The 68,731-nt window shown below is 38.4% G+C and overlaps 4 protein-coding genes and 1 pseudogene across 8 annotated transcripts; all 5 read right to left on the reverse strand.

Annotated features, from left to right (window-relative positions):
• Positions 1-13,234: 13,234 nt before the first annotated feature.
• Positions 13,235-24,766, reverse strand: LOC111793933 (MAG2-interacting protein 2). Of its 3 annotated transcripts, XM_087122976.1 has the most exons (13): positions 24,607-24,766; positions 24,426-24,474; positions 23,899-24,066; positions 23,244-23,445; positions 22,909-23,126; positions 21,213-22,212; positions 19,939-20,906; positions 19,308-19,393; positions 18,827-19,186; positions 17,090-18,308; positions 16,722-16,987; positions 13,968-16,631; positions 13,235-13,799 (listed from the first exon to the last, which is right to left on the reverse strand). In XM_087122976.1, the coding sequence occupies exons 1-12, from the start codon at positions 24,688-24,690 to the stop codon at positions 14,031-14,033; spliced, it is 7,221 nt and encodes a 2,406-aa protein (XP_086979102.1). In that variant the 5' UTR covers positions 24,691-24,766; the 3' UTR covers positions 13,235-13,799; positions 13,968-14,030. The 3 variants fall into 3 exon arrangements, with proteins under 3 accessions (XP_086979102.1, XP_086979105.1, XP_086979107.1); XM_087122979.1 differs by lacking the exons at positions 24,426-24,474; positions 24,607-24,766 and having other exon boundaries at positions 23,244-23,503; positions 23,899-24,065; XM_087122981.1 differs by lacking the exons at positions 23,244-23,445; positions 24,426-24,474; positions 24,607-24,766 and having other exon boundaries at positions 23,899-24,038.
• An 8,377-nt stretch (positions 24,767-33,143) lies between these two features.
• Positions 33,144-38,869, reverse strand: LOC111793989 (chaperone protein dnaJ 15-like; annotated as a pseudogene). The gene is made up of 14 exons (XR_015422291.1): positions 38,741-38,869; positions 38,625-38,690; positions 38,422-38,445; positions 37,670-37,794; positions 37,025-37,150; positions 36,708-36,790; positions 36,390-36,501; positions 36,196-36,300; positions 35,998-36,048; positions 34,853-34,942; positions 34,619-34,726; positions 34,382-34,531; positions 34,218-34,271; positions 33,144-33,756 (listed from the first exon to the last, which is right to left on the reverse strand). The product of XR_015422291.1 is annotated as a chaperone protein dnaJ 15-like (transcript).
• Positions 38,870-39,064: 195 nt separating this feature from the next.
• Positions 39,065-47,578, reverse strand: LOC111793950 (MAG2-interacting protein 2-like). Its single transcript, XM_023676037.2, is given in 7 exon segments — positions 39,065-41,948; positions 42,036-42,301; positions 42,420-43,638; positions 44,290-44,649; positions 44,771-44,856; positions 45,439-46,403; positions 46,746-47,578. Coding segments are annotated over 7 exon segments (5,862 nt in total). The 5' UTR covers positions 47,108-47,578; the 3' UTR covers positions 39,065-39,344.
• A 30-nt stretch (positions 47,579-47,608) lies between these two features.
• Positions 47,609-49,132, reverse strand: LOC111793979 (MAG2-interacting protein 2-like). Of its 2 annotated transcripts, XM_023676076.2 has the most exons (5): positions 48,963-49,132; positions 48,782-48,830; positions 48,252-48,419; positions 47,983-48,131; positions 47,673-47,865 (listed from the first exon to the last, which is right to left on the reverse strand). In XM_023676076.2, the coding sequence occupies exons 1-5, from the start codon at positions 49,044-49,046 to the stop codon at positions 47,809-47,811; spliced, it is 507 nt and encodes a 168-aa protein (XP_023531844.2). In that variant the 5' UTR covers positions 49,047-49,132; the 3' UTR covers positions 47,673-47,808. The 2 variants fall into 2 exon arrangements, with proteins under 2 accessions (XP_086979115.1, XP_023531844.2); XM_087122989.1 differs by lacking the exon at positions 47,983-48,131 and having other exon boundaries at positions 47,609-47,865.
• A 2,952-nt stretch (positions 49,133-52,084) lies between these two features.
• On the reverse strand, positions 52,085-58,382 carry LOC111793958 (chaperone protein dnaJ 15). Its single transcript, XM_023676049.2, has 12 exons — positions 58,257-58,382; positions 57,843-58,015; positions 56,746-56,869; positions 56,412-56,494; positions 56,225-56,336; positions 56,031-56,135; positions 55,834-55,884; positions 55,094-55,183; positions 54,859-54,967; positions 54,623-54,771; positions 54,479-54,532; positions 52,085-52,627 (listed from the first exon to the last, which is right to left on the reverse strand). The coding sequence occupies exons 2-12, from the start codon at positions 57,971-57,973 to the stop codon at positions 52,397-52,399; spliced, it is 1,239 nt and encodes a 412-aa protein (XP_023531817.1). The 5' UTR covers positions 57,974-58,015; positions 58,257-58,382; the 3' UTR covers positions 52,085-52,396.
• Between the last annotated feature and the right edge of the window lie 10,349 nt (positions 58,383-68,731).

A 68,731-nucleotide genomic window follows, 5' to 3' on the forward strand; every position in this document is an offset into this window, starting at 1 on the left:
AAGGAGAAGATGAACGGTTTGGTTCCTTAGATGCGACATCGGCTATTGACTTTTGACAATCGAAAGGAAATCGTGGACGGAATAAAAACAGTGGAAGGAAATTTGTTGGAAGAAAATGAAAATAGCATAAGAAAATAAGAGAGAAACCTGGAATTTGACTTTGCTGAAAAAAAGCTGTGATTTATCTAACATTAATTCACCTATTTAAATAACTATTCTACCATAAAAATGATTCAAAGTGGCACATTAAATCTGTGTCACTCCCTTCTAAACATGACCCAAATGGCCAGCTAAAAAGATGCTAATCCATTCAACGTGTATGTCAAATGGTCAAAAGAAAATATTCAACCAAATAAGTAAAAACGTGTAAAAGCTAAATAAAGAAACCGCAGGCTTTTATCTAACAATCTCCTCCTAAAACCTGTGGTATATCTACCTTATTATTTGAACTCCGATCTTTGAACGTAGTTTCTCAAATTTTACCCGCGCCAGAGATTTGGTGAAGATGTCTCCAAGCTGTTCCTCTGTTTGAATGAAATCAATCTGGATGAGCCCCCGATCTGTATACTCCTGAATGTAATGGAACCTGATCTCTATGTGCTTACTTCGATCGTGTAAAACTAGATTTTTGACCAGGGAGATCGTAGCTTTGTTGTCCACGTAAAGCATTGGTGGATCGCCTTCTTTTTCGATGAGTTCTTCCATCAGTTGCGTAAGCCAGACCCCCTGTGTTGCTGCCGTCGAAGCGGTAATGCACGCTGCTTCGCAAGAAGATAAAGCAACTACCTTTTGTTTAATTGATTGCCAGCAGATCGCGCCATCTGAGAGAAAGTAAATCATCCCGTTGGTACTCTTACAATCATCACTATAGCCGACTAGCTCAAGCTTCTCCTTTCCTCTCCCGGCGCAGTATCTCACACTCCAGCCTCTGGTTCTGGCGACATAGTGCAGGATGCGCTTGACAGTCACTAGATGTTTCTCCCTAGGTGCTTCCATAAACCTACTCACGTATCCAACGGAATAAGCAAGGTCAGAGCGTGTGTTTACCAGATAGTGAGCGTGTGTTTACCAGATAGCGCAGGCTCCTGACAATGCTGCGGTAATTCATGGAGTCGACTGCCGTAGTAGTGCCGACCTTCCTCAACTGGAGTCGGGCCTCCATTCACGTCCTTGTAGGGGTACTGTCTGCTAGCCCAGCTGTGTCCAACAGCTTCTTTGTGTACGCACCTTGACAGATGGTGATGCTGGCAGTACTTTATTGCACTTCGATGTCGAGGTAGTAGCTGAGCACGCCGAGATCGCTCATCTTGAAGTTCTTTGACATCTCCCTTTTGAATCTTCCAAGGACTTCCATGTCGCCTGCAATGATTATGAGGTCGTCGACGTACACTCCCACGATCAGTCGCTGGTCGCCGTGGCCGTGCGTGTACATGCCATGCTCAGAGGCACAACGCTTGAACTTCAGCGACAGCAAGGTAATGTCGAGTTTCGTGTTTCAGGCTCGTGGTGCTTGTCAAAGCCCATAGAGTGCCTCGTGCAGGTGCAATACCTTATCAAGGTTGTCATTGTCCAGGAAGCTCGGTGGTTGTCGAACATAGACGATCTCCTTCAGCTCTCTGTTGGATAAATCTCTATTGTTTAATTAAAGTAATTCGTGTTTTTTTTTTTTTTTTTTTTTTTTTTTTTTTTTTTTTTTTTTTTTTTTTGTTAAAGTGGTCCCTATTTCTTAGTTAAAGCCAGACAAATGAAGCTAGTGGAATAGCCACGTCAAGTGGGAGGGCTTTAATTCAGTTGTCATTTTTTTTTTTCTATTTTTAAGGATATATTGTTATTTAAATATGTCAATTGAATGATAAACAGATATCAGTTCTTCAGCGCATACTGTCTCTTCCTTTTATTTTTTCGTTATTTTCTTCTTCAAAGATTTTCTTCTGCTTTTTTTCTCGTCAACGATTTCCTCCGATTTGCTCAGTAAAAAACAACAAGTGGTATTAGAGCCTAGTTTAATCCACAGGTGGTATATCATTGCAGAGGAGCCGACTTTATCAAAAGCAAAGTTGATAGGTTCAATTAGTTAGAACATCGACCTAACAACACACAAGTCTCCATCACCGACACAAAGAGGCCAGCGCCGCGAAGACAGACGTCGAGTTGTCATCGAGCGAGTGAGCAGGAAGACGACCGCCTTTATGCAGTACTCGATGCTGACGACGTCCAACTACAATGAGTGGACCTTGTTGATGCATGTCAACCTACAGGCGTTAGGGTTCTAGCACGCCGTAGAGCCGGAGGAAGGAGAAACGATCGAGTACCTGGAGGATCGATTTAATGGTGTTAATATAACGCATACGGAAGCAATTTGGATCTTAGGCACTCTAAGTACATCAATTATAATAAATTAGCTAGCATGTTCAAAAGCAATAAAACTCAATGAGTTTGAATACTAACATTTTGTAGTTTAAATTTCTTTTTCCTCACGAACCGATTTCGAACCACCACTAGTGTCTTCCCTACTATTCTCCGGCCTTAGAATGGGATTGTCAAATCCAGTGAGTGACTAAATTTGAAAGGAATTTAGTAGATGTAAAGATTGAGTTTTGAGAGAATTTCTCAAAGACTTTCCAAAAAAGTTTCCATGTACCTTGATCACTCTATCTAGATATTTGCATGTTCATGCAAATGTGAGATTATCAAATTTTGACACTCAAAATTCCACTCAAATTTGTGGGATTATGTGGCAAGCATGCAAGTTTGAATTAACCAAATTTTGACACTCAAAATTCTACTAACTCAAACATGGATTTTGCATTGAATTAACCAAATTTTGACACTCAAAATTCCACAAATTCAAACATGGATTTTTCCCTTAGGTGGAGTCAACGTTTTGACTTTCTCTATTTTAATTCAACAATTAATTTCAAATTAAAATAATATTAAAGGATTTATTAAATAATTTAAATCTTATTTAAATATCTCTCATTCTCTCATTTTGTTTAATTCATAATTAAATCAAAATGCGGTTAAATATATCGTATATATTTAGCGCATATTCCCTAATTTGAGTTCGAACAATTCAAACTCACTCGTCATGCTGTTCTAAGGTTTAGTCCAATATGAGCTAGCAAATGGACCTAATGGACCTACAGATCATGGGCTCCAACGATCTGAGATTAATCGGCTAAACTCATTAACCTTTTAACCAACATTTGTTAACTACTAGGACACTCCACTATAGCCTAGTAGTTGCACTCCCCTCACTATAGATATATTTCATTCCATTTGATATAACCATGATTAGTAAGTCGATCATTCACAAGTTGTTTGTAATCAAAGCTGGGTCAATTTACCGTTTTTACCCCTAAAGTTACTTTTTGTTCCTTAAGTCCCACTGATCCTCTAATAAACAATTGGTTTGTGCTCCAACCACCAAACCGAATCCCTCTTCGGGCCAATGAGAGGGTGGGGCCCCATGTTCAAGACCTGGAGTCAATACTTAAGGGAACAACCTCTCTACTATCCCTAAAAGCGGGTAGGAGTGAATTCTATCTTGCACCCTATGTCCCCAACTAGTCTTACCCTAAAAGCGGGTCACTCTCACCCATGCAAATCTAAGGATAATTTCGAATAAACAGGAGTTCATAGTTAGCTCACAATTAAGGTCGAGTTACCTAGGTCATCGAGTGAAAAAATCAGTCTCAACAGTAAACGACATTATAAAGTAAGAGTGATTTTCTTCATGGTCCGAATTTATGCAATACTCATTGCATAGGACGCCCTCACTCACATGTCTCCACATGTACAATTTAGTGATCACATTGTTTATATCATATACAAAAGTGGCCGCATCCATAGTGTCTCCAGGATAAGGTACTCAGCCTTATCTCTGTACTATAGATCATTTTGACTATATACTTGAACTTGATCCACTCTTATGTCTCTACATATAGTTCAAGTAATCATACTATAGCCATGGTATTCTTAGTTTATTAGATTTAGATTAATGATCGTAAAATTCACTTTATTCAATAACAATCTTTACTCAATAAACATCAATAATAACTTTATTGAAAATAGAATATATTTTTGTTTACAAACTATAAGTTTTAGGACATAAAACCCAACACGATTGGCGTTCGCTGCCATATTGCGGTCTGTGCCTCCAGAGATGCTAGCGTCTCTCTCCACCAAGCGCACCGCGTAATCAGCTTGGGATGGTATCAAATCCTGTCGGGCTGGTGTGCAGCGAGTGCGGGAATCTAACATTGAGCAACTGCGAAAGGAGCTCTCGAAGATCCGCTTTAAGGACGGTAAATTCATCGATGACTTTCCAATGTGGATCACGGGACTCGCCAACAGAATCACCACTCTCGATGGGAGCATCAACGAGACAGAAATCATGAAGAAGATGATGCAGGTCGCCCCAGATCACATCGAGCAATTCGCAACTTTGATCGAGATATTACATGACATGAACAACCTAACGGTGGAAGAGGTGAATGGAAGATTGCGCAATGTCGAACAGAGGAAGAAGAATGTCGCTTCAGCTGTCGACAATCAGGGTTGTCTTCTCCTCAATGAGGAGGAATGACTTGTACGCCTAAAGCTCCGCGAGAGAAACGGGTCCTCCAGTGGCAAAGTTGGTAAGAAGCCATGGAAATCTCGCGGGCGCACGCGCGGGAAAGAAGGGGATCAAAAGAAGGAGTCGACTAATAGCGGACCGATCCAGTGCTTGAGCTGCGGGAAAAAAGGCCACCTAAGCAAGAATTGCTGGAGCAAGCTCAGGAACAAGGAAAATGTCCATGTGGCTCAATCCAAGGAGGACGAGCCGACTCTTTTCATGGTAAGTGCACCGGTCTTATCCGACGTCCCCAATTCCAAATCCACGAAAGTAACCGACGACATAACTGCTCCGGTGAGCATTGTCGGTGAGGGGTCGATACATCCCAAGGAAGACCACATGGCACAGTTGGGGAGCCAATTCAGCTGAAGGAGGAGTGAGTGTTCGCTCAAATCGGTGAAAGAGGTGAGCAGCAAGAGCACCGACGATGGGTACTCAACATAGGGACAACAAACCATATGATCGGGCCATGTCTGCATTCTCCGAGCTTGTCTCGGGAATTTGTGAGATAGTTAAGTTCGGCAAGGGCTCTGTTGTCGAGATTAAAGAGCGCGGCACCATCCTGTTCGCCGGCAAGGTTGGCGAGCACCAAAAGCTGACCGACGTCTACTTCATCCTGAGGCTTAAGGCTAACCTTATGAGCTTGGGTCAACTCGATGAGGTCAGGTGACACATTTCCATCAAGCGCAGGCTACTCAAGATCCGCGATGATCGACGACGGCTGCTCACGCAAGTTCAGTGCATGAAAAACTGCCTTTACAGTCTGGAGTTGGAGATAGAGCAACCGGTCAGCCTCTCGGCTAGGATCGAAGAAGTAGCTTGGAGGTGGCACGCAAGATACGGGCACCTAAGCTTTCCTGCTCTACAAAAACTACACAAGGAGGAGATGGTGCATAGCTTTCTAGCAATCAAAGGCATGAACAGACTGTGCAACGGGATGTCTCATCGGCAAGCAGAGGTGCACTCCCTTTGCATCTCAGGCATCCTACCGCGTCGGTGAGCCGTTGGAGCTCGTGCATGGCGATATCTGCAAGCCTATCAAGCCAGCGACCCTAGGCAGTAAGACCCTCTTCCTCCTGCTAGTCAGTGACAAAAGCCACTTCATGTGGCTGATCCTGCTGCAAGCAAAAAGTGAGACGGTAGAGGCGATTAAGCGCATTCAGGCGCGAGCGGAGGCTGAATGCGAGAAGAAGATGCGAGTGCTGCGCACGGACCGAGGCGAAGAATTCACCTCGGTGAGCTTCAGTAAGTACTGTGACGAGCTCAGCATACAGTGATAACTAACGGCGCCCTACTCCCCCCAGCAGAACAGGGTGGTGGAACGCCGAAATCAAACCATCGTTGGGACAGCAAGGTCATTGCTGATGCCAGGATGCTTGGGAGGTTCTGGGGAGAGGCGGTAATGACAGCCGTCTACCTCCTCAATTGGTCGTCAACGCGAAGCCTCGACGGGAAGACGCCACACGAGGCCTGGTACAACAAGAAGCTAGCAGTACATCATCTCCGAGTGTTCGGCTGCGTCGCATACATACATGAAGGACGCGTGTCCCCACCTCGCCAAGCTTGATCCCAAGGGGTTGAAGATCGTCTTCATCGACTACGAACTCGGGAGCAAGGCGTACAAGCTCTATGATCCTGTTGAGGGGTGAGCTCACGTGTCGCGCAATGTCATCTTTGATGAGAGCACCTTCTAGCAGTGGAATGACGTGATCGAGGCGGACCAAAACTCAAATCAATTCACGATGGAGTATCTCGTCACCGAGCCGGGAGAAGGAGGAGCACAGAATCAGGAATCATCACTGTCGCCAGCAGCTGCACCAGGCACGACTACGCCAACCCCAACCACAACTCCTGTTGCACCCCATAAACTAGTGTTGTTCACAACACCACGTACTGCGGATTCAACACTAGATGCCGATCACGATGATGGTCTGGTGGCTAGGTAACGGAGGATGGAAGACCTACTAGGAGGAGGTGAACCACCTGGACTGAAGACGTGCGAGCTTGAAGAAGAGGTGGCCGAACAAGACGTGGAGTCTGGAGAACATGCCGCCGGCACACCGAGCCATAAGGCTCAAAATCATAGTTCAAATAATAAGGTAGATATACCATAGGGCTTTAGGAGGAGATTGTTAGATAAATCTCTATTGTTTAGTTAAAGTCATTTCTATTTTTTTTTTTTTTTTTTTTTTTGTTAAAGTGATCCCTAATTCTTATATAAGCCACACAAATTAAGTGAGCGTCTCGCATTTCTCATCAAACAAATACGGAAAAATCATCATATTGAAAACGTTACTAACCCACCAAGCCCTTCCCTCGTAGAGCCGTGTATTGTAAGTGATCCGAACCTGCCCGGAGTGAGCCTCCCATAGAGGCAAGTGAAGTTGGTGAGCCGTATGATGGGCAACTATCTCGTGCGGTTCGGAGAGGACTCAGCTCTTAGTTAGTACCCCCTTGGTTTCGGGGTGGACCCTTTCACTCTTCCTCTCGCTATGGTTCGAGCCGCTTTCGCTCGTTCGCCTCGTAAACTCGGTCTCACAGCTTTCGCTCCTACTCTAGCTACTACTATATGCCCCTCCCCTCGCCTCAGCTTCTCTTCCTTCACGCGATTTCAATAGTTAAGAAAATCACTATGGGAGTTCTTCACTCAAAAGAATCAGACTCAGACTGAGCTTCATTGCCAATCCTGTGAGCATCTTCTTTGAAACCTTTTATGTGATTTCTTATCTAATGATCTAATCAGACGTGGTAAGAACCTCGACTTTGAGTTCCTAGTCGCATCTTCGAACTCGGATTCGTTCCTTTTCTCAGATTCATTCCACTCCCCTTCCTCTTTTGCTTCTTCGGTTGATGAATGAGTTTCTGAACGAGCTCTTGTCCTCTAGGCATCACAAGATAGGATACTACTGTCTGTCCCCAATCAAGTGGTCTTGGACAACCTATCCAAGTGCGAAGACTGGTTTGATATAGACTCTAATGTGGTCCTCGTTAATAGGCTTTTTTATGGTAACGGTACCTTGAGAAGTTCCTTTGACGATCTGAAGGTTCTTAAGCCAAGTTGATAGACTATCTCAGTAAGCATAATTAGACCGCGGAGTACACTCCTGAGGAGCTCAAGGCATAACTATGTTTTGGACTGGATCGCCCTCTGTTTTCAACGGCGGAATAGCCACGTGGAGTGGGAGGGCTTTAATTCAATTGCCATTTTTTTTTTCTATTCTTTAGATATATTGTTATTTAAATATGTCAATTGAATGACAAACAGATATCGGGTCTTCAGCGCATACTGTCTCTCTCTTTTATTTTTTCGTTATTTTCTTCTTCAAAGATTTTCCTTCGACTTTTTTCCTCGTCAACGATTTTCTCCGATTTGCTCAGTCAAAAACTACATCCGTTGAAGAAAGCGGACTTCACGTCCATGTGGTGGACCTCCCAGGAATGATGTGCCACGATTGTCAGCAATAGGCGGACAGATTACAACCTTGCCACCGGCGCGAATACCTCTTCAAAGTCCACTCCTTGCTTTTGGACGTAGCCCTTTGCCACCAGACGGGCCTTGTGTTTCATAACTTCTCCCTCTTCATTACGCTTCAGTTTGAAGACCCATTTGAGCCCTATGGCTCGGTATCCCAGCGGCATGTCCTCCAGACTCCACGTCTTGTTCCTGCATTGCCTTCAACCAGCATGGGTTCCTTTCTACTTCGGCGAAGGTGTTCGGTTCATCCGCACTAATGGCATGCAGTTCGGCCACCCCCTCTTCTTCGACCTCGCGCGCCGCTAGTCTAGGTGGTTCACCTCCTCCCAGTAGGTCTTCCATCCTCTGGTACCTGGCCACCAGACCATCATCGTGATTGGTATCTAGCGTCGAATCCGAAGTACGTGGTGTTGCGAACTCCATTGGTTCAAGGGGTGCAGCCGCAGGCTTTTATCTAACATCGGCAGACCTCGATTCGTTTTTCTTGCAACCAACAGTGAACCTACTCAGGCCATAGAAAGGATATCAAACAATTCTCGACATTCCAGTGGTAAGTACATTGTATATTGAGGTTGTTTTATCATCTAAAAATGTCACAGGCAAGGATGGATTTAAGAAAAGTTGTAACGTGGAAAATCACGTTTTCGCAGGTATATAAAAGTAAAACGACCGTCAGAACACTTGGGAAGAGAGATAAATGCAATCGAGTCGTTTCGAAGAAGTCGGGTGAAGAAGACAGTATTTTGGGTCGGATTCGGATTTAGATTTAGAAACCCATTTGCAACCCAATCATCAGTTTGGTCTAGCAGACACAAATCGAAACCCGCTGCAGCAGCCTATAGCCCACTCGACCCAATAGTAGTACAACCCATGACCCGACAACGTACACGACCCACATTCACACGACCCAACGTCGTGACCACGCGCCTGTAAAAAAAATTGACCCAAAGTCTGTGCTCTAACCCGAAATGCAACCCGCGCATGCATCAGCTACCCTCCAACGACTCGTGTTACTGCCTGCAGACACCGACTCCTTTGACTTTAGTGGCTCGGCTCAGAACGGCTCCTTTGCCAAAAAAGGCTTATTCGACTCGGATTATAAATTTTCACACTAATATAATGATATGATGACATGATGATGTAAGATGCATGATGATGAGATGACTTAATATGATGATATTCCACATTAAGACGATGCACATGTACTAAATGTCATGGTGCATTATGATGAAGAGTTTTCTAAGACAACCCTAAATGATGTTAATGATGATAAATGTATGAAAGTCAATGCATGCATATTATCTAGAGTAATATGTAAATAATATGTAGGGTTGTGTCATAAAAATAATTTGAGATGAAAACCATAGGGACCTCATATATTGAGTGATCATATACATCGGGTTACTTTTTCATTTATGATGATGAGTATAGACACGTACACTATGATGATGATGATGATGATGATGCATTGCATGATATTCGAGGGTTTCCTGACCTCCGAACGTCCGGCTACGGACAATTAGCCTGACTATGATGGGTCCAAGGGGGTGCAAACGACCTAGGGACTCACGCTCGTACGTGTGGATCATGTGTAGGGAAGTACTACACATTCAATTTTTGTCCGGACTGAGCTCACCTCTATGATGGTTTTAGCGATAGGTCCCTAATCAGAAGTTGCATGTGTTTGCATTCCCTTACCCCAATAGTGGGGTCACTTACGGAGTATTTCTTAAAATACTAAAGTCGTGTGCTATTTTTATTTGTCAGGTAAAAGCAAGGCACCCCTGTACGGTCGATGATGACATCACAAGTAAAAACCATGACACATGCATAAGATAGTGGTATTTAAATTATTAGACTATAGGTTAGTATACGTCATAGTTATTTTCAATATTTACTTTGTTTTATTTAATATTTCGTTTGCATCACTTTATCTTTGTTTGAAAACATGTAAGTCCATAATATTGTTTAGCAAATATGTTTTTAAACGATTAATTTTGCATAAGAGAATATATTATGATGGTGGTAACGATTTTAGATTAGCAGAAATCTAGGATCGTTGCACCTGAACTAAACGTTGGCTTTAGTAAACACAAAATATATTAACAAACAAATTCAAATAAGTTATTCTTGTCCATGAGGTTAAAGGATAAATGAGAGAGATTGTGCCCATTGACCAAAATGTTTTGGTCGGCAACTCACGTGCAAGAATCAAGAATTAAGAAATTTTTCTAAAGAAAAGATTTGGTAAAGTATTTATTCTTTCCATTTTGAAAATTTAAGTTGGATAAATGAGATTGAAAATAGTTTTACCTTAGGTTGTTTAAATGGAGTCCATTCGAGCTACACTAAGTTAGGTAAAATGTCACATAGGTCTTCTTTTAAGCGTTCTAATTTGAAGAAAAAAAAACAAAAAAACAAAATTTATGATTAGACGACAAAGTTTAAAAATGTGTCTATGTATGATTGTGTAGTAGACCACAAACAACCCTCGTAAAGTTTAAGAATATTGTTGGAAAGAAAATAGAGAGAAAAAAAAAAAAAAAAAACCCTTAGTCAAATATGTGAACGATGAGTTATATTTTTTGAGAGTGCATTATCGTTCATTTCAAATGGCTTCTTTTGTTGTAATTGCTTAGAACGATATTTTCAAATAAAAAGTCATAATCAAAACTCTATTCTCAACATCTTCTATTCCGTTCAAATCTCATACACTTTTTTCTTACTCATTCTTTCGAAACCTCTCTTAAAAACATAGAACGGTTTAAATATTTTCTCACTTAGTAATCGTTCTAGTATGGTTTACCTCTCTCTGCTATTTTCATCAAAATTGATGAGTGTGAATGAGAGAGATAGAGATTGATTAAGGTTGTGATTTGGACACAAAAAGAACAGAACCTTAGGGGAACCACACGTGAAGTAAAGTAGTGTGTGTTTGCGACAGACAACCTGTGTGTCCCAACATGGGATTCCATACCATTATCCAATCTCCTCTCCTTTTTACTAACTATCCATTTTTATGTTCCATGTGGGGGACTACCAATTGTTTATTGTTTCTACATTTTACTTTATTTCTATTCAATTCTTGCTATTCTAACGCAACACATGTCATATATTCTAATTGTTGTCTACTCCTTTTTGTTGTCTAATATTTATCAACTTTTTTCTTTTAGGCTATACCTAATATTGATTCCATTTTCAATTTAGTGAATAGATATGATGATATGATAATATTTCGAGACATATTTATGAAGATAAAAATTGTGTTAAAAGATGCGAAAAAAAATATTGGTTCATTGAAACAACTCAGTTGGTAAAAATTAACCCTACGCAGAACTTACCTAAAGTTAGAAAGACGTCGCGCTCTAACTGCATTTGTTTGGAAAAATAACACGGTTGAGGTTTGTCTATTTTGAATATGGTTAATGTAATAGTCTAAGTCCACTGCTAATACATATTGTCCTCTTTGGGCTTTCACTTTCGGATTTTCCCTTAAGGTTTTTAAAATATGTCAGGGAGAAGTTTTCACATGCTTATAAAAAATGCTTCCAATGTGAGATCTCACAATTCACCTTCCTTCTTGGTCCAGTGTCTTTGTTGGCACATCGTCTGATGTCCACCCCCTTCGAGGCCCAGCGTCCTCGCTAGTATACCGCTCAACGTCCACCCCCCTTCGGGACCCAGCGTCCTCACTCGCACACCGTACGGTGTCCACCCCCCTTCAGGGTCCAATGTTCTCGCTAGCACACTACCTGGTGTCTAGCTCTGATACCATTTGTAACAGCTTAAATCCATGCTAGCAGATGTAGTTCTCTTTAGGTATTCCCACAACGTTTTTAAAACGTGTCTGATAGGAAGATACCACATCGATTGGAGAGAAGAACGAGCGCCAGAAAGGATGCTAGGCCCCAAATAGTGGAGACCTCCGTCTACTAGACGCGTTTTAAAAGCTTTGAGAGAAAGTTCGAAAGAGAAAACTCAAAGAGAACAATATCTACTAGCGGTGGGTTTGGGATGTTACCGTTAAAACAATGCTATAATTTGTAATTTATGTGTATATATTCATATCATTTCATTGACTTTCCGTTAAACTTAAGCACCAGCTAAATTTGGTTAAAATTTACTAACAAAAATGGTATGATTTGCAAATATAAAACTAAAAACAAACTAGGGATGTGATTTTAAATTATACCCAAATATTGTAGTAATACATTAAAAATAAACAAGATCCATTTGGAGGATTAAAGAATAGCCTTAAATTTGGGAGGAATTTGTGGGACAGAACATGTCAAATAGACAGATACATTGGACCATATCCATCAAAACCTTAAGAAGGCATGTTCAAACATAAGAAAGGACAACGTATTTCGATAAAAGTAAGATAAAAATGGCATTAAATAATGGTTGTTCTTTGAAGTCGGTCTCTTTCTGATATAATAAGATGTGTTTTGTTTTTTTTAATAACTTGGGTAACCTAAGGCCAAGTTCTGGTTTGGAATGCGAAGTTTTTATAATAATTTGTGTCAGCTAATCATCTTACCTTAAACTTTGTTAAAGCAATATTATTGTGTTTTTATTATTCTGGAGGTGGGTGATGATGAAGATCCAAGGAATTAATTATTCCACATTATTGTAAAGGTGATGATTGAGAATGTATTTTACCATTGAAATTATCTTATTTGAAATTAAAAGACTTGAAATTAAAAGATTTGGAGGTCGAAGAATGAAGATACTACTTTGTTTAAAAGGTACGAAGGAATGAAGATACTACGTTTAAAAGTACGAAGAATGAAGATACTATTTTGTTTAGAATCATTGATCTCGAGTCTACTTAGTGAAATGCAAGCAAAAACGGTCTGAGAAAGAAAATTGTAATCAAAGTTCAAACAAACCTTATAATTTACAGAAATTGCCAACCCCAATATAGACTTGGAAAATTGTTGCTCATGCAAGCTGTTTTTACACCTAATACATTCCTTGCACTTCCAAATTTATTCAGACTTTAGTCCGTAAATTAGTAAAATTAGTTTACCCCAACTGCCATAATATGTCCCATATGGTCTACTGAGACTGAAAAATACTTTCCAACCATACATCTAACTTTCATAAAAGGTAACTACAGAGGCCCTAATAACAAGAACTTGAGGAAGCAAAAGCTAAAATGTATCCAACACGGAGCAATTTGGTATATGAAGGTGGTACTGGAGTTATTTACACACAATTTAATATGCTTTTGCTATGTCTTTGAGAACCAGAGATAGCTTACCTCAACTCTGATGGGACAAAGAATGACAAATTTTGTTGAGCCCCTCAAACTGAAAAGCGTACACCAAAACTGAGACTCATGTATTACAAGCATGGATATGAACCAATTTGACCATTGAATTCTAGAACACAAAATATGGTTGAAACTTTATTTTTGTTGCTCATTGGGAAGACGAAATAAACCTTGGCACACGTAATGCAACGATTCTATCAACCGAGCTTTTTGTCTGACCCTCGAGGAATATTGAACCATCTCTTTTTGAAAGATCTTTCTTTTTCATCTGAGATCTCATCGTCTCCTTGATTCTCAACCTTCGAATTGTCGCCGGTAGATTTACTACTACTTCCATTACTCGTAACACCAGCTCCGATAGGATTTGGTGCTTTTGTGATGGTGAATGAAGTGTGTATGCCATCCCGTTGTTTAAGAAGCTCGTCCACCTGAGTTTCAAAACTTTCAGAAGTACAGAGAGCATATCCATATAACAAACATAAATAACTTTGTGTACTTGGAATCCAAATGCCTAATACACAATACAACTCACTTTGTTTACGTAAATAAAAGTGTAATATGCTTAATGGCAGACTGACAGTGAAGTTATAACAAACCTTTGGTTTCAATCCCCATTTGTATCGCTTAATTCGTAAGGAATTCTTGTTAAAGAAATCGTCTCACTTTTGAGATAACAACAGCAATGCGGATTCTATTAGCCTTCCCCGCTTCTCTCTCAAGCTGGAAGCAGTGTTTCTCAAGACTTCAGGCACTAATTCCTCCATATCACCAGATTCATCATTTTGCACTGCGGGGAGCACCCTTTTCAAATATGTAAGAAGACTAGCCTCTGCCATGTTGACAAGACAGACTGCAGGGTTTGTGCACATAAATTTCGTCACCATGAATGCAGCAAGAACAGGCTGATCAGCCTTTACAAGCTCTGATATAAGGATAGGGAAGGTAATCTTCCTAAAAAGAACCAACTCTCTCCTATTGTTAGTACTTACACTCCTCCCTTTCTGTTTGAGGCATGGTAATTGGTCGCTACCAGAAAAGTTTCCCGCCAGATAACAGAGATAGGAGAAAGTGTTATCATAAGAAGCATTGACGACAATGGTTGATACAATTCCTGAGGCTAATACAAGCAATAAAAGATCAAGGTCTCCGCTTAGTTCGTCTGAGATTCCATCTCGTTTCAATTTGCTTTCAACTGCATTCAGACTCCGCAATCTTAATGCTTCATAAGGCAACAACATCGCCAACTTCAAAGACACAAAACAATCTTTATCGTTCAAAATGTCGCACAGGGTTTTGGCATCGTCTTCATCAAGCAACATTCCACAAGATTTTGACAATGATTCATCAACCAATCTCAGCACATCCTTAGACCGAGAAAGTGAAATGAGTTTTTTGAAAATTTCAGTCCAACAGACATGTAGAGGGTGAGGTGTAGGAGCCGGGACAGTCTCACTCCCTTTACTCTCTGCCTGTTCCACTTCCTGAAAGCTTTCCCACCCTTCATCCCAACCATCAACACTCCAGTCATTTCCTCCACTGACTGCTACCGGGGGGGCTTCAGCTTCATCTCTCTCAATCAGGAAAAGTCCTTCCCATTCTACCAAAATGGCCAGCAAAGTATCTGCATGGACATCTGTAGTTGCAACTGCACACAATTCCATGAAGCAAGAAACTGTAGTCTCAATGCTCGAAAGGTCATCAGACGTGACTTCTAAGCTAGGTGAGATTGTCGCTGCAAGCTGAGTTGACTTTAGGGCAACTAAAGTACTTGTAAACCTGCTAGAAGTATCTTTATTATCGTCTGATGTTGTTGCAATACTTGTTAGGTCACTTTCCTTGGTTGTATACTGGAATTGTTCCCAACCCTCCCAAGGTAAAACATTATACTGCAACTCAGACGAGAAACCTTTGATATTTCTACCTGTGATATACTGCATAAGCTCTAATACATACACACGGACAGAACTTGGTAATTGCAGATTATCAGAGAACTCAGCCATTCTTTCCCAAACTTTACCTCTGGTACTTCTTAAATTCTCCAGATCACCTTCCAATCTACTAAGTGAAGATAATAGATGGTGCAGATTCTGGTGCTCATGGGAGTAATTGACCAAGTCAAGTAGAACAGGCTCCAATATTTGCAGGTATATATCCTGGATCCCAATCTCAGTTCCAGAATTCAATGCAGTGGGATATAGTGACACCGACTCAGAAAATACCTGTTCTACTGCTCCAAAACCACAACGAGAGAAAATCATTGCTCTGCAGAAAGCAAAAGCTCCAAAAGCAGAATCATCTAGTAAACCATAAGTCGCATAGCTTACAATGGTGTTCCAACTCTCACTTGGTGAGACACTATCCTCTGTAACCAATCTAATAAGAACCTTTAGACAATTCTTTAAACATTCAGGATTCAACTTCAAACATTCACCTCTGGTGTCAGTTTTTCTCATTTCATCCAGCAATCTAATATAAAAATTCAAAAGGATGATAAGGCACTCCTGCCATGCCGAGTTGTCAGGTATATCTCCATAGTTACTATATAGGGGTAAAAGTATAGTGAAATACTGTTTCATAGCAACCAAAGCATCTGAATGAGACAACAATCTAAGATAAGTAGAGCTCAAGTCATAAATGTGGCCAAGTTGACTAATAAAAGCCTGAAAATTCTCCGGGCTTCCGTTCTTGAAGTCAATGCTTATTCTAGTTTCCAAAGTCGTTAACAGTTTCAGGATGTAGTGTTTATAAATGTCCTGGGAACATATGAGACCTTCCGGCACTGGATCAGAATAGATACCAGCAAGGGTCTCCACCATTTGTGCCAAAGCTTCTATATTACCATCGTCAATGTGCAAGTAGATTTCACGGCTGAAGTGTTCGAAGTTCAGCCCACTTAATCCAGCAATATTTTTGAAATTGAGATCCTTTATGATGGCGACACGCCTGCATTCTTGTTCAACAATTTTGTAGAAATGAGCCAAACCCAAGCTGGAGGCATGTACTTCGTCATGTTGTGCCTTTCGTGGTAACCATCCACCTTTTTCCAGCTTCAAGTAGCAATCAGCGAGCAACCCATAAATACAGTGTAGCCGCAACTTATTAGTCCCATTAATAGATGGGTACACAACCGTGGAAATAGTTTCAATGGTTTCTGCAGCACAACCAATAATCTCCTCTCTGAATTCTGAGATTTCGACCATAATATCCTCATTGTTCCAAGCCTCTGAAACCAGGATAGAACTTAGATATTTCAGTAGCACCTGCAGGAAAAATTATTTTTCATGGTTAAAATTAGGCCAATGTCTTCTGTACTTGCACTTAAAGATATCAAAGCTAGCAAACCTGAATACCTCAGTGCGATTCATGCCATAGGTATTAGCTAAATTAAGAATATCCTTCAAAATATGTTTCTTCTCCAAATTTACTGATTCAATTAAGGACAGAACAACGCTCTCAATGTAATAACGGTCTCCAGATAAAAAACGTGATGTTTCAACACCAGGAATAATATTCTCCAACGCTCTAGAATGATCAGCTATACGTTTCTGTTCTTCTAGCTTCAGTTTCCACTCCCGCCAAAATGTTGATTCCACCTCATTACTTTTTCTACTTTGATCTGAGAACAAGAAAAACATGAAAGAAGTTTTCAACACAGGAAGCATTGTAAATAAGAATAATAATAAACCATCAAAATAATATAAAGAGCAAAGCTAATAACCAGAGCTAAAACTGTTCTTTTCTTTAAATTTTTCAAGAACCAGCTGCCTCCTTTGAGTTGGACCATCGCATGCAACTCGAGAGTCGTGCAACAAACAATATGTCATTCCCACAGTCATAATGCTACTAGCTTCTTGGTAGTCTTCCCTTGTCCGTAATTGCTCTTCAAAAACTTCAACCCCATTGAAGGCATCCACCAGATTCAACAACAGCAAACAGCCAGTCAAGTCTGCCACCTTGGTAGGAGATTCAATAACTGATTTTGCAAGAGAGGTGATCAAGCTGTCTTTAGGAACAAACCCATTCCTAGCAAGCCATGACAATAGAGTAGCAATAGCTTGCGTTTTCAAACTTGAGTATTCTGTTCCAGGATCCAGTTTCTTAATTTCTGCATTCTTACTCAGTTCAAGCAACCAAGGGAGTTGCAAATAAGCAAATGACAAAATTTTTCCATTCTCTCTCAGAAAGGTAGCCAATTTAGTCCTATTTTCAACAGGTAGGTCTTTTGCAACAAGAAGTAACCTATTCACAGTACTTTCTAGAAAAGACTCTTGATCGTTCCGACCAACACCATCAACTAATTCAAAACAATCTTTGAATTCACCAATATTTTGAATATTGTTTCCTTGAAATGAGGAAAGCAAAGAACTTTGTACTGGAGGGTTTGAACAATCTGTGCCAGCCATCACCATTAATTTTGCGCACTGCCCTTGCATATCAAGTTCTTTCCATGCATGGAGGAGTTCAGAAATTGATTCCTCATCGCAGTGGCTCAAAGAGAAACCTAGTAGGTGCTTTCGAGAATTAATATCCATATTCTCAAGGGAAGGACCCCTTGCTATTGCAGCACACAAATCCCAAACGGAACCATGCCCTTTCTTTGTTAAACCAAGGCAGAGATCAAATGCCAATTGCAGATCACCAGCAACTGCAGCTTCTCTAGCTATAGCTTCTTCAACTGCTGATATCTCGGTTGGAGAGCTCAATCCAAGAAGCTTGCCAACCTGAATGAGTTCTTCAACATGTATATAAGCTCCAGACTGACTTGAAATTGCCATTTTTATTATTTCCATTGGATCTTTTATTTGTCTGAATTGCACGGGCAGAAGAGTCACTCCAAGGCTTGGTAGTAATTCTGTGAGAGCATCAATAATATCAACCTCCGCTTTGACATATCTACTGCTTGGAAATATGTTGAGACACTCCTTTGCCTTCCAGACCTGTAAAAAGATTTACCATGGCTATCATTCAACTAGTATGCACTAATTGGTAGGGGGGGAATCCACAACAAACTACATCCTAGTTTAGGGTAGAATTTAAGTCTACTACATTTAGGGCACTAAGTTTTGTTATGTATAGGTTATTGCATTCTTATCCTTGACCTTTTTCAAGAGTACGAGATACAAACAATCTCCCCAAAATAAGATACGAGATAAAAAGACATGCAGTGAGTTAAGATTAATTACTCAAGTTCTCTTAAAAGTATAGTGGCTGCTATAACTATTGAAGTCCATCCAACCAGATCAAATAATACATACTAAATGTTCACAAGAGAAATACTATAAATAATTGGAAATAATATCAAATTCAACCATGCTTACGGTGTTAACACAGTGTAGTTAAGTTCACATTTGGGCTTCCAGTTACCCATCGAGTAAGATGTCATTTACTCATCTTAAGGATGAGATATAATTGTTGTTCAGGTAATAACTGATTAATTAAAATTATGAAAACTTACTTCTGGACCGTTAAGACTTGAAGCAGAGAAAAAGTACTCTCTAGCAGCTTGAATGACAAGGTTTTCAGCCTTCTCTGCTGACAAAGAGACCGAACTTGTACCCTTCAAGTAGTTTCTTGCAAGCGAAAATTTCCCAGCTTTTAACAGTCCACGACAAAATTCTACCAGCATATACTCCAGGTCCAAAAAAGGAAATGCCTTCTCCTTCAGACACAGCATGTCATGCCACATATTTGTCCAATCATTGTCCGATCGACTGGACTGTCGACGAATAAACTTTGAGAGTATGAGGCGCATAATTTGTTTTACACCTTTACCATCATCCTGACCTTCTAAGAAAAATTGCATTGGCTTCGGCACCTGGAACGTTAGAAAGCAAATTGGGTATTGTTGAATTTGACGTTAAGAGGGAAGAAAACAAACAGTAAAGAGTTTCAGTTTTATAATACTAATCTCAACTGGTTATGATAAGTCTACCAACCTGGTAATAGGACAAAAGCCTTTGTGCTTCAACGTGGCCTTCTGCCAGCTTGAGCCTTCTTTTCAGGTCATCAGAGGATTTAGTGTCTGAAGTGATTTTGAACATAAACCAATTGCGATTTAGAGATTATCAATGACTGAGCTGTAAATACAGCAGGCGGCAGAGCAAACAATTATGTAGCATTAATGTGCAGATAAGATAGCTTTACAACATAGAAGCATCAACGTTGCGAAACAATTGTGGAAAGTAGACCTCACTACTACTAGGGAGGCATCATTTCGGAATCAGCAATTGAGGAATTGGAACCCAGCTAAAATGCTTTGGATGAATATAGTCAAAGCATTTGAATGGCCATAGAAAGAAACTATTGGATATTTAAAGCGAAGGGAAAGGATCATAGGGAAGTTTGTTACATAGCTGAAAACCATTCGTGATCTTTAACATTATTTTTTGTTATTACACACCCACTGTAACTCTGGTTGAGTTGCTTTTTTTTCTTAACCCCTTTGGGTGGGATCTAGAGTTATAAGATAACTTTTCTCAAACCAGTGGGAAAAAAAAGAGGGAAAAAAGTACTAGTTTAAAACTTGCATAACTGAAAAAGATTACGACACCAATAAAGTTAAATTACCTTGTATTTGAGGTAGTTTTGACAAAATGTCTGCCATGGTACTCCATCTATCAGTTAGAGTAGATAAATATATGCACTGTAACGCACAGTCAACAGCTTCGACGTCACTCCTAAAAAACTCATTAGTTTTGAAGTCTCTGCACCCTTCTTCAATGACCAATAGGCATATCTCCAACTTATTTTCCGAAGCTATTTCCTTCATCCATTTAACTAAAAATGATTCATTCATATCTTGGTTTTCCAAAAGGTCAGATTCTTCTTCTTTAGGAACTGAGGTCATATCAGCGGTTCTTTTTCTCATGAATGGAACTGCTTTTTCAACTAACCTTCTGATTACACTTTCCTCATTTATACCCTTTAGCATCAATTTAAATTTATCATATGAAGACAACTGCTCCCAAGAAACAAGATCAACGCAGATATTATCATCGCTTCCTTCAGAATAAATTAGCTGATGCAAGTAACGGACATCCTCACACGATTCTTGTAATTCATGAATACCTTTTTGGTTAGCACAATCAAGCAAGCAGAGACAGTTTTCCAGCTGTCCACTCAAAGTATCAATGTCTCTAGCTCTTTCCATGTACCACATTGCAAGTTCACTAATTGAAGGCCAGATAAGTCCAAAATATTTCTTGACAATAGGTTCAGTTCTAATCTGTGAACTAAGCTCATGATTTTCAGGTAATTTCATTATAAAGTTTAACATTTTCTGACATTCAACCCAGTCCTCTTCCCTCACTGCAATGCTAGTAGGAGGAGACCTTCCAGGGAGAAGCTGCAAATAAGTCCGCACAGGAACTGTTTCAGGAATAGCAGATAAAATTTCTAACAAGAAAGGACTCATAGAATATGTGTGGCGCTTGAACAAGAGGTTTAAGGCTCCAATTTTTCCATTTTTTGCAAGATGAATAGCAGCTTCCTTGATAGGCTTCATGCGGAAGCTACTATATTCCTGCACAGAAAACCTGATGAAGTTGCGTTGTCAAATTGCTAGTCAAAATAAGTTACAAAAACAATGAAGCTTCGTGAAGAACCCAACACAGGTGTGCAATAGAAATGAGTAAAAAAATCTTATAATGTTCAAATGTACAATCCAGTTCAATGACTAATCATTCATTCTTTCTCGCAATAACCATAAATCTATTATAGACATGCTATATCTACAATTGAATTGGTCAGAGACTCCCTTTCTCATAAAAAACAACGAATAATAGGGCTTATTATCAATAGTCAATATAGAATAATATTAAAATATTTCTCAAAGCATATACCTGCCCATATTTATGCCAAGATATGTTTCCAGTCTGTCCTTAAATTGCAGTAACCGGAGTCTAGCCAGACGGAAACTCCATATTTCATTGCTTTCAAGATCTTCTACTTCAAGAAACTGGTAATGGTTGGTTAGTTTCAGCCCAAAATCAAGCATTGCCTTTACAGAATCTTCTGTTGGTCCAACTTTTTCAATACATTCAGAAAGGATGAAAACCTGATCCTTTATCTTTGACAGATATGCATTCATATCATTAGTTCCTTGATCAGAATGCAGCCACTGTGACTTCAGAATTTCATCTTTATCCAACCCATAACAATTAGCAAAGTTCAAAGCATCTTGATACTTCTGATTTCTAATGAAGATATTGTACATTTCCAGAACAGATCTCCGTGTGAGTGATAGCAAGCTCCACTCCAACCGGGAGATGTCAAGATTATTAATCGACTCTTCCATACTCTGGTCCGAGTGATGCAAGTCACCACGTTCGTTATATTTAGCTGGATCTGACATCCCTTTATTTTCTGAACACTCTAAAAGAAAAATTTGGCCTTCTAACTGCTGTACCCTTTCTATAATAGGCCTAGAATACAAAGGACTGTCCTCCTGAATTTTTATACCACTGAGGATGTTAATCATAGCAACAAGTCCACTTCTCCTGGAAATTGCAAGTATGTGATCAGACCACCATGTAAAATCCAAAATGTCACTTAAAATCCTATTTGCTCCATTTAATGTCCTATCTGTCGCTTGAGATTCATGTTTCTCTTGAGGAAAAAAACTTGAAATGGTAAAGGGCTCCCTATGTAGATTAAAAATGTACAATTGTCCCGTCACATCTAGAGTGGCAACGAATTGTGCCTTCGGTGAAACTTGCAGCTTTGAATATGATGTTTGACCTTCATATCCTTTTGGTATAGTATATACACCGTCAAACTGAATTGAATGTAACAGCTCCAAATCAAGTATCCCGCTACGCCAAAGAGACAGATAACATGATCCTGGAAAAAACATTGAAAATAACTACATAAACATGTCCGATTATAGTTAAATGCACCATTTATAGGATGCACACATCACATAGAATGTTCTACTTCATAACAGGAAGATTTATTACATGGAATGTCAGGAAATGTTCCCGTTCACTATATGCACCTGAAAAGGGACTTAAAAGAACTATCTGGGAAGAGAAAGAGAGAGAGAGATGAAACTCTGACTGAGAAAATACTGAAGCTTTATTAGAGCTATCACAACGTTTGGTAAAAAAGAAAAGAAAAAAAGTAAAGAATGAAGGCTGGCAGAAAAAATCGATTGGCAAATATTGGCTCCATGGAAAAAAACTAGACCCTTCACTAGTGTACCAGTTCACATAAGAAGTATAGGCAAAGAACTCAGAAGGGTCTCAGACACTCATGTAAAGCAGACAACCTTCGACTATGGGGAACCAAACTTATAGGTCCAAAAGTGGTAGCTTAAGTTCACAACACTGATATGAACACGTACAATTAGTATAAAAAGTAACCATAGAAAAAATAAGATGAAAGAAAACTAATTCTGGACTGCCTTTCAATAGAAATTTTTTTACGTTGCAGTTAGTGTTTAAATTATATTATTTTCTTTCTCAAGTTCCATGATGGCAGCTTAGAAATCAAGCATAAATTTTCTTTTCAATAATTCAAGAAAGTGGTACATCTTACCAGAGTTTCTACTGGAAGGTATAGAGGTGCTAAAACTACCAACAATGATGAACAAAGAAAGATCAGGATAATAATCAAAGCAGAAAACTCTGTTTGGAAATTGGCTCTTTGCGGTCAATACACTGTTCGAGTGTGCTGCGGGAAAAGATATAGTTGGCTCTTTACTGATCTCCATTTGTCGAATAGAACCATCGGATGCAACAATGATGAAGGTACACCTGAAATATAGAAGTTGACCAGATTACACGATTGATCAAAAAAACGAAACTAGAAATCCCAACTAAATACTACACAAACCAGAACTTCTATAAAGCCAATCTTGGATAATTGCTTACAAGTAAGATCTCCGAGAATCAGAATCCTCCTTCGCAATCAGGCCTATTATAGGCAGAGAAACCTTTAATTGCCTCCCTGTAACTCTTGATATTTCTTCACCATTTGATTTGATAAAATATATTGTATTGGTATCATCAACGACTCCAAGAACATTGCAACTTTCAGACCATGCTCCCATAGTGAATGAATTAACATTGGTGTCTGATGCATGGGAAGATGAAAATAAACTATTTTTATTTTTCTCTGCTTGCTCAACTATCTGTGACATTGTCTTAATATAATGAATAAAATTAATTATTCCATGACGCTAGAAAAGACCAAACAATAGGAATTTGGGGAAAGAAATCTTTAATGAATGGTTTGGATTAGGAATTAGGTTTAATTCATATAAGGAATAAACTAAGTAGGGCATAGTAACATACTACTTCTGGACAAATTTTACAAATTCAATTGAAATATGGAAATAAAATGAAAAAAAATGAGAAAAAGAAAGGATAAAAAAAAAAAGGAATAAACGTAATCCAGGTTAGTTATTGAAAACTGATTTTTCTGTCCTTTACAAAGTAGACTGTACGATATTGAATTTGACAACTTCTAAAGTAGTTATACTTCAAAAAGTGATTTGCAAAAAAAAAATCATAAGAAAAACAATACCCAAAAAAATGCCAAATGGGTCCAAGTAGTCATCTTCCTTCCGCAGTATCGTTATCTGATTTCCAGTAGCCACTGCAACACGTTCCCCGCTTGAAGAAATAAATAACGATACCGATCTTTCTATTCTCTGCGGTTGGTTATATCCAATCCATTTATCCCTGAGTCTACCTGCCATTGCACGTATCAGGACAAAGGTAAGAATAAATTTATAGAATATCTCAAAAGAATGAACATTGTCAAGAAGCTTAGTCTTCACGAACAAATCAAGGATCGTTATCTTGAAACGAAGTGATTTGAATAACACAGCCACTCACAAGATACACATTCTTCGATAATAACTTTCGACATTTCGTATTCATCTTAACTTGAATTGATCCCAATTACATCACAATTGAACAGTAAAAGCTTTCAAAAACGATTGATTTACACAAGCGTGGAAATTCAGTTGAGCAACATGCCAATTTGTGGAGAGAAAAATTTGTCTGAAAATTGAATCCGAACGAAAATTGCACAGAAATGGAGCATACCTCCAATGCGAAACAGAGAAGGGAAACTCCCTTTGGGACCCGCGATCGCCTAAATGCAAACAGAGAAATACACATATAATACAACAACAAGGAAATCCAGAAAAACAAATTGAACACTACGGAATTGGGGTTATATACTACGAATCAGTGAGAGGTAAGAAGAAAGGAGTGAAGTACGGACCTGGTGAGGAGGATAGTTGGGACGAAATGGTCTCGAGGCGTGGCGACGAGTTTCGTAAAGTACTTTCTGTTCGAGCTCCTCCATGGCCAGATTTGAGTTTCGCACAGAAATCACGAACCAGAGGGAGAGAAAGGGGCCAGATTATGGGTTTACCAAACCCCGAAAACCCGAACTGATGACCCAACCCGAATTATAGGGGTTGGGTTGACTCAAAATAGAAATATATAAATGTAAATAAGAATATTTATATATTAGTGGATACGCCAGAATGGTCATTCGGCTTTAATACAAAGCTGCCGTGCGCGGGTTCGAATCTTGATGATAACCTTTAAATATTATTTTATTTAATTTCATATACATTATTTTATTTAGTTTTTATATTATTTTATTTTTTTGTTTAATTTTTTTATATTATTTTATTTAATTTATATCATTTTTATTTTATAAAGGATAAAACTTAATATATATTTCATACTATTTTTAAGTATATATATTCTATACTATTTTTAAACACGAATAAACTAACGAACCATTATCCATATATTTTATACTATTTCTTTTTATATTATTTTATTTGTTTTCTTTTATATTATTTTATTTATTTATTTATTTATATTATTATTTTATTTTATTTAGTTTCATATGCATTATTTTTTTTTTATTTTATTTAGTTTCTTTTGTATTATTTTATTATTTTATTTGGTATCTTTTATATTATTTTATTACTTTCTCGTTATATTAATACGGATATGTACAATATGATATCTATGTACATCATGATGTTATGTGGGCCCCTTTCCTTCAATAGCTTCAGAAACATGAGTATGAGCTAGTTGAAGGCCAGACCCACGGGAACATATATATGGATCTCCTAGAGGATCCATGTATAGAGAAGTACTACACATCCAACTGTACTCAAACGGAATAACAGAGTTCAAGGTCATGATCTTGTATGTAAACATAGATCCCATCATGATGGCATGTGATTGTATTTTCTAACCCCAATAGTAGAGCTACTTACTAAGTATTTTTTAATATTCAATTCATGTGCTATTTCATTTTCAAATAAAGGTAAGACACTCATATATGGATGATGACGTCCTTGTGCAGGTCAAGGAAATAAAGTCACGATAATCACATTTTCATTAAGTTGTAGCCCTTAGGTTAGACTAGGGCATATGCATTTTTTTTAATTGTTGTTATTTCTATTTCACTATTTCGTTGACATGTATAAAAGTATGGGGCACGCATCATCATCCATGTTATGCTAAGTTATACCTTGTGTATGTTATGTGGTGTTATCTCATGTTTATAAGCTATGTTATCTCATGTTTATAAGTTATGATGTTGATAATATATGATGCACAAATCTACATACACCACGCCATCTATGAGAAACCTTGGTCCCAAGTTAGAGGCAAGATCGAGTTGAATGACTTGGCCTAATGTAGAGGAAAGACAAATCTTGCATAAGTTTTGTTTGGTGAGCAAAGACAAATCTTGCATAAGGTTTGACGAAGCCATAAAATCGGGCGTGTAAGGCATGGGCTTCAGACTTTGACTTTGAGCTTGACTCAAAGGTGTAAAAAGACGGACAAATTTTTCGCAAAATAAAACTAAGATAATTTAAATATAATACACATTATATTTATATTATATCAAAATAATGTTCATACATAGGTAGAAAAACATAAAATAAGGAATTGACACAAAATATTTAAAAACAAAAGGGTTGAGGATGATGGGTGAGACTTGTCTATGGCACCTGATCTAGAGCCTGCTCCCATGGCTCCTTATTTACTTGAAAAACATGGAAAACATGGAGTGAGTACAAAGACTTGACAAGTAGCATACTTGTAGGCTCTCAATCGTGTCCTTGGTATGTTAGGGTACCATATTCATTATTATCTTATTCTAGTTCTTGTTATGTATGCCCTTTAGTTATGTTCTTGACTTATGAGTTCTTATCATGATCTGTCCTCTGAGATCTAAAGACCTTAGTACTTTGATATGGGTTCTTGTCTTTAGAACATGGGTCTTGATCCATGTTCTAGTTCTGAATTACTGTCTCGTTCTTGATTACTTTCTATGCTCTTATTATGTTCTTGTTTTGTTCTCCAAGACACTCTCCTTGAGATATACGGTACTAATCATGAACCCAACAACTTTTGTCCAAGGCCTCATACATTCCAAGCGACACAGTCTAACATACGTCCAAGGCTCCATGTGTGTCATAATTTGGAGTTAGTTCTCTTCGTAATCTTCTACAAAAACAAACCTGGGATGTGCAGAAACTGAATGGGGTTGGTCTCACTTAGTGAATTTGCCTGGAGCCTCACACTGGAATTTCAAGCTTTTAAGCTTCTTCTTTAATGACGGCCACGATTGGGGGAATAGTCTTGACTCTTTCAACACTCGATTCCTTGATAAATCTTGTGGGTAATCTTGTTTAGAAGGTGTAGAAACAAGTTTAAAGGGAAATGGTGGATAATTTCTCTCGAATTTGGAAGAAACTCGAGAGTAGGAAATTCAAAATGTCAAAGGTTATGACTTACGATTGGGAGCTCAACTTAACTTGATTCTTGTTCCAAATGAAAACCCCAACTTCGGACTTTATAGAGAGAGCTTAAACCGGTTGATATCTCCAGAATCATCATAATTTGGAGTTTGATTTTTTTCTAGATTTTTTGTCGGAAATATCCTCTCCTATCAAAGAGCAAGCAACCTCCAATTTGAATTCTAGCCGGTAGATGTGATGGTGTGTATCTCCTCTAGAACATACTCAAACTTGGTGAAGACCCAACAGTTGCAAGGGAAGATACGAAGTATTTTCTGATCACTATTCACTACCGCGGACCTAATTTTTGTACTTTGAGCGAAGTTTAAAGGTATTCTGGTAATTTGTTATTTTCTTATTAATGTATTATTGTATTTTTAAAAATTTAAACTTTTTCTAAAAATTCAGAAAAATTCTTTCTTGCTCATTCCTTTTCAAAAGACCTTAATTTTGACCTTAAATCCTTAAAATTATTTGTTAAGTTATTAAAATGACTTGCTTAAAGATTCTTGTCCCGTCTTAATTTCTTTTCTTGGATCCTTACTTGAGCAGCTTAATCTTATTTAAGTTACTTTATCCTTATTTTGGGTATTATGGGGTGAAAAATGAATATGGAACTTAAGTTTCCCTCAAGACTGGTCATGAGCGTGTCAAGACGATACGTTGTATAGTTGAAAAGGTACGACCGTGACACTCAGTGTTTTGTAGAGTTTACGCCAAAATGCCGACATAAAGCATGAATCTCGATCCGACACTACAAACATTGGAACTCCATGTAGTCTAACAATCTCTTTCATGTATAAGAGTGTCCAATTGATATCCACGGTATAAGTTGCCTTGCTAGGTAAGAAGTGCACCGATCTAGTTAGCTTGTCAACGATTGTATTGGAGTTATTTACACACAATTTAACTGTATCCAACAAAAACCAATTTAAAATATGAAGGTATTGTATTGGAGTTATTTACACACAATTTAATATACTTTTGCTGTCTTTGAGAACTAAAGATAGCTTACCTCAACTCTGATGGGAGAAAGAACGACAAATTTTGTTGAGCCCCTCAAACTGGAAGCATACACCAAAATAGAGACTCATGTATTACAACCATGGATGCACCAATCTGACCATTGAATTCTAGAACACAAAATATGGTTGAAACTTTATTTTTGTTGCTCATTGGGAAGACGAAATAAACCTTGGCACACGTAATGCAACGATTCTATCAACCGAGCTTTTTGTCTGACCCTCGAGGAATATTGAACCATCTCTTTTTGAAAGATCTTTCTTTTTCATCTGAGGTCCCATCGTCTCCTTGATTCTCAACCTTTGAACTGTCGCCAGTAGATTTACTACTACTTCCATTACTCATAACACCAGCTCTGATAGGATTTGGTGCTTTTGTGATGGTGAATGAAGCGTATATGCCATCCCGTTGTTTAAGAAGCTCATATCCATAACTAACTTTGTTAAGTGATAAAAAGAAACTATAATAAATAAACTAAGTGAAACAGAATAGGTGCGCTTTGCTCGGCCACATGCTGAACCTGTTTTGAGCTAACTGCATGTCGAGCGCTTAAACGGAGCTTGTGGTCACTCTTTCCTCGCTTGTTCCAATCCTAATAAAGAGCCTCAGATCCGACTCTACACTACATATGATATTCAATTTCGGCCCTTACTAGCTCTTTACTTTGTTGTACAAAGAGCATGCTCAAGGGAGCTACAACGCTCACTGCACGCTTGCATCACCACCAGTTAAATCAAAAAGTGCTTCAAAAAGTGAAATAAGCACGGAGCGATAGTCCAACAAAGTTGGTTTTCCACATACAATGAAACTTAAATAAATATCTATGATATGATTGTCTTTTTCATTGAAATGGAATGGTGCCCAAACTCCCTCTTTCAGTTTGGGCTCCAAGGGAAACTCCTCCAAGCTGCACAATCCTTCATTCATCTAGATCAAATAGACCTATCTAGGCAATTATTCTCCACTAGTAACCCATTCTAACCAACCTGCCTAATCATTTTTGTATGATCAGCTAATTCAAAGGGCTTGATCTAGTTCTAAAGTTTTGAGAATAAATCATTAGCTTTATTGAACAACGCCTTATCTGGTGCTCTAGGCTGCCTACTATATTCAACCAGTTATATGATAAACACGGACAGAAAAGATACAAGCAACAAAAATGTAAAATAGGGGCAAAGATTACCAACCAAAGTACCAAACAGTATGTTAAATTTTAAAAATAATAATAATAAAAAAGATCTAATGTGATACATAGCAAGCTCATGGCGATACCTTTTCCTCCGGAAAAAGAAAGATTCGAGTGTTAAGAGAATTCCGATCCCCTTTTCCATAAAATTTTACGTTGCTCCAACAAAAATTTCACCCACAAACATCTCCTAAATACATTCCAAAATCCCATTCTCATATAAGTCAAGAAATTCCAAGAGGTACTCGTAATGAATCCATCAGGGTTCCATCTCCATTTCAGGAGTTACTCCTGACAAATCCATCTGGATTCCAGACAGCACATTTACAACAGACCAAGTCACAGCCTTGTGCCCTTCTTGTTTTCTACCTCCTCATATGGCATTTTAGGCCATTCGGTTCAGTGGTCCACAATAGATAAGAGGACTTAGAAAAATTCTTCACTAGAATAACGATGCTAAATCAAAACCGAAATAAATCCTTCTCCAGTAACAAAAGAAAGCCCTCAATAACTGAATTTGTATGACTTACCGATTGGTTCATGGACAATTTTATGAGGAGAAACTTACAACACTTGCCCACTTTCAAGATTTAACATGAAGAAGTTAAAAGTTTAAAGTTGAAATGGACTTGTTGAGTTAGGAATAGGGTGATCTATTCCCTTTTTTTGTGTTTTTTTTTTTAAAACAAGAAACAACTTCTAATTGATACAATGAACGAAGAACAAATGTTCAAGAGATATGAACTCCCATAGGGAGTGAAAAAGAAAAAAAAAATAAAAATACAAGAGATTAGTCATGAAAATAAATAAACATTTAAAGAACCAAGAACTATTCCAAGAACTTCGTCTGAAAGATTTAGAGAGCTTGCAAATGAACCATTAAACTACGAATAAGGCTTCAACCAAACATTTTAAACCAATAGCTATTTCAAATCTTCCAAAAACCAAGAATCGGCCACCAACCAACAAAAAAAAAAATTTAACCCATCATAAAGCAACCTTGAAAACTATTCAGCTTTGGAAGAATTATGAACCCACTGAAAGAAGCTTCGAAGAACCATCACTAGCAAAGATATAAAAAAATCTCTTCATGCAAGTCAATCCATATATCTCAAAGAAGCCAAAACAAAAATTAAATATCTCAAAGAAGCCAAAACAAAAATTAAATATCTCAAAGAAGCCAAGACAAAACTTTGTAAAGCTAAACCATAATGTGGCTCCCTTCTTGAGCCAAAGGAGGAAATTCATGTAACTCAAGACCAAAATCTTCTATCAATGTAAGAAATTTGGCCAGCATAGATGAAGGAAAAAGAGGAGTCTTGTCACAATCCTCGAAATCAACCTTAGAGACCTCCCCATGAGGTGGAGGGTCCTTTGCCAAGTGAATAACTCCTCTTGTTAAACCTAGAAAAAGGGTTAAAAACAAAATGGTTGTTGAGAGGTAAGATGTGAAGGGGAGAATGGTAAGGTGACATTTTGATTGGAGGGTGCTAAAAGCCCAAAGAATTTTCCTCAAAGCATGGATGGACTGAAGAAACTGTCCCTTTTCTACCCTTCCCCTTTCTTTTAATGTAAGAAACCAATGTTGATATTTAAGTACAAAGGCATCCCTGGAATTAAAAAACACATTCCAATGGAAGATTAAAGAAGAGGAGTACTCTATAACCACTCAAATTTCAAGAAGGAAGAGAGACGTTACTCTTCAACATCAACAGATTGCAGGTAAAAAATGTCTCTAAGCCCCAAGGATTCCTGCTCCTTTTAGTGCAAAGCTTTTTCAGTGAGTGACAGCCATGCTTATCCTTACCATGAATATTAGTGATAATTACGCTTCAGATTTTGCTCCTCCATAGGAAATCTCCTCAATCTGATAGGATTCCATTAGAAGGAAATTAAGGATATCATAGGGGAATACTAGTAACAATTAGAGAGTTAGTTATAGTACCTGGTCATAAATAGGGGAAGCGGGAAAGGGAGGGGGAGAACATTGATTCAGTGAGTTTGGCTAGGGCTTGAGTGAGAGAGCTCGAGAAAGGGAGGTTCCAAGTACCTCGAATACTTAGATATCTTGTAGTTCTGTTATACCTTTAAATGCATTTGGTTCTATCAAAATTACTTAGTATGTGTTCCTTTTGGCGATCCCACAAAAAAATGAGACCACCAAAATCCAAAGAAGATCAATATTTAACAAGGGTAGATGCTCTCCTGAAAATAATCATAGAAAATTTGCAAACGTCTGCGGCTATCTTTGACGAAACATTGAATACCAATAAGAAATAGGCGGGAAAGATATCTGAAACTACTGTGACAACATTACTGTGCCCCTCTAGAAGATTGCAAGATCACCATCTATACTTTTTTCTATCAGGAAGTTAATGCTCCCTGGATTCCCACCAAAAGAAAGACCAAAATATTTAATGGGAAAGCCACTACAGGAGCATAAAAAAATGACGAGCTAAAACTATAAAAAGAGGCTCCATTCAAACAAACTAAGGCATACAGGCTAATTAAAAAAAGTCAACCACTGAAGCACATAAAGAAACATGGAACTCTAAAGAGAACCAAATATCAATCGAAGTCCTCTCAAAATCTCTGAAGATTCTATTGTTCATCCAACTCTAAAGGCCCCACAAAATTGCACAATACGTGAATCATCACAAAAAACACCATTCTCCCAGAAGGGAAAATCAAGGAGGACCTCCTCAATCATAAATCTACAACCCCTAGGTTGGGCTGACCGAAAACCAAACGTCTAAAAAAACCCCAAACCAAACAAGCAAAACCACAAATCTAGATCCTCTGCCACACTCCTATAGAGGATACAACAGTACAGCCCGATCAGCAGGGTAGCTTCCTCAAAACCGATCTAAGGTATTAACTCCTACATGGAGTACCTGCCCACACAAGAAGTTCAACCTCCTTGGGAATTTTTGCACTCCACAATAAGGTAAGATAGTACCACTAGAGGGAGAGGGATTCACCAGACACCAATAGACAGAACCGCACAAAAAAAACCTTTTGAAGGACTACGACCTCAAAGATGTAAATCCCTTCTCTCTGGACAAATACAAAACTCCCCACTCAAGGATAAGACAGTCAAAATCTCCGTTATTTCCCTATCGAACAAATAACATTCAAACCCAAGAGAGAGAAAAGATGTGCTACCAGAATTAAAAAGAACAGTTGTCACCAAATCATTTCTCATAATGGAAGTATGGTATAAATGAGGAAACGTAGAGCATATGGGTCTATCCCCTAAACAATTGACCTCCCAAAAGTAGGTATCCATCCCATTAGCAGGTGAGATGATAAAAAATTCAAACCAAGAATGTATCTAAAAAAGTAACAAAAAAACATCAGCTAGGATTCAGTAGAGGTTTTGCAAAAGCAGCTCTAACTTTGCATAATGTGCTGTTCTCATTAATAAGGTAAGACGATACTTTTCAACATACCTGCTCTTATATCCCAACTATGAAAAAGAGACACATATCACACATTCTAACACTTAATTGGTCATGTGTCAAACACGTGTTGAGCATAAAAAACACATACCAAGCATTAGTTGAACAAATTGATTACAGTTCCAACACTCGTTAAAGACATGTCTAACTCTTACAAAGAAAATCTGTTGGGACATGTGTCAAACATGTGTTGAGCATAAAAAACACATACCAAGCATTAGTTGAACAAATTGTTTACAGTTCCAACACTCGTTAAAGACATGTCTAACTCTTACAAAGAAAATCTGTTGGGACATGTGTCAAACATGTGTTGAGCATAAAAAACACATACCAAGCATTAGTTGAACAAATTGTTTACAGTTCCAACACTCGTTAAAGACATGTCTAACTCTTACAAAGAAAATCTGTTGGACACTAATGAACATATGTCAAAAAATTATTGGACACTAACAAAAGTATTAAAACTTTATAAATTTACAGGATAGAAGACAACAGAAACATCCTCACTTAATCCCTCTTTCTCAATCTTTTCTGCCAATCTTTTATAGCTTTTTTATTTTCTTCAAGATCCAAAATGGATTGTGTATTCAAAGAAAATAATTGAAACAATGCCTTCAACATAACAACGATGAGATCAACTTACCCTTGAATCTTTTTAATAAAGTTATCTGCTTTCTTTCATCACCTCTTATACTCATAAAGTATTTCAGACTCGTGGCATGTCTTAGAAGAAGCAAAAGATCTGTCAGTGGTGCAGCTACCAATTTAATAGGCAGAGAACCAGAACCCCCTAACAAGATTTCCAACTGATTCCATCAATCACGTAACAGCATCCCCTTCATCTCTGTTGAATTTCTACCTATTTGGATGTTGTTCATTTGATTTCAGAAATCCTACGTCATTTTCCCCTCTTCCCCGTTTCCCTTTCCATCATTTTGAGAGAGGGAGAGGAGCAGGAGAAGGGGCATAAACTTTAAAATGGACTACAAGCCAAACGAAAGCATTGCAAGCTATTCAACATACCAAAGAATGAAAGAATCAAAACTGATCTCCTCCGGCCTATGGAAGCAATCCAAAAGTCTATAACCTAATATCAACCTCTGGAATTATCTAATTATGCTATCTAAATTTATAATTTAAATGAAAAGGAAAGAAAAATAAGAATATGGCATTTCCATCATCCTATAAGAATGCTTGTTCAGTGAGAAAACTGAGGGATGTAGATATGACTTCAACAAATTGCCACTACATGTTATCAACAGACGTGTTGACATCTATGGACATACAAGGGATGATATTATTGTTTGGCTCTGGCCTAGATATTAAGAAACCAAAATATGAAAAAACATGATTTAAATTACAAGAGTGACCAATGAAAACTTACAGACTGTTTTTCCTCATTGTATCTTTTTGTCACTTCTTGGAAGCGTGCTAATGCCTATGGAACATCATACCAAATCAATTAATAAAAAATAAGTAAAAAAAACAGGTAGTGGGGGGTAGAGTGAGAGAGAAAAGAGGGAGGGAACGCAAAGAATATCTCAACACCTTCCGGTACTCTGTTTCAAATTTCCGTAGCTCATATCTCTTTCTCAAAATTTGAGCTTCGATATCTTTCAGTTTTTTCTGTTGTCTCTGCATAGTCTTTTGTACATTGTGTCTCAATAGTATATGCAGCAGTCTTGAAAAAGTTATCTCCTGGATAAACACGAAATATGTTAAAAAAGCAGTTAACACCAAACAGAACAAAATTTGGAAGATGAACTAAGAAATATAAGTTAAGACCATAAACTGCAAAATATGGGTGCCGGCCTTTAGCTCTGAGACCTCACAAGGCTGAAGACCTTCCAAACTCTTGAAGAAAGCAGCCTCAGGGTCCTTAGCCATTGCCAACTGCAACAACACATGAATTCATTCAACCATCAAATCTGATCGTAACGAAAAATATGACGTGATGACCTTTCTGGTCAAAAGAATAGGAAACAACAGTAAACTACACATAATTGGAACTTGAAGTACCGCATTGACAGTGGAATCCATCCTGTACACTTGAAAATGCAAAAAGTACAACCCAGCAGACGTTACTTTCCCAGTCTTCTCACTATCTTCCTACGGAAAAGCAATGGAAAAACCACAGTACGTCAACACGAAGTTGAATCATAGATTCCAAACATTAATTTAATCAAAACTATTTTTCAAGTTGGGATCCACATGACAGGTTATGGATATGGTAAGCTTTCATCAAACTACTCACGGTAAACCTACTAACAACACAGTTCAAAGTATGTCCTTAAGTATCATAAATATCAGACTGCCATAATAATTTTACGTTCAGAAAACTGAAAGGAGAGAATTTTTCCAAGCATCTCCAATGGAAAAATCATAAAGAAAAAAGTTTTAACATATATACAGCTTTTTTTTTTAACAGGAAAAAAGTTATCCATCCAGCTTTAGACATAGCCATAAAGAAGCTCATTGGACAATTGACATTAAAGACTTGGGGCAAGGACAACTAAATAGCTTTAGGAATAAACAATTCATCTTTCCTTCTAAATTTCACTAGCTATCTTCATAAAATAACCTCATTTAAATTATGAATCAATTTTAAATAAAATAAGTTGCTTTGTGACAAGGACAATTTGATTCCTCCAGAACTTCCACCATTACTCTACTGTGGTGCTCAAGAACCATAATAATGACATACAGATTTGACCAAATTTGGAAACCAAAGTTTGGAAAATATAAATTGTAAGATTTAGTTTTTTTTACTTGAAAACAAATGAAAGAAAATATGAGGCATACAAAAATAAAGCCCCAATCAAAGGGGGCCAAACTAAAACATAAAAAAGGTTTCAACTAAGCAAGATAAGACCAATAGGATTTACACCTAACTCAAAGAAAAGCATGCAACCTAACAAAGGACCACATATTCTCCAAAGGCCTCTCAATCCCCATAAAGATTCTATTGAAAGCCTAGTTTTTGTTTAAGTGCTTCTTCAAATAAATTGGTTATATGCAAGAAAATGCTAGAACTGCAATGTTTGATGATAACACCTACACTAGATGTTGATGACATTGCCATCCAACAGGGGAATGTACCCACAAGTTCATCTATATCAATTAACAAATAGAGAAAATTACATATACACTTTGAAAGGTGATACCTATATGGCCAAACTATAACCGCCACTGACATCATGTTCAAAAAAGAGCAGCTGGAATAAAAAAAAGGATAAGCACAGAAATCAGTAACATGAAACGGCTTACAAAGCGGATGCACATGGAGAACAAGACCAAGAATCAAGAAAATTTGCACATATCAGAAGAGACCATTTGGATGAAAGTTACTGGCAAAACTACACCTTGAATTTACTTTGTGAAGTTGAAGTAACCCTTATAGCAATTCCTGCCTGAGCTTGCCCCTCGTTAATTGTCACACCAAAAAAGTGAGCGCATTTCTTATCCACCTATAATAAAACAAACATAACAAGATATCAGAAATCCTGGAAATGTTGCTGCTGTTCTACCATCTTGATGTAAGCAATATATGATGCACCTTGCCACTAACTGATGTTCCAATAGGAAGAGGCCCGACTGTAACAGTTCCATTCAGAGCTTCTTCAAGAACATTATCAGAAACTGTAGTCTTAATAGGAACACCCAGCTTACTAAAACATAAATAATAAAGGTGATCAAGAAAAATCTAGACGACTAGACCAGTAAATAACTCAATAAATTTGCACCTGAACAAAGCTGCAAACATGGTATGGACAGTTCCAAGATTGGACAAAATCTATTGCCATAAATAACTCAATAAAAGTGATCAAGAAAAATCTAGACGACTAGACCAGTAAATAACTCAATAAATTTGCACCTGAACAAAGCTGCAAACATGGTATTGACAGTTCCAAGATTGGACAAATCTATTTCCATATCCATGCCACTAGCATCAAGGGCCTGAACACATTAATTACACAATGGAAGAGTTAATTAACAATCGTGACCTCAATTTGAATCTCAGAGAAAGCTTTGATTGGGAAAAATAAAATACTATGTATGGGATGGAAGTATGTGTAAGCCACATAAGGCCTACAAAAGTATATAAATCTTGAATTTGAAAATAATGAAGTATCTCTTTAAATATCATAACAACGCATCATAACAAGTTGATGGTGACAAGGAGACAAGCACCTCAAAGCCAGCACTGTCATATTGCCTTCTCTTCTCTGGATCAGATAGGATGCTATAAGAATATGCGACCTCCTTAAAATGCTCTGAAGCTTCAGGGTGTTACTTCCATTCTTGTCTGGATGATATCTACCACATTTTTTGGGGTAAGAATCACTTTGCAGATGGATGGTTCAAAAGATGAAAACAAATTTATTTCTTTTTTATATAAAAATTTGAAAGTGGAAGGGAGGAAATTGAAATGCGTAACTTAATTTAATACACCAAGAGCCTAGCTGAAATCTTATTCTGTAACCACTTGCAGCAATTCGTAATTTAATGTTAATGCACCTAAAGCCTAGCTGAACTGTAACAGAGCTGAATATCAATCACCACTCGAGTTCCAAACATGCTGAAAAGATGAAGAAAAAGAAAATTCCATCTTTCAGATATTACCCTCAAACAAAATGTCTGACCAAATTAACCATAATAATCTTTATGTTCTTTAAAATTAGACCAACGCAGATTAATAATCTTCTTACGTCTCAACTTGGGCATTTGCATACAGCATCTTCTCATTCATTATTGAAGGGAAGCAAGCGGTACGATAACATATGAACTAAAGAAGATCAAATTTCAGTGATACGAAGTGTAGAGCAAGAGAATTACTTGAAAGCAAGCTTCCTGTAAGCAGTCTTGATGTCCTGATCAGTGGAATCCCTGGAGACGCTTAAAACCTCGTAGTGGTCCCGTTGAAGCGCTGGAGCGGAAGGTCCTTCCGACTTTGAACCCGTTCATCTCTCCTTTGGATGGGGGAAAAGTCAGTATCCTTTCAAATCGCTTCAAGAATTGGAAAATTACCAAATTTCAAGAAGAAAATCTCAAAATTCAAGGAAGAAGAAATTATGTGAAAACCATTAGAAAAAAATGCATCAACATCAAAGCCTATTTCGGATTGAGCTCAATTTTCAGAAGATTAAAGGAAGCAAGTAATAATCCGTTGGTTAGGATCTAATCCACAAACAAGGGGCGTTGATACAAAATCATGGAAAACGAAATGAGACCCGGGGTTTCTGAAGATTTGCAGAGAATGTGGAGAAATTTTTGCAAGGAATTATTGTAGAAATGGTGTATTTCTAATTGCAAGGAATTATTGCCGAACCAAACCAAATCGTGAACACTCCTAATATTTGCGGAGTAAACAGGTAAGTATCGCATTCATTTTTAAATAATTTTAGTTTTGTACTTGATTACAAATATTCTTGTGGCAAGAGTTAAAAGGCACCGTCACTTTTGTTAGGGTTGTTTGTTGTAGCCATATTAAATCCTTTTTAGTTTGTTAGGTGTATTTTCATTGAAGTATTTACATACATTATGATCCGTTGAGAAGCAGAGATAGTAATGCCTAATCAATAGCTTACCTCAACTTTGTTGAACCCCTGAAACTGAAAGCATACACCAAAACAGAGACTCAAGTATTATAAGCATGGATGCACCAATTTGACCATTGAATTCTAGAAGACAAAATATGGTTGAAACTTTCTTTTTGTTGCTGACTGGGAAAAGGAAATAAACCTTGGCGGAAGTAATGCAATGATTCTACCAACCGAGCATTTTGACTGACCCTCGGGGAATATTGAACCATCTCTTTTTGAAAGATCTGAGGTCCCACATCTCCTTCATTCTCAACCTTCAAATTGATGCCAGTAGATTTACTATTACTTCCAATACTCGTAGCACCAGCTCCGATAAGAATTTGATGCTTTTGTGATGGTGAAATGAAGAGTGTATGTCATTCCGTTGTTTGAGAAGCTCATTCCTGAGTTTCAAAACCTTCAGAAATGCAAAGAGAAAGAACGGCATATCCATCCAGTAAACATAAATAACTTTGTTAAGTGATAAAAAGAAACTATACTAAGTGAAACATAATTTTCCTTCCCACTCCAAAAGGTCAAAAGAAATAATATAAAATTATATTAAATCAAGAAATGAAACAAAACTTATCCTATCAAACTAATGTGGAAAAAAAAAAAAACAAGTCTATTGAAAAAAAAAAATCATTGATTGAGGAACATTTAGAATATCATTTGTTTGGAAAAATGATAATTACAAAGCATATATTGAGTAAGTAAAACTTTGGGACCGAAAATGACCTCTATATCACCTTTTTACTTTCTGTACTTGGAATCCAAATGCCTAATACACAATACAACTCACTTTCTTTACGTAAATAAAAAAGTAATAAGCTCAATGGCAGACTGACATTGAAGTTATAACAAACCTTTGATTTCAATCCCCATTTGTATTGCTTAATTAGTAAGAAATACTTGTTAGAGAAATCGTCTCAATTTTGAGATAACAACAATGCGGATTCTATTAGCCTTCCCAGCTTCTCTCTCAATCTGGAAATAGTGTTTCTCAAGACTTCAGGCACTAATTCCTCCATGTCACCAGATTCATCATTCTGCATAGCGTGGAGCTCCCATTTCAAATATTTGAGAAGACTAGCCTCTGCCACGTTGACAAGACAGACTGCAGGGTTTGTGCACCTAAATTTCGTCACCATGAAGGCAGCAAGAACAGGCTGATCAGCCTTTACAAGCTCTGATATGAAGATAGGGAAGGTAATCTTCCTAAAAAGAAGCAACCCTCTCCTACTATTAGTACTTACACTCCTCCCTTTCTGTTTGAGGCATGTTAATTGGTCGCTACCAAAAAAGTTTCCCACCAAATAACAGAGATAGGAGAGAGTGTTATCATAAGAAGCATTGATGACAATGGTTGACACAATTCCTGAGGCTAAAACAAGCAATAAAAAATCAAGGTCTCCGCCTTGTTCATCTGAGATTCCATCTCGTTTCAATTTGCTTTCAACTGCATTTAGACTCTGCAATCTTAATGCTTCATAAGGCAACAACATCGCCAACTTCAAAGTCACAAAACAATCTTTATCGTCTAAAATGTCGCACAGGGTTTTGGCATCGTCTTCATCAAGCAACATTCCACAAGATTTTGACAATGATTCATCAACCAATCTCAGCACATCCTTAGACCGAGAAAGTGAAATGAGTTTTTTGAAAATTTCAGTCCAACAGACATGTAAAGGGTGAGGTGTAGGAGCCGGGACAGTCTCACTCCCTCTACTCTCTGTCGGTTCCACTTCCTGAAAGCTTTCCCACCCTTCATCCCAACCATCTATACTCCAATCATTTCCTCCACTGACAGCTACCGAGCCTTCAGCTTCATCTCTCTTAATCAGGAAAAGTCCATCCCATTCCGCCAAAATGGCCAGCAAACTATCTGCATGGACATTTGTAGTTGCAACTGCACAGAATTCCATAAAGCAAGAAACTGCAGTCTCGATGCAAGAAAGGTCATCGGACGTGACTTCTAAGCAAGGTGAGATTGTCCCCGCAATTAAAGTTGACTTTAGGGCAACTAAAGTACTTGTAAACCTGCTAGAAGTATCTTTATTATCATCTAATATTGTTGGAATACTTGTTAGGTCACTTTTCTTGGTTGTATACTGGAACTGTTCCCAACCTTCCCAAGGTAAAACATTATACAGTATCTCAGACGAGAAACCTTTGATATTTCTACCTGTGATATACTGCATAAGCTCTAATACATAGACACGGACAGATCTTGGTAATTGCAGATTAGCAGAGAACTCTGCCATTCTTTCCCAAACTTTACCTCTGGTACTTCTTAAATTCTCCAGATCACCTTCCAATCTACTAAGTGAAGATAATAGATGGCGCAGATTCTGGTGCTCATGGGAGTAATTGACCAGGTCAAGTAGAACGGACTCCAATATTTGCAGGTATAGACGAGAAATATCTTGAATCTCAATCTCAATTCCAGAATTCAAAGCAATGGGATATAGTGACACCGACTCAGAAAATACCTGTTCTACAGCTCCAAAACCACAACGAGAGACAATCATCGCTCTGCAGAAAACAAAAGCTTCAAAAGCAGAATCATCTAGTAAACCATAAGTCGCATAGCTTACAATGGTGTTCCAACTCTCACTTGGTGAGACACTATCCTCTATAACCAATCTAATAAGAACCTTTAGACAATTCTTTAAACACTCAGGATTCATCTTCAAACATTCACCTCTGGTGTCAGTTTTTCTCATTTCATCCAGCAATCTAATATAAAAATTCAAAAGGATGATAAGGCACTCCTGCCATGCTGAGTTGTCAGGTATATCTCCGTAGTTACTATATAGGGGTAAAATTATAGTGAAATACTGTTTCATAGCATCCAAAGCATCTGAATGAGACAACAATCTAAGATAAGTAGAGCTCAAGTCATAACTGTGGCCAAGTTGCCAAACAAAAGCCTGAAAGTTCTCCGGGCTTCCATTCTTGAAATCAGTGCTTATTCTAGTTTCCAAAGTCGTTAATAGTTTCAGGATGTAGTGTTTATAAACGTCCTGGGAACATATGAGACCTTTCGGCACTGGATCAGAATATATACCAACAAGGGTCTCCACCATTTGTGCCAAAGCTTTTATATTACCATCCTCAATGTGCAAGTAGATTTCACGGCTGAAGTGTTCAAAATTCAGCCTACTTAATCCAGCAATATTTTTGAAATTGAGATCCTTTATGACGGCGACTCGTCTGCATTCTTGTTCAACAATTTCGTAGAAATGAGCCAAACCAAAACTGGAGTCATGTACTTCGTCGTGTTGTGTCTTTTGTGGTAACCATCCACCTTTTTCCAGCTTCAAGTAGCAGTCAGCGAGCAACCCATATATACAGTGTAGCCGCAACTTATCAGTCCCATTAACAGATGGGTACACAGCGGTGGAAATAGTTTCAATGGTTTCTGCAGCACAACCAATAATCTCCTCTCTGAATTCTGAGATTTCGACCATAATATCCTCATTGTTCCAAGCCTCTGAAACCAGGATGGAACTTAGATATTTCAATAGCACCTGCAGGAAAAAATTATTTTTCATGGTTAAGATAAGGCCATTGTCTTCTGTACTTGCACTTAAAGATATGAAAGCTAGCATACTTGCCTCAGTCCGATTCATGCCATAGGTATTAGCTAAATTAAGAATATCCTTCAAAATATGTTTCTTCTCCAAATTTACTGATTCAATTAAGGACAGAACAACTCTCTCAATGTAATAACGGTCTCCAGATAAAAAACGTGATGTTTCAACACCAGGAATAATATTCTCCAACGTTCTAGAATGATCAGCTATACGTTTCTGTTCTTCTAGCTTAAGTTTCCACTCCCGCCAAAATGTTGATTCCACTTCATTACTTTTTCTACTTTGATCTGAGAACAAGAAAAGCATGAAAGAAGTTTTCATCACATTTCAAAGTAACAAAACGAAGCATTGTAAAAAATAATAATAATAAACCATCAAAGTAATATAAAAAGCAAAGCTAATCACCAGAGCTAAAGGTGTTCTTTTCTTTAAATTTTTCAAGAACCAGCTGCCTCCTTTGAGTTGGACCGTCGCACACAACTCGAGACTCGTGCAACGAACAATATGTCATCCCCACAATCATTATGCTACTAGCTTCTTGGTAGTCTTCCCTTGTCCGTAATTGCTCTTCAAAAACTTCAACCCCATTGAAGGCATCCACCAGATTCAACAACAGCGAACAGCCAGTCAAGTCTGCCACCTTGGTAGGAGATTCAATAACTGATTTTGCAAGAGAGGTGATCAAGCTGTCTTTAGGAACAAACCCATTCCTAGCAAGCCATGACAATAGAGTAGCAATAGCTTGCGTTTTCAAACTTGAGTATTCTGTTCCAGGATCCAGTTTCTTAATTTCTGCATTCTTACTCAGTTCAAGCAACCAAGGAAGTTGCAAATAAGCAAATGTCAAAAATTTTCCATTCTCTCTCAGAAAGGTAGCCAATTTAGTTCAATTTTCAACAGGTAGGTCTTTTGCAACAAGAAGTAACCTATTCACAGTACTTTCTAGAAAAGACTCTTGATCGTTCCTGCCAACACCACCAACTAATTCAAAACAATCTTTGAATTCACCAATATTTTGAATATTGTTTCCTTGAAGTGAGGAAAGCAAAGTACTTTGTACTGGAGGGTTTGAACAATCTGTGCCAGCCATCACCATTAATTTTGTGCACTGCCCTTGCATATCAAGTTCTTCCCATGCATGGAGGAGTTCAGAAATTGATTCCTCATCACAGTGGCTCAAAGAGAAACCTAGTAGGTGCTTTCGAGAATTAATATCCATATTCTCAAGGGAAGGACCCCTTGCTAATGCAGCACACAAATCCCAAACGGAACCATGCCCTTTCTTTGTTAAACCAAGGCAGAGATCGAATGCCAATTGCAGATCACCAGCAACTGCAGCTTCTCTAGCTATAGCTTCTTCAACTGCTGATATCTCGGTTGGAGAGCTCAATCCAAGAAGCTTGCCAACCTGAATGAGTTCTTCAACATGTATATAAGCTCCAGTCTGACTTGAAATTGCCATTTTTATTATTTCCATTGGATCTTTTATTTGTCTGAATTGCACGGGCAGAAGAGTCACTCCAAGGCTTGGTAGTAATTCTGTGAGAGCATCAATAATATCAACCTCCGCTTTGACATATCTACTGCTCGGAAATATGTTGAGACACTCCTTTGCCTTCCAGACCTGTAAAAAGATTTACCATGGCTATCATTTAACTAGTATGCACTACTTGGTAGGGGGGAATCCACAACAAACTACATCCTAGTTTAGGGTAGAATTTAAGTCAACTACATTTAGTGCAGAAAGTTTGTTATGTATAGGTCATTGCATTCTTATCCTCGACTTTTTTCAAGAGTATGAGATACAAACAATCTCCACAAAATAAGATACGAGATAAAAGAAATTGCAGTTAGTTAACATTAATCACTCAGTTCTCTTTAAAGTAGAGTGGTTGCTATAACTATTGCAGTTCATCCAACCAGATCAAATCATATATACTAAAATGTTCACAAGAGAAATACTATAAATAAATGAAAATAATATTATATTCAACCATGTTTATGGTGTTAACATAGTGTAGTTAAGTTCATATTTGAGCTTCCAGTTACTCATCGAGTAAGATGTCATTTACTCATCTTAAGGATGAGACATAATTGTTGTTCAGTGTCAATTAAGTTTAAGATTCACATAATTATCTAGGTATCCACAAAACAAGGGGTAAGAGCTCATTTCAAGTATTTAGAAAAATTAGACACAAATTGAAGTTCTGAAAAAGACAATTAAAAAAACTCGGCTATACGTAATAACTGATTAATTAAAATTATGAAAACTTACTTCTGGACCGTTAAGACTTGAAGCAGAGAAAAAGTACTCTCTAGCAGCTTGAATGACAAGGTTTTCAGCCTTCTCTGCTGCCAAAGAGACTGAACTTGTACCCTTCAAGTAGTTTCTTGCAAGCGAAAATTTCCCATCTTTTAACAGTCCACGACAAAGTTCTACCAGCATATACTCCAGGTCCAAAAAAGGAAATGCCTTCTGCTTCAGACACAGCATGTCATGCCACATATTTGTCCAATCATTGTCCGATCGACTGGACTGTTGACGAATAAACTTTGAGAGTATAAGGCGCATAATTTGTTTTACACCTTTACCATCATCATGACCTTCTAAGAAAAATTGCATTGGCTTCCGCACCTGGAACGTTAGAAAGCAAATTGGGTATTTGTTGAATTTGACATTAAGAGGAAGAAAACAAACAGTAAAGAGTTTCAGTTTAATAATACTAATCTCAACTGGTTATGAGAAGTCTACCAACCTGGAAATAGGACAAAAGCCTTTGTGCTTCAACGTGGCCTTCTGCCAGCTTGAGTCTTCTTTTCAGGTCATCAGAGGATTTGGTGTCTGAAGTATTTTTTAACATAAACCAATTACAATTAAGAGATTATCAATGACTGAGCTGTAAATACAGCAGGCGGCAGAGCAAACAATTATGTAGAATTAATGTGCAGATAAGATAGCTTTACAATATAGAAGCATCAACATAGCATAACAATTGTGGAAAGTAGACCTCACTACTGCTAGGAAGGCATCATTTCGGAATCAGCAATTGAGGAATTGGAACCCCTAGCTAAAATGCTTTGGATGAATATAGTCAAAGCATTTGTATGGCCATAGAAAGAAACTTTTGGATATTTAAAGAAAAGGGAAAGGATTAGAGGGAAGTTTATTGCATAGCTAAAAACCATTGGTGATCTCTAACATTATTTTTTTGTTATTACACACCTTCTTTTGACTCTGGTTGAGTTGCTTTTTTAGTTAACCCCTTTGTGTGAGATCTAGCGTTTTAAGATAACTTTTCTCAGACAGCCTCTTTAAAAATTTTATAAAAAAAAACAAATTCTTATCAGAATAGAGTTAAAAAAAGAGACTAGTTTCAAACTTGCATAACTGAAAAGAATACGTCACCAATAAAGTTAAAATTACCTTGTATTTGAAGTAGCTTTGTCAAAATGCCTGCCATGGTACTCCATCTATCAGTTACGGTAGAGAAATATATGCACTGTAACGCACAGTCAACAGCTTCAACGTCACTCCTAAAAAACTCATTAGTTTTGAAGTCTCTGCACCATCCTTCAATGACCAATAGGCATATCTCCAACTTATTCTCTGTAGCTAGTTCCTTCATCCATTTAACTAAAAATGATTCAGTCGTATCTTGATTTTCCAAAGGGTCAGATTCTTTTTTAGGAACTGAGGTCATATCAGTTGATCTTTTTCTCATGAATGGAACTGCTTTGTCAACTAATCTTCTGATTACACTTTCCTCATTTATACCCTTCAGCATCAACTTAAATTTCTCATACGAAGACAACTGTTCCCAAGAAACAAGATCAATGCAGATATTATCATCGCTTCCTTCAGAATAAATTAGCTGATGCAAGTAACTGACATCCTCACAAAATTCTTGTAATTCATGAATACCTTTTCGGTTAGCACAATCAAGCAAGCAGAGACAGTTGTCAAGCTGTCCACTCAAAGTATCAATGTCTCTAGCTCTTTTCATGTACCACATTGCAAGTTCACTAATTGAAGGCCAGATAAGTCCAAAATATTTCTTGACAATAGGTTCAGTTCTAATCTGTGAACTAAGCTCAAGATTTTCAGGTAATTTCATTATAAAGTTTAACATCTTCTGACATTCAACCCAGTCCTCTTCCCTCACTGCAATGCTAGTAGGAGGAGACCTTCCAGGGAGAAGCTGCAAATAAGTCCGCACAGGAACTGTTTCAGGAATAGCAGATAAAACTTCTAACAAGAAAGGACTCGTGGAATATGTGTGGCGCTTGAACAAGAGGTTTAAGGCTCCAATTTTTCCATTTTTTGCAAGATTAATAGCAGCTTCCTTGATAGGCTTCATGCGGAAGCTACTATATTCCTGCACAGAAAATCTGATGAAGTTGTGCTGTCAAATTGCTAGTCAAAATAAGTTACAAAAACAATGAAGCTTCGTGAAGAACCCAACACAGGTACGCAATAGAACTGAGTCAAAAAATCTTATAATGTTCAAAGGTACAATCCAGTTCAATCACTAATCGTTCATTCTTTCTCACAATCACCATGAAGCATGCGATAGGGAACAACATTTCATATCCATAAATCTATTACAGACATGCTATATCTACAAATGCATTAATTGGTCAGGGACACCCTTTCTCATAAAAAGCAACGAATAATAAGGCTTATTATCAATAGTCTATATAGAATAACATTAGTATCCTCAAAGCATATACCTGCCCATATTTATGCCAAGATATGTTTCCAGTCTGTCCTTAAATTGCAGTAACCGGAGTCTAGCCAGGCGGAAACTCCATATTTCATCGCTTTCAAGATCTTCTACTTCAAGAAACTGGTAATGGTTGGTTAGTTTCAGCCCATAATCAAGCATTGCCTCTACAGCATCTTCTGTTGGTCCAACTTTTTCAATACATTCAGAAAGGATGAAAACCTGATCCTTTATCTTTGACAGATATGCATTCATATCATTAGTTCCTTGATCAGAATGCAGCCACTTGTCATCTTTATCCAAGCCATAACAATTAGCAAAGTCCAAGGCATCTTGATACTTCTGATTTCTAGTGAAGAGATTATACATTTCCAAAACAGATCTATGTGCGAGTGATAGCAAGCTCCACTCCAACCGAGAGATGACACGATCATTAAGTAAGAGTGAAGATGAAAAAGAGAAAACCCGAGAGAGAAGGCCGAAACTTCTTGTCGCCGGAAAAAACTCGCAAGTTCGATGTTGGAACCCGAATCACCGAGAAAGGGAGAACTCCGACGTTAAGTTTCGGGTTGTTGAGATTCTCCGTTGTTTCTTTCCAAAAACCCTAACATATTCACGGACCTTCGCGTGGCTAGGTCGACATTGTGGTATCTTGACGGACTGAGCGGAAGAGAAAACGCAGAGGAGAGAGGGAGAAACGGAAAGAGGAGGTTAAAGAAGATAGGCGACCCGCGGGGCACGAACCAACCCGATTTGGTGCGCCCGTGACCCGAACCGAGACCTTTTTCCTTCTGACCAATTCTATCCCAATTTGGAAGAATGTCTCACCCATTTCCATTGTTACTCATTCTATAGGACATTTTAAGAAGCTTAATCAAGTTGGAGAATATCTTTGAAGACCCGAAATAAGCTCGGCTCGGGAAGTCTACAACCATGTAAGTAGCCACATGGATTATTCAAGCAATATTTGTAAGGGTCGATTAGAACAATAGGCAAAAGAGTTTGGAAATTGGCTCTTTGCTGTCGGTACACTGTTCGAGTTAGCGGAGGGAAAAGATATAGTTGGCTCTTTACTGATCTCCATTTGTCGAATAGAACCATGTGATGCAGCAATGATGAAGGTACACCTGAAATATAGAAGTTGAACAGATTACACGATCGATCAAAAAAACGAAACTATAAATCACAACTATATACTACACAAACCAGAACTTATTTATAGCCAATCTTGGATAATTGCTTACAAGTAAGATCATGCTCCCATAGTATTGGATAATTGATATCTCTTCACCGTTTGATTTGATAAAATATATTGTATTGGTATCATCAACGACTCCAAGAACATTGCAACTTTCAGACCATGCTCCCATAGTGAATGAAGCAACATTGGTGTCTGATGCATGGGAAGATGAAGATAAACTATTTTTATTTTCTCTGCTTACTCAACTATCTGTGTCTGATAACATTGGTGGCTGATGCATGGGAAGATCGAAATTCATAAGAAAAACAATACCCAAAAAAATGCCGAATGAGTCCAAGTAGTCATTTTCCTTCCGCAATATCGTTATTTGATTTCCAGCAGCCACTGCCACACGTTCCCCGTTTGAAGAAATAAATAATGATACCGATCTTTCTATTCTATGCGGTCGGTTATATCCAATCCATTTATCCCTGAGTCTACCTGCCATTGCACGTGTATCAGGAGAAAGGTAAGAATAAATTCATAGAATATCTCAAAAGAATGAACATTGTCAAGAAACCCAGTCTTCACGAACAAATCAAGAATCGTTATCTTGCAACTAAGTGATTTTAAGAACACAGCCACTCACAAGATACACATTCTTCAATAATAACTTTCGACATTTCTTATACATCTTAACTTGAATTGATCCCAATTACATCACAATTGAACAGCAAAAAGCTTCCAAAAACGATTGATTTACACAAGCGTGGCAATTCAATTGAGCAACATGCCAATTTGTCGATAGAAAAACTTGTCTGAAAATTGAATCCGAAAGAAAATTGTACAGAAATGCAACATACCTCCAATGCGAAACAGAGAAAGGAAGCTCCATTTGGAACCCGTGATTGCCTAAACGCAAACAGAGAAATCCACATATAATACAACAACAAGGAAATCGAGAAAAACAAATTGAACACTACGGAGTTGGGGTTATATAGTTCGAATCAGTGAGAAGTAAGAAGAAAGGAGTTGAGTACGGACCTGGTGAGGAGGATAGTTGGGATGGAATGGTCTCAAGGCGTGGCGACAAGTTTCGTAAAGTACTTTCTGCTCGAGCTCCTCCATGGCCAGACTTGAGTTTCTCCCAGAAATTACGAACCAGAGGGAGAGAAAGGGGGCCAGATTATGGTTTTACATTGAACCCCGAAAACCCGAACTGATGACCCAACCCGAATGATATGGGTTGGATTGACCCAAAACTAAAAAATATATATTAAAATATATTTCTTGTTTGTTTATGGAAATGCCGGAGTGGTTAATCGACGATACTAATAATGTTTCGTATGCGGTTTCGATTTTCCGTGGACTCTATTTCTTTTATTTTGTTTAATTTCTTTTTTATGTGGATTCCTTTCCCTCCATGACACAGCAACATGATTATGAGCTAGTTGTGGCCAAACCTAGGGGTACATATACGAGCTCCCTAACGAGTCATGTGTAGACAAGTACTACACATCCAACTTCACTCAAACTGAAGAATAGAGTTCAAGGCCACGATCTTTTTATGAAAACATAAATCCCACCATAATTGCATGTGATTGTATTTTCTAACTCTAATAGGAGGACTACTTACTAACTATTATTAAATACTCAAGTCACGTGTAGCCCTTAGGTTAGATCAGGGCGTATGCATTTCTTTTTAATTGTTATTTCTATCTCATTATTTCGTTGACATGTATAGAAGACATGGGGCATGCATCATCATTATGATTGCTCTGCTATGTTTCACTATGTTATGTCATGTTATGCTAAGTTATACGATGTATATGTTATGTGGTGTTATCTCATGTTTATAAGTTATGCTATAGTGTGACTATGACATGATACAAAATTATGTTATGATGTTGATAATCTATGATACATAAATCTACATACATCACGCCATCTATGAGAAACCTTGGTCCCAAGTTAGAGGCAAGGTCGAGCTGAATGACTTGACCTAATATAGAGGAAAGTTGATTTGTGTCGTAGATGACTGAATATGCATGTGCAAGCAGCGTGTGTAGCCCAACAAGCTTGGATTTCACACAAGTTTTGTTCGATGAGCAAAGACAAATCTTGCTTAAGGTCTGACGAAGCCACAAAATCGGGCATGTAAGGCACGGGCTTCAAACATCGACTTTGAGCTTGACTCAAATGTGTTAAAAGACAAACAAATTTTTTGCAAAATAAAACGAAGAGAATTTAAAATATAATACACATTATATTTATATTATATCAAAATAATGTTCATATAGTTAGAAAAACACAAAATAAGGAATGAACACAAAATATTTAAAAACAAAAGGGTTGAGGACTACAGGTGATCTATGACACATGTTCCAGAGTCCGCTCTCAACCTCAACCAGCTCCTTATTTACTTGAAAAATATGGAAGACATGGAGTGAGTACAAAGACTCAGAAAGTAGCGTACTTGTAGTCTCTTAATCGTGTCCTTGGTATGCTAGGGTATACCACATTCGTTCTTATCTTATTCTAGTTCTTGTTGCAAGTATGTAGGCCCTTTGATTATGTTCTTGACTTGTGAGTTCTTACCATGATCTGTACTCAGGACCTTGATTCTTGGATTCTAAGGTCTAAAATCTAAAGAACCTTCGTACTATGGTTATGGGTTTTTGTCTTTAGAACTTGGATCTTGATCCATGTTTTAATTTTGAATTGTTGTCACGTTTATTGTTACTTTCTATGTTCTTATTATGTTATTGTTTTGTTCTCCAAAACACTCCCCTAGTAGGGTACTAGTCATGAATCTGACAACCTATATCCAAGGCTTCATACATTCCAAGTGACACATTCTAAACTACGTCTAAGACTTCATGTGTGCCATAATTTGGCTTCATGTGTGCCATAATTTGGAGTTAATTCTCTTCGTGGTCTTCTACAAAAACAAAACTTGGATGTGCAAAAATGGAATGGGGGCACTTACTGAATTCGAATGTAGCCTCACATTGGGATTTCAAGCTTTTAAGCTTCTTCTTTAATGGCAGCCACGATTGGGGGAATAGTCTTGAGGCTCTTTCAACACTCGATTCATTCATAAATCTTGTGGACAATGTTGTTTAGAAGAGGTAGGAACAAGTTTAAAGGGAAATGATGGATAATTTCTCTCAAATTTGAAAGAAACCCGAGACTAGGAAACTCAAAATGTCAAAGGCTATGACTTGCAATTGGGAGCTCAATTTAACTTGATTATTGTTCCAAATGAAAGCCCCAACTTCAGACTTTATAGAGGGAACTTAAACTGATGTTGATATCTCCAGAATCGTCGTAATTTGGAGTTTGAGTTTCTCTGGATTTTTTGTCGGAAATATCCTCTCCGATCAAAGAGCAACCAACCTCCAATTTGATTCTAGCCGTTAGATGTGATGATGTGTATCTCCTCTAGAACATACTAAAACTTGGTGAAGATCCAACGGTTCCAAGTGAAAATACGGAGTATTTTCTGATCACTGCTCACTATCGCGGACCTAATTTTATGATCCATGGCATTTCTGTACTTTCAACGAAGTTCAAGGGTATTTTGATAATTTTTTTTTTTTTCGTTCTTGAGCACTTGAAATTCCTTCTTGATGAGCTTCAAATTATCCTTATTTTGGGTACTTTATCCTTATTTTGCGTGTTATGAATATGAGGCTTGAGTTTCCCTCAAGACTGGACATGAGCGTGTCATCACACGTTTTATGGTTGAAAAAGTACGACTGTGACACTTAGTGTTTTCTAAAATTCACACCAAAATACTGACGTAAAGCATGGATCTCGATCCGACACTACCAACATTGAAATTCCATGTAGTCTATCAATCTCTTTCATGTATAACTATGCCCAGTTGATATCCACAGTATAAGTTGCTAGATAACAAACGCACCGACTTAGTTAGCTTGTCAACGATTGTATTATCCTTTCAATGTCCTAGGTAAACCTATGAAAAATCCATTCAACGAAATCCATTCAACAAACCTATGATAAACATCATTTTTTTTTTTTTTTTTTTTTTTTGCCCAAATTCAACAAAACCAAAAATGCCCTCTTTTTTTGACTTCAAAATTAAAAAGATAACGACAGAGGCCTAATAACAAGAACTAGAGGAAGCAAAAATTAAAATGTATCCAGCAAAAACCAATTTAATATATGAAGGTATTGTATTGGAGTTATTTACACACAATTTAATATACTTTTGCTATGTCTTTGAGAACCAGAGATAGCTTACCTCAACTCTGATGGGACAAAGAATGACAAATTTTGTTGAGCCCCTCCAACTGAAAGCATACACCAAAACAGAGACTCATGTATTACAACCATGGATATGCACCAATCTGACCATTGAATTCTAGAACACAAAATATGGTTGAAACTTTATTTTTGTTGCTCATTGGGAAGACGAAATAAACCTTGGCACACGTAATGCAACGATTCTATCAACCCAGCTTTTTGTCTGACCCTCGAGGAATATTGAACCATCTCTTTTTGAAAGATCTTTCTTTTTCATCTGAGGTCCCATCGTCTCCTTGATTCTCAACCTTCGAACTGTCGCCAGTAGATTTACTACTACTTCCATTACTCGTAACACCCGCTCCGATAGGATTTGGTGCTTTTGTGATGGTGAATGAAGCGTGTATGCCATCCCGTTGTTTAAGAAGCTCGTCCACCTGAGTTTCAAAACTTTAAGAAACACAGAGAGAAAGAACAACACATCCATACAGTAAACATAAATAACTTTGTTAAGTGATAAAATAAACTATAATGAATGAACTAAGCAAAACAGAATAAGTGTGCTTCGCTCCGCCACATGATGAATCCTTGTAGAATAAAAATAAGGAAATATCGTTTCCTGTCATTCCCAACTTCAATAGAGGTTACTCGCAGCTGAAAAAAAAGGAACAGGGGTTTGTAATACTACCTCTTGTAACTTAGCTCGAGAACAAGCCAAAAATATTGACCCAACTGAGTGAACATGGTTCAATTGTAACGGCCCAAGTCCATCGTTAACAGATATTGTCTTCTTTGGGCTTTCCTTTCTAGACTTCCCCCAACGTTTTAAAACACTTCTGCTAGGAGAGGTTTTCACACATTTATAAAGGATGCTTCGTTCTCCTCCCCAACCGATGTGGGATCTCCCAACCACCCCTTTTAGGGCCCAGCGTCCTCGCTGGCACTCATTCCTCTCTTCAATCGATGTGGGATCTCATAATAAGCCTCGCTTAGCCAGAAATGTTGCGAGACAATTAGAAAAGGATTGCATATGAAGTGGAGGGAAGATTTTTCTCAACTTGATCATCAACTTTCTAACATTAATGTTTGCAGCTAGGAAGCACAAACACTTCGTTTTTGACAATATCTATGTCGAACAAAGATACATTTGGACACGTGTTCGACATACAAAATTAAACATGTGGCCAACATGCCATAGACACTCCTTGAACAGGCTATGCAACCTTTCGGCTTAAAAAGCCCGACCACCCCTTTATTGTTTAATAACAATAACACTAAAGCAAGAAAAACCCTAAATCATAAAAGCCTAATTGATTTGAGTGTTGAGAGAAGGTATCCATCCCATTAGCAGGTGAGATGATAAAAAAATTCAAACCTAGAATGTACCTAAAGAAGTAACAAAAAAAACATCAGCTAGGCTTCAGTAGAAGGTTTGCAAAAACAGCTCTAACTTTGCATAACATGCTGTTCTCATTAATAAGGTAAGACGATACTTTTCAACATAGCTGCTCTTAATTGGTCATGTGTCAAACATATGTTGAGCATAAAAAACACATAACAAGCATTAGTTGAACAAATTGATTACAGTTCCAACACTCGTTAACGATACGTCTAACTCTTACAAAGAAAATGTGTTGGAAACTAGTGAACATATGTCAAACAATTATTGGACAGTAACAAAAGTATTAAAACTTTTATAAATTTACAAGATAGAAGACAACAGAAACATCCTCACTTAATCCCTTTTTCTCAATCTTTTCTGCCAATCTTTTATAACTTTTTTATTTTCTTCAAGATCCCAAATGGATTGTGTATTCAAAGAAAATAATTGAAACATTGCCTCCAACATAACAACGATGGGATCAACTTACCCTTGAATCTTTTTATTAAAGTTATCTGCTTTCTTTCATCACCTCTTAACTTTAAAACGGACTACAAGCCAAACGAAAACGTTGCAAGCCATTCAACATACCAAAGAATGAAAGAATCAAAACTGATCTCCTCTGGAATTATCTAATTATGCTATCTAAATTTATAATTTAAATGAAAAGGAAAGAAAAATAAGAATATGGCATTTCCATCATCCTATAAGAATGCTTGTAGAGTGAGAACACTGAGGGATGTAGATATGACTTCAACAAATTGCCACTTACATGCTATCAACAGACGTGTTGACATCTATGGACATACAAGGGATGATATTATTGTTTGGCTCTGGCCTAGATATTAAGAAACCAAAATATGAAAAAACATGATTTAAATTACAAGAATGGCCAATGAAAACTTACAGACTGTTTTTCCTCATTGTATCTTTTTGTCACTTCTTGGAAGCGTGCTAATGCCTATGGAACATCATACCAAAGCAATTAATAAAAAATAAGTAATAGTGTGAGAGAGAGAAGAGGGAGAGAAGGCAAAGAATATTTCAACACCTTCCGGTATTCTGTCTCGAATTGCCGTAGCTCATTTCTCTTTCTCAAAATTTGAGCTTCGATATCTTTCAGTTTTTCTGTTGTCTCTGCATAATCTTTTGTACATAGTGCCTCAATAGTATATGCAGCAGTCTTGAAAAAGTTATCTCCTGGATAAACACGGAATATATTAAAAAAGCAGTTAACACCAAACAGAACAAAATTTGAAAGATGAATTAAGAAATCTAAGTTAAGACCATAAACAGCAAAAATATGGGTGCCAGCCTTTAGCTCTGAGACCTCACAAGGCTGAAGACCTTCCAAACTCTTGAAGAAAGCAGCCTCAGGGTCCTTAGCCATTGCCAACTGCAACAACACACGAATTCATTCAACCATCAAATCTGATCGTAATGAAAAATGTGACGTGATGACCTTTCTGGTCAAAAGAATAGGAAACAACAGTAAACTACACATAATTGGAACTTGAAGTACCGCATTGACAGTGGAATCCATCCTGTACACTTGAAAATGCAAAAAGTACAACCCAGCAGACGTTACTTTCCCAGTCTTCTCACTATCTTCCTACGGAAAAGCAATGGAAAAACCACAGTACTAAAGTCAACACAAAGTTGAATCATAGATTCCCAAAATTAATCTACTCAAGAACTATTTTACAAGTTGGGATCCACATGACAGGCTATGGATATAGTAAGCTTTCATCGAACTACTCACGGTAAACCTACTACAAAACACAGTTCAAAGTATGTCCTCAAGTATCATAAATGTCAGACTGCCGTAATAATTTTACGTTCAGAAAACTGAAAGGAGGGAATTTTTCCAAACATCTCCAATGGAAAAATCGAAAAGAAATTTTTTTAACATATATCCATCTTTTTTTTTTCTTGAACAAGAAAAAATTCATCCATCCAGCTTTAGAGATAGCCATACAGAAGCTCATTGGACAATTGACATGAAAGACTTGGGGCAAGAACAACTAAATAGCTTTAGGAATAGACAATTCATCTTTCCTTCTAAATTTCACTAGCTATCTTCATAAAATAACCTCATTTAAATTATGAATCAATTTTAAATAAAATAAGTTGCTTAGTGACGAGGACAATTTGATTCCTCAAGAACTTCCACCATTACTCTACTGTGGTGCTCAAGAACCATAATAATAACCTCATTTAAATTATGAATCAATTTTACACATACACTTTGAAAGGTGATACCTGTATGGCCAAACTATAACCGCCACTGACATCATGTTCAAAAAAGAGCAGCTGGAATAAAAAAAGGATAAGCACAGAAATCAGTAACATGAAACGGCTTACAAAGCGGATGAACATGGAGAACAAGACCAAGAATCAAGAAAATTTGCACATATCAGAAGAGACCATTTGGATGAAAGTTACTGGCAAAACTACACCTTGAATTTACTTTGTGAAGTTGAAGTAACTCTGATAGCAATTCCTGCCTGAGCTTGCTCTTCGTTAATTGTCACACCAAAAAAGTGAGCGCATTGCTTATCCACCTACAATAAAACAAACATAACAAGATATCAGAAAAACTGGAAATGTTGCTGCTGTTCTACCATCTTGATGTAAGCAATATATGATGCACCTTGCCACTAACTGATGTTCCAATAGGAAGAGGCCTGACTGTAACAGTTCCATTCAGAGCTTCTTCAAGAACATTAGCAGAAACTGTAGTCTTAATAGGAACACCCAGCTTACTAAAAAATAAATAATAAAAGTGATCAAGAAAAATCTAGACAACTAGACCAGTAAATAACTCAATAAATGTGCACCTGAACAAAGCTGCAAACATGGTATTGACAGTTCCAAGATTGGACAAGTCTATTTCCATATCCATGCCACTAGCATCAAGGGCCTGAACACATTAGTTACACAATGGAAGAGTGAATTAACAATCTTGACCTCAATTTGAATCTCAGAGAAAGCTTTGATTGGGAAAAATAAAATACTGTGTATGGGATGGAAATATGTGTAAGCCACATAAGGCCTACAAAAGTATATAAATCTTGAATTTGAAAATAATGAAGTATCTCTTTAAATATTGTCCATATAAACCAAGTACTACAAAGCATCATAACAAGTTGATGGTGACAAGGAGACATGCACCTCAAAGCCAGCACTGTCATATTGCCTTCTCTTCTCTGGATCAGATAGGATGCTATAAGAATATGCGACCTCCTTAAAAAGTTCTGAAGCTTCAGGGTTACTTCCATTCTTGTCTGGATGATATCTGCCACATTTTTTGGGGGTAAGAATCACTTTGAGGACAGATGGTTCAAAAGACGAAAACAATTTTATTTCTTTTTATATAAAAATTTGAAGGTGGAAGGGAGGAAATTGAAATGTGTAACTCAATTTATTGACTGCCCAGGCCCACCGGTAGCAGATATTGTCCTCTTTGGGCTTTCCCTTTCGGGGTTTCCCTCAAGGTTTTTAAAATGCATCTACTAGGGAGAGGTTTCCATACCCTTATAAAGGGTGTTTCGTTCTCCTCCCCAACCGATGTGGGATCTCACGATCCACCTCCCCTCCCTTCGGGGCCAGCGTCCTTGCTAGCACACCGCCTCGTGTCCACCCCCCTCCGGGGCTTAGCCTCTTCGCTGGCACATCGCCCGGTGTCTGGCTCTGATACCATTTGTAACGGCCCAGGCCCACCGCTAGCAAATATTGCCTCTTTGGGCTTTCCCTTTCGGGCTTTCCCTCAAGGTTTTTAAAACGCATCTACTAGGGAGAGGTTTTCACACCCTTATAAAGGGTGTTTTGTTCTCTTCCCCAACTGATGTGGGATCTCACATTAATACACCAAGAGCCTAGCTGAAATCATATTCTGTAACCACTTGCAGCAATTCGTAATTTAATGTTAATGCACCTAGAGCCTAGCTGAACTATAACAGAGCTGAATATCAATCACCACTCTCGAGTTCCAAACATACTGAAAAGATGAAGAAAAAGAAAATTCCATCTTCCATCCATATTTCAGATATTACTCTCAAACAAAATGTCCGACCAAATTAACCATAATAATCATTATGTTCTTTAAAATTAGACCAACTCAGATTAAAATAAGCTTCTTACGTCTCAACTTGGGCATTTGCATACATCATCTTCCCATTCATTATTGAAAGGGAGCAAGAATTACGATAAAATATGAACTAAAGACGATCAAATTTCAGTAATACGAAGTGTAGAGCAAGAGGAATTACTTGAGAGCAAGCTTCCTATAAGCAGTCTTGATGTCCTGATCAGTGGAATCCCTGGACACGCTTAAAACCTCATAGGGGTCCCGTCGAGGCGCTGAAGCGGAAGGTCCTTCCGACTTCGAACCCGTCTTCATCTCTCCTATGAACGGGGGAAAGGTCTGTATCCTCTCAAATTGCTGCGAGAATTGGAAAATTACCGAATTTCAAGAAGAAAATCTTGAAATTCAAGAGCGGAAGAACAAATTATGTGAAAACCATTAAAAAAAAAATGCATCAACGTCAAAGCCTGTTTCGGATTGAGCTCAATTTTCAGAAGATTAAAGGAAGCAAGTAATAATCCGTCAGTCAGGATCCAATCCACAAACAAGAGGCGTTAATACACAAAATGATTCAAAATCATGGAAAAGCAAATGAGACCTGGGGTTTGTGAAGATTTGCAGAGAATGTGGAGAAATTTTTGCAAGGAATTATTGTACAAATGGTGTATTCCTAATTGTTTCCCTCTTTTTCCTTCATTTTTCTTTGTCCGTTCTACCGCTACCCTTCAGACAACAAAATACAAAAAACGACAAGAAAAAAAAAAAACCTCATTTCTTGAGAATTGAACCCGGGCCAAGTGAGCCGAACCGAACCAAATCGTACACTCCTAATATTTGCTAGAGTAAGCAGGTAAGTATCGCATTCATTTTTAAATAATTTTAGTTATATTAACTCCTTTTTAGTTTGTTAGGTGTATGTTTGATTGAAGTATTTGCATACATTATGCATTTTAAAAGTAAAAAAATAAAAGTTTAAAATTTAAAGAATAGTACGATCAAAACCATTATCGAACATTTAAATAAAAAGGAGAAGTCTGAACTGAGAGGAAATTCCTTCCGTTCGGAAAGGATCTAAAGGAAGGAAAGAACCTCCCTTCTGCTTAGTTGTACAAATGTAGTGCCTACTAGCTACTTAGTTTATCTTCGTGGTTCCTCGCCCCTCTCAAGATAGGTTTACAGTACAATGAGCTTGTTTAAGGGACCCTTGATTGTTTTCACACACAATAGTGGCACTTACCATGAGCTAAATTACTTATGTAGTCCCTCGTCCCTTCTAAAGGCTGGTTTACAGACCCTCGATCCACTTCTACATACAATATTGACTCTTCAATTGATACCATTAATGATGCTAGTAGTCTCGTAAGTTCTCTTAATTTCTTTTAGAAGTTGTGGAGGTTTACTAGGTTCTTAGGGCGTCTAGGTTCTTAGGGCGTCTAGGTTCTTAAATCTCATCTTGCATATATGGGACAGACGAGACTAGTGTCACAATCGCACTCTTGATGGCAGCGGACTTGCGATTGTGCAGCACTCACTTTCCAACGACAAGTGAGCTAAGCTAATTCGTTCTTGCATCGCCTACGGCCAAGCGACGTATGCTCGAGCCTCTGGCCTCAATTTAAGAGAAGGTTTTTAGAAAACAAGGGTAAAGAGAGATTTTCGAAAGAGACGTTATATAAGCAAACAAGATAGTAACAACAACGACTCACAGTATATAACTTTGGGTAAGAAGAAGTTGACAACTAGTCATATCCCCCTATAGTACATTCTGAGGTATTTCATGTCTGGCAGGCCTAGACATGATTTTTCCGAAACGTCATACTCCCTAGAAATACAAAAGTAAAACACTAGAACATGGAAAGATATAAAGGGTTTGGCTTGTCATGGGCATGCGGCCATGGGCAACACACCTTGGACGAGCATGACCGTGACATCCTCCCCCACCTAATTGGTTGATGTCTCTGTCAACTGACTACTTTCAAATATGGTGATGTGGGTGGCGGTGGAGTCCAGATCTTCGGCACATTTCCAGCTGGTTTCCTCTGTAGGGAGATTCTCCCATTTGACAAGGAATTCGCGAATCTTCCGTACGGGTCTTCCTATCATCCAAACTCTATCGGCTAGGATCTCCTCTATTTCTTTGTTTCAGATCGATGCTTGGTCTCGTGATTACATTTCGTTGGTCGTCGTCTGGATCAGGATGATAAGACTTCAAGTTGCTCACATGAATTACTGGGTGGATTTTCATCCATGTGGATAGCGCAACTTTGTAGGAAGTAGCCCCGATCTTTTTAAGGACTTCAACTGGGCCTTCATATTTTCGAACTAGTCTCTGGTCCTTTCGGCTGCAGAATCTGATCTGTTCTAGTCTCAACTTGATGAGGACTTGGTCTCCTACTCGGAATTGGAGGGGGTGACGCTTCTTGTCTACCCACTTCTTCATATGCTTGGAAGCTTTCTCCAAATATGCCTGGGTTATATCTGTTGTCTGCTTCCATTCTCCGATGAAATTTTGAGCTTGAGAGTTCTTTCCTGCATAAGAATTATCAATAATATGGGGCAAAGCCGGTTGTCGTCCACTTACAATTTCGAAGGGGCTCTTTCCTGTAGACGAACTTGTCCGACAATTGAAACAAAATTGGGCGACATCTAGCAGTTGTATCCAGTTCTTCTGGCGAGCGTTGACGAAGTGACGTAAGTATTCTTCGAGCAAGCAATTGAACCGTTCCGTCTGTCCATCAGTTTGAGGATGATAGCTCGAGGAGATGTTTAAAGTCGTTCCCAAGAAGGTGAATAACTCGGTCTAGAATGTGCCGATGAATCTACCATCCCTATGACTGATGATGCTTGATGGAATGCCCCATAACTTTACAATGTGTTTGAAAAATAGTTGGGCTGTTAGTTCAGCTGAGCATAATTTGGGGGTGGAAACGAACGTCGCGTATTTTGAGAGCCGATCTATGACAACCAAGATGGCGTCATATTCCCCGACTTTTGGGAGGTGTGTTATGAAGTCCAGAGACACACTTTCTCAAGGTCTTGTTGGCACGGGTAGAGGTTCCAAGAGTCTCAAGACTTTGGCTTTCTCGACTTTGTCCTGTTGGCAGATGAGGCACGTCTTGGTGTACTACATGATGTCGTCTCGCATATTTGGCTAGAAGTACCCCTTTTTTATTAAAGCATATGTTCGTTGCCACCTAGGGTGTCCGGCCCATAAGGTATCATGACATTCCTGAATGAGCTTCTTCCTCAATTCTCCTGTTCTTGGAACGTATAATCTGTTTCCCTTTGTCATTAAAAGGTCTCCCTCGACCCAAAACTGTTGTGTCTTCCCAGCTTTGGCTAGTTCAACGACAACTTTGGCCGATGGGTCTTTATGTAAATGTTCTTTGATGATGTCGCGCATCGATCCATCGATCTTACTTGAGTGAATATGGGCTAACATGCACAGGGCCACATGTTCGCCCTTCCGACTTAGTGCGTCGGCTGCTTGGTTACTTTTTCCTGCCTTGTGTTCGAATTTGAAGTCGAATTCAGCCAATGACTCCTGCCACCGGGTTTGTTTTGCCGTCAATTTTGGTTGATCGAAGAAGTGGCAAATGGCGCTGTTATCCGTCTTCACTACGAATTGTGATTCCAAGAGGTACTGTCTCCAGACTCGTAGGCAATGGACCACAGCTAGCATTTCTTTTTTGGAGACAGTGTACCTCCTTTCAGCATCATTGAGCTTTCGACTTTCATAAGCGATGGGGTGGCCTTCTTGAATAAGGACACCGCCTAGGACAAAGTCGGAAGCATCCGTCTCTATTTCAAATGGTTTAGTAACATCTACTAATCCGAGGACAGCATGGTTGCCTTCAGATCTTCAAAGGCTATTTGACATTCATTTGACTACGACCAATGGTGGTCTTTCTTCAGGAGTTCTGTTAATGGGACGGCTCGCCGTGAAAACCTTTCGACGAACCGCCTATAGTAGTTTGCCAATCCTAGGAAGGATCGCACGTCGGAGACTGAAGTAGGGATTTTCCACTCTTTGATAGCTTTTATCTTATCGCTATCCATACCGATCTGTCCATAACTGATAACATGTCCAAGGAAGTTGATACGTGTTTGTGCGAAGGCACATTTTTCTTTCTTGACGTACAACTGATTTTGCCGCAGCTTGTCAAACACTAGCTTCAGGTGCACCTTGTGCTCCTCCAGGGTTGTGCTGTATATAACTATGTCGTCGAGGTATACTACGATGAACTAATCCAAGTATTTGTGGAAAACCTGGTTCGTTAACGTGCAAAATGTAGCTGGGGCGTTTGTCAAACATAAGGCATTACCAGGAATTCCAATGCCCCATATCTTGTTACACACGTTGTCTTGGGCTCGTCCCCTTCGGCGATACGTACTTGGTAGTATCCTGATCGTAAGTCTAATTTCGTGAAGTATTTGACCCTGTGAAGCTGGTCAAACAAATCGGATATTATCGGCAGTGGGTATTTGTTGCATACCGTCATCTTGTTTAAGGCTCTATAATCTATGCACAAATGCAACGTCCCATCCTTCTTTTTCTGAAATAGTACAGGGGCTCCATAAGGTGCCTTTGCCAGGTGGATGAATCATGCCATCAACAACTCATCTAGTTGTTTCCTCAATTCGGCTAGCTCAGGGGGAGTCATCCGGTATGCGTTCTTTGCTAGGGGTTTAACCCCGGAGAGGAGTTCAGTTTCGTGATCAATGTCTCGACGAGGTGGTAGTGTTTGTGGTAAGCTCTCTGGCATTATGTCAGCATAATTGTCTAGTACATCCTTGATTTCGTTTGGAACAATTTGGCTAGCTCAGGGAGAGCCATCCGGTATGCGTTCTTTGCTGGGGGTTTAATCCCGGAGAGGAGTTCAATTTCGTGATCAATGCCTCGACGGGGTGGTCGTGTTTGTGGTAAGCTCTCTGGCATTATGTCAGCATAACTGTCTAGTACATCCTTAATTTTGCTGGGAACAGTTTTCTCAGTGGCCATTTCTTCCATCAGTATAGTCATAAATGTAAGTTCCTCTCGTGTGAGTTCTCTTTTCAATTGTATGGCTGAGATCATTATAAGATTACCTGGTTGCTTGATGCTTACAGGTATCACTTTGGGGTTGTGGTCAGTGTTCACCAAGCATTTCGCCAGTGGCATTGGGATAACTTTTTGTTCTAGGAGAAAGTCCATCCCAAGTACCACGTTGAAGTCATCCATGCAAACCACGACAAGGTCCATTTCTCCTGTCCAGGTCCCTAATTTGAAGGGGACTTAGAAACTTCCACACTAGGCAAGGCCTCAGAATTACAACTTTCATTTTTCTGGAGTCCTTTCCTATGGTGAGTCCCAATCTTCGTGCTTCTTGGTCGGCGATGAAGTTGTGGGTCGCACCTGAGTCTATCAAGGTGCTCTTGCTTGGTCGGGAGTTTATTGTTGCATCTACGAACATGAGCCCTTTCTCTATTATCTCCTTTGGGTCGACCTTCTGTTGGAGGGTTGACAAGAATTTAAGCGCCCCCATTCGGGGGTTGTCCTGATCTTCCCTCCTGTCTGGCGTAGTTTCGACTCCTGTGTCATTGCTCTCTTGAATGGACACTTGGAGTGTTGCAATGACACAGGAGTGCATTGAGAGAGGCTCGATGAGGACAGTAGGAAAGTCTATGGTCGGGTAGTTCTTCTAAGGGTAAGGTCCTCGAGACGTCCCCACTTGGTTATTCTGAGGAGGTCTATCTGTCCACCCACTTGGTCTGTCGTTACTTCCGTTTAGTCTATTGGGGTCTTCATATCGATGAATTGGCGGTCTATATGTTTTGCCCTCAATGTTTGGGGTCTGTGTCGTTTTTCTTTGGAAACTTGCTTCGTTCCCAAAGTCCAGGAGTCTCTCGGCGCTGGCAATTGCAGTAGCTAGATCTTGAACCTTTTTCTCATGTATTTTTGTTTTGGCTCACGGTTGTAACCCATTTATAAAGAAAAATATCTTGTCCTTCTCTGATGTGCCCCTGATATCTAGCATCAGGATCGAGAACTATCTGACATAGTCTCTTATGCTTCCAGTTTGTTTCAGGGTTATTAGTTTTTCCATTGCCATTATTCTACGTTTTCGGGTAAGAATTGGTCCCTCAAGTCTCTCTTGAGGTCTTCCCACGATTCGATGGTGCACAATCCATTCTCGATGTCTTGCACCTTTGTACGCCACCAAAGTTTTGCATCGTCTATGAGATGCATTGATGATACTGTCACTTTTATGTCATCGGTACAAGCCGTTGTGGCTTTGAAGTACTGTTCGACATCAAAGATGAAGTTCTCCAACTCTTTGGTGTCCTGGTTCCCTTTGAAGGGTCTGGGGTCTGGAAACTTCAGCTTGTTGGATCCTGTATTAGTTTGCCCAGCCATGACGTTCTCCACGGCTTTCATCTTCACCCCAATTCGGGTGTTCATGTCTGCCATCTTTTCTTGGATGGCATCGATCGTTGTTCTGAATTCGCCAGCTAATCCATTGAACAAACTCATCATTGTATTTTGTAGCACATTGAACTCTTCGCCACATCCCTCCTTGTGCGCGATAGAGCTATCAGGGCTACCAGAAGGTCTTGAGCTGCTCGTAGGAGAAACTCTTTCTTCGAGCAAGACCACTCGAAACATTAGTTCTGTGATTGGCAACCCATCCAGGTGGTTGCCCATTGCATCAATTTGTACGACTTTTCCATTCAATTCTGTCACTCGTTCTTCCAGGAAGTGGATGGTGTCAGGGACTTCTTTGAGGAACAACATTTCCTCCGCTATTAAAGTAAGTCAGTCGGCTTGTGATTTGGGTGTCGACTTTGTCATCGACATAGTTTCGGTCTTTGCTATGTCACGGAGCTGACAAAGCTCTGATACCACTTGTCACAATCGCACTCTTAATCTCTTGATGGCAGCGGACTTGGGATTGTGTGGCACTCACTTTCCAACGACAAGTGAGCTAAGCCAATTCGTTCTTGCGTCGCCTACGACCAAGCGACGTATGCTCGAGCCTCTGCCTCGGTTTAAGAGAAGATTTTTAGAAAACGAAGGCAGAGAGAGATTTTTGAAATAGAGATTTTTGAAAGAGACGTTATATAAGCAAGCAGGAGAGTAACAACAACGGCTCACGGTATATAACCTTGGGTAGGGAAAAGTTGACAACTAGTCATATCCCCCTATAGTACATTCTGAGGCATTTCATGTCTGGCAGGCCTAGACATGATTTTTCCGAAACGTCATACTCCCTAGAAATATAAAGTAAAATACTAGAACATGGAAAGACATAAAGGGTTTGGCTTGTCATGGGCATGCGGTCATGGGCAACACGCCTTGGACGAGCATGACGGTGACAACTAGCTCCTCGAAAATTTGGGTGCTCTCAAGCCTAGACCTCTAATTAGCTCTCACAATCCTAGGGTGATCGGTCTACTAAAAAACACATTGACCTAAGTCTTTGTAATGGCTCAAGCCCACTACTAGCAGATATTGTCTTCTTTGAGTTTTTTCTTTCATGCTTCCCCTCAAGGTTTTTTAAATGCTTCTGCTAGGAAGAAGTTTCCACATTTTTACAAAGAATGCTTCGTTCTCCTCCCCAACGGATGTAGGATCTCATAATTCACCCCACCCCCTTCAGGGCCCAGCGTTCTCAGTGACACTTGTTATCTTCTCCAATCGATGTGGGACTCCCCAATCCACCCCCCCCCCCTTTGGGGCTCAGCGTCCTTACTGGTACACCGCCTCGTGTACATCCCCCTTTGGGGATCAGCCTCCTCGCTGGCACATCGCCCAGTGTTTGGCGCTGATACCATTTGTAATGCCCCAAGCCCATCGCTAACAGATATTGTTCTCTTTGGGCTTTCCCTTTCGGGCTTCCCCTCAATGTTTTTTAAACGCGTCTTCTGGGGAGAGGTTTCCACACCCTTACAAAGAATGCTTCATTCTCCTCCCCAAACGACGTGGGAAACATCCATACAAACTCGACAAGAAGATAACATCTATTAATCACTCTAAGCACGTATCACAACATCTCATCCTCCTTTCTAACACAACGAAAAACATTAAAATAGGCATACAACATAAATTCTCATCTTATAGCCATTTCGGTAAGTTTCTATAACATACATAACACTATCATCCTAATTGCCATTCTAGAGTTCTATCCATGCATATTCTAACCACCTAATGTAAGATATGCTCACATGTCAGCACGTCCTAGTGATCCTTATAAATATTACTTGAGAAAAGTCTAAATTATTACTTACATGAACGACGTGGCTCTATCCATGTCTGATGTGGGTCCCTTCTTCTTCAAATGCTCTTTTACTGCTTAACTCAAATCAACTTTATTCATTCACAAGTTGTATAGTTTTAATACTGTCTTTCACAAGTTGTAAAGTTTTAATACTGTCTTGCATTTTTGTCAACTATGAAGAGATATAAATGCGTCATAAGTTGGTCCAAAACTAAAAATTCATCATTCTTGAAGTTTGTCGGAACTTTGACTACTAGTTCGATTCAACTCTGCTTTCCTTCACATAAGTTGTGCCAAATTCTTCCAAAAAAACAACCTATCAAATTTTAGAACCTAATTCCAAAAAAATATCTTGCATTGGGACTAAATCTCTTACATGGGTTGGGTTGGGTTGGATTAAGAGAAATTTTTGGACTAACACAAGTTCGGGCTGGTTGGATTGGTAAACCAACTCAACCCGAAATTGTTTCATAACTCAACCCACCCAATCCAACCTTTTATTTTCACGTTGGGTTGTTGGATTTTTTTTTTTTTTAAAAAAAAACTTTTATTTAACCACAATACATGATCATTCAATACAATAGGAGAGAGAAGATATTAAAAGTTCATAAATAATTCACAAATCAATCTATAATCATTCAAAAAAGGAAATTCTTCCCTAACAGGGTAGAATTGTAACATCCTACCATACTTCATAGAGCTAGAGACAAATAAATACAAGCACTTACCGAGCAATTGGTTACTCTAAAGTAAGAAAAATTCAAGAATGGAGCTTGAAATTCAAAAACAATAAAAATAATTAATTTAAAAAAAATTGTGCATAACAAAATATAAACTACTATGAACACATTTTATTAAAAATAGACTTATTTATGTATGACATTGATGGAGTTAGAGAGTCCTAAATTATCTGAAAAATTAGAAAAATATGAATTGAGACATAATAAGGGTAGGTATCACCCGTAAGCTTGTCATTGCTCGAGATTCTTCACTACGAGCAACTCTCGCATCTTTCTAAATTTGACTTTTGTTAGGGCCTTGGTGAGATTGTCCTTACGCTGCTCTCCAGTGTCAACTTTGTTTGGTCCGTGATCAACTTTGTCTTCTTAAAAAAAAAAATCGAATTCTGCAACATGCAATTTCTTCGACTTCTCTTTTGTGCAGGAACTTCACCATCATAATTGCATGTACTTCTCTATCTTTCAACCTTGCTTCCAAGACTACAAGTTCTTCATAATTTTTTTTGAGACACCATCAATCTCAAGCAGTTGGATAACCCAACTAGGTATTCAATAGAAAGGGTCGGAACAAGTTGGTAATTGTAACTCCCGTTGTTGTTGGATTCTTGTTTCTTTTCAAGCCTGTCTCTGGGCCTCTTTGATTGTGATGACAAGTTCGATATCTCATTTTTCTTACACTTTGGTGGCCTCCCTTTAGGCTTCATTACTTGAGATGATAAGTCTGATGTAGATCGACTTGTAGGTTGCTCTTCGCTGACTAATGTAGCCTCTAGTTTCTTCTTATCTCTGTTTTTCGTTTCTTCTTCTCGACACACTAGTTTTTCTTTTTCCTTTCTTGCTACCAATTATGAAAGATGTTGATGCTCTTTCATTAGTATCTTGATTTTACGGCCGTTTTACCTTCAACAAGGCTTCTTTTCTGTTGAATATCTTGAGGAACGAACCGACTAACTTTGTTCTAACCTTCTTTTGTCATTTGACCTTGGTTAATAATATTAGCCTTCAAACTCAGGCTAATAATATTAGCCCTTCAAATTCGAGATGTAATATACCTTGGTTAGTAGACGTTGATCTCCATTCTTGCATCGTACAAGATGGATCCTTTGTCTTAGATCGGTACAATTGATCCATCACAAAGCTTCATGTTTCCAATGAGCTTCTCATCAAGCTCCTAGAACTTTGTTCGATCTCTGGTCTTGCAATTGCTCACTCCAAATTTTAAACTTGGAATGACTAGAAAACTAATAATAATTTCTATAAAAAAAAAAAATGGTAAGTAGCTCTACTATTAGCTTGGTTGGATGAATTGTATTATGTATGATGACACGTGTCCCGTGGCCCCTGCACATGTCATATGTATGCATGATATATTAAGATATGCTATGTTGTTCGATTTTATACTATGATATGTTATGTTATATCATGTCATGCTATGTTATGTCATGTTATGTCACGTTATGCTATGATAATCTATGTCATTTAATAAAGGTATGCTATTTTGTGATCATGTCACGTTGTATAAAATTGTTATGAAATCGTTAATCTATGATGCATAAACCTTCGTAGACCATGTCATGACTATGTAATGTATTACAGAATGTATAGGAATTATGTAAGCATAATTCACATACTTATTAAGTTATAAATAAATTGAGATTTATCTTGCATCGTACATTATGACATGATTATAAATGATGGGGACCTCATGCATATTTTTACTCCCCAATATGATGAGTTTGGACGCGTACGTTACGACTGAAGAGTTTTTACATTTATGTTCATCATGATGTTATGCGGGCTCTTTCCCTCTGTGGTGTTCGACAAGAGTCCATTAACGAGTGCTAGTCTGACGAGCCAGACTTACAGAGTGTGCGAGCCCATCTAGTAGGTCCATGCTTGCACGTGCGGGTCATGTGCAGAAAAGTACTACACATCCAACTTTATTTGAACTAAAAAGTTGTCTAAGGTCATGCTATGATATGTGAAAAATGATAAGAACCACCATATTGCATGTGTTTGCATTTTTTGACCCGTGGAGTTACAAGTATTTTTTAAAATACTCAAGTCATGTACTA

Source organism: Cucurbita pepo, chromosome 1 (assembly GCF_057944985.1).
Source record: "Cucurbita pepo subsp. pepo isolate OVF chromosome 1, ASM5794498v1, whole genome shotgun sequence".
In the NCBI taxonomy this organism is placed as follows: domain Eukaryota; kingdom Viridiplantae; phylum Streptophyta; class Magnoliopsida; order Cucurbitales; family Cucurbitaceae; genus Cucurbita; species Cucurbita pepo.

Excerpts from the sequence above, each read along its gene's own strand:
- LOC111793958 (XM_023676049.2), bottom strand. The coding sequence starts at position 57,973 with ATGAAGACGGGTTCGAAGTCGGAAGGACCTTCCGCTTCAGCGCCTCGA. Across the intron at positions 55,184-55,833 it reads GTTATAGTTTGGCCATACAG|GAAGATAGTGAGAAGACTGG; the intron begins GTATCACCTTTC and ends GCTTTTCCGTAG. Across the intron at positions 54,772-54,858 it reads CCATATTTTTGCTGTTTATG|GAGATAACTTTTTCAAGACT; the intron begins GTCTTAACTTAG and ends GTGTTTATCCAG.
- LOC111793933 (XM_087122976.1), bottom strand. The coding sequence starts at position 24,690 with ATGGAGGAGCTCGAACAGAAAGTACTTTACGAAACTCGTCGCCACGCC. Across the intron at positions 19,394-19,938 it reads AAAACTACCTCAAATACAAG|ACACTAAATCCTCTGATGAC; the intron begins GTAATTTAACTT and ends AAATCACTTCAG. Across the intron at positions 16,988-17,089 it reads AAAGAACAGTTTTAGCTCTG|ATCAAAGTAGAAAAAGTAAT; the intron begins GTTATTAGCTTT and ends TCTTGTTCTCAG.
- LOC111793979 (XM_087122989.1), bottom strand. The coding sequence starts at position 49,046 with ATGGAGGAGCTCGAGCAGAAAGTACTTTACGAAACTTGTCGCCACGCC. Across the intron at positions 48,420-48,781 it reads TTCTCTGTTTCGCATTGGAG|GTAGACTCAGGGATAAATGG; the intron begins GTATGTTGCATT and ends GTGCAATGGCAG. Across the intron at positions 47,866-48,251 it reads CTCATTCGGCATTTTTTTGG|GTGTACCTTCATCATTGCTG; the intron begins GTATTGTTTTTC and ends TCTATATTTCAG.